Consider the following 50,496-nt stretch of genomic DNA (forward strand, 5'->3'; position numbering starts at 1 on the left):
CATGCCAATGAGTCAAGTGCTAGGAGCTTAGGTAGGATATGTTATGCAGTTTTCACTAGGAGCTAGGACTTAAGACATTGTTTAATTTCAGTTCTAGGGGACACAGGACAGAATCTACATACAAAAGATGCAGAAAAGGGTTATGGAGCAGAGAGCCAAGAGATTTCCCCACTGTACTTGTTGCACGGAGGCTCTATGACAGGTCCCATTTGAGGATTGATGAGAGAACCATCAAGAATACTTAGGACCAGAGCACTGTGCTTCCCTATGAGTGGACAACCCCTTCCTTTCACTGATAGACAAGATACATACCCTCTTGTGGGAAGAAGAATCTTTATAATGGTGCCTTATTTAAAGGGTTCATAGTAAGCTAAGCATGGTGGCTTACCCCTTTAATCCCAGCACTTGAGAGGACAGAAACCAGAGGATCTCTGTGAGTTTGAGGCCAGCCTAGTCTACATGAGTTCCAGGACAGCTAAGGTTACATAGTGAGACCCTATCTCCAAAAAATCAAAATAAGCCAGACAGTGGTAGTGCACACCCTTAATCCCAGCATTCAGGAGGCAGAGGCAGATGGATCTCTGAGTTGGAGGTCAGCTTGGTCTATAGAGTAAGTTCAGGACAGCCAAAGCTATACAAAGAAACCTGACTCAAAAAACAAACAAAAATAAAGAGCTGGTATTATTCTGTTCATGGTATTTAAGAGATGGCTAGGCCCGATGCTATTTCAGACTGTTTACCTGATCATCACTGCTAGGGATCACAAACTAGCTAGCAAAGAATATTAATGCCCCACATTTTGCCTACATGATCCTATATGCCATTCTAGGTGCACCATATACCCATCTCCGTGAAGCAAAGAGCAAGTACAGACTGTGCTACCTGGACATCCCATGTACTATGTATGCTTCTGCCTTCTTGGTGCCCTTGCCAGTTTGGCCTTCATCACTCTTTCCATGAAAGCTATAGGCACTCACAGGACAATGGAAGCAAAATTTTATTCCTCCTGGCTGGGAAAGACAACTAGCAGGTGGTTGTACATAGGACTCCCACCCTCCCAGAACCAAAGGAGACAGGCGCTGCCACCAATGGCTCCCTCTGCCCAAGTGAAAGCCCAGAGAGGCAGGTGAGCACAGCGCAGGGCAGGGGCGACTGCAGTGACAGAGTGGCCAGAGTGATCTAGGAGAGGGAGGTCTCAGGGCTCAGGAAAGGAAAATGGGGCTTCGAGGGTGGGACAGGTATAAGGATGCTCTTTGCCATGGGAGCTTCTGGCTGGCATAGGCACCAGGCTCAGGGTACCATAATGCGGTACGGGCTGCCTGGGATATGCTCATCACCCCACTTGACCACCAGTGTGTACTCCCCTTTGTCTTTGAGCAGGTAGGAGACACTGTAGATGCGGCTGCCCATGTGTTTCACCAGGATCTCTTCACAGGGTGTCCTTGGGCCGTGCACCCCCACCAGCAGCATGTTGTTACCTGAGGTAGGAATAGGCCTCAATGACCAGCCTTAACCCCTTCTTTCAGCTACTAATTGCTCTGAGCCCTCTTCCTATTCCACATCCTGTCCCTTGTTTAGAACAGGCCACAAGCTTCTCATACCTCACCTAGGCTACCAGATGATAAATTCCAGGTACACACACACACACACACACACACACACTCTCTATATATATACATGCATACACATACACATATATATTTTGGGGGGGTTTCAAGATGGGGTTTCATTGTGTAACAGCCTTGGCTGTCCTGGATCTCGCTTTGTAGATCAGGCTGGCCTCAAACTCAGAGAGATCTGCCTGCCTCTGCCTCCCGAGGGCTGCCTCCCACCACCACCACCCAGCAATTTATTTATTTTATTTTATGTGCATTGGTGTTTTGCCTGCATTTATGTCTGTGTGAGGATGTTGGATCCCCTGGAACTGGAATTACAGACAGTTGTGAACTGCCATATGGGTACTGGGACTTGAACCTGGGTCCTCTGGAAGAACACCCAGTGTTCTTAACTGCTGAGCCACCTCTCCAAGAAGCCCAAATAGAAGGTAGCCCCAAAAGCAACAACCATACCCCTAAAGGCAGTTCCTGTACTTCCTACATGCTGACTGTCCTGTTATTTCTCACTTTGTACTTCCAAACAAGCTAGAAACAGGGCTATTTACCTGCTTTGCTGCAGTCTACTGTGAAGCTGCTCTTCTGGCCTACATAAGCCTTGCTCAGCCCCAGGCCTTTGGCTACTACTTTGCTGGCATCAGCAGGACTTGGGCCTGAGGTTGCGAGCTGGGGAACAGTGGTGACTTTTGTCAAGGAGTCCACAAACACAGATGTCGTCTCATGGAGGCTGTGGTTGCTGACAAGACGGGGACCTGCAGGACAGAATGGATAAGGCTGAGAAGTGGCTGGAGTATCAAGGCATTGAGTGGGCAACAACAGCTTAGCCTGAGGCTCACCTGTGACCTTGGCTTTGAAGGGGCTTCCCCCAATGTGATAGGGCCCACCATACTTGATAGAGATGAGGTAGCTGCCAGGTGCCATGGGGGTATAGGTGACACGGTAGCCCTCGGGGCACTCCTGGCAATCCATCTTCACCTTGGAGGGGCCGTCAATGGTAACCGAAAGGGCACCAGCTCCCGCATTGCTTGTGTTCACGATAAACTCAGCTGGGCTCCCTGGGAGCATGGAAGGTCAGGTAGAGTCTACCTTACTGGCTTCCCTGTTTTCAGCCACCCAGAACAACCTTGATACTTCCACATGCCTCCTATTGCTAAGAGCTTGGATGCAAGGCTCCAACAATTGCATCCACGTTCAGAGCTGTACCCATGAACCTACCTGTGACACCACCCTCCAGGCCTGCTCCATAGGCGGACACCAAGCCTGGGTCCCCTCCATGCCCAGGCTCCCCAACGCGAATCTTGAAGGGACTTCCAGGGATGTGAGTACCATTGAACTTGACATCAATCAAGTAGATGCCATTCTCTCGTGGGATGAAACGCACAGCATACTTATCTGAGATGTAAAAGGACATGTTATAAGCCTGGGTTACTTTTCAGTATGTAACAAACAAATGGTATCTGAAAGGAATAGCCTTAGTACTAACCATCTCTTTTATTTCTCTTGCCACCAGCAGGAACCCAATTGCTCCATGGAGACCCCTCTGCTTCCAGAACTGTGCTAGGTACCCACCCCAACAACATATACATCCCGAGGACTAAGGCTATAGATACCTAAGACGTCTACTGGTGAGTCCTTTGGACTGGCAAGCAAAATGCCCACATTGCTGCCTCCTTAGACAGTGTACTGTTAAAACAATGCTGTCTACAGATTAGCATGCTTAGCAAGGAATCTGCTTCAGGTCATGGGGGAAGGGGAAAACTAGTGTGCTTCAATAGAACTGCTACTCCTCTGGTCACAGGGATAGACTGTCTCTCTTGCTCTCTGTGTCTGTCTTTGTCTCTCTCATGTATGGCATTGCTAAGGTTTTCTTCCTAGTGGCCATGCTGAAAAGCCATATCTTCCTGGGTGCTTATCAATCTGGAAAGCTGAGGAGCCCAATTACTTTCCTTGTGTACACTCATCCTGGTTCTCGTCCGTTAGAGCAGATGGCTGGATGGCTAGACAGGGATAGAGCCTTACCTTGGTCAATCTCTGTGACATAGCACTCCTCCAGAGCTCCCGAGGGGCTGTGCACCTTGGCATCAATTGCCCCCTTGGCTCCATTCAGGCTGACTGCAAAAGAGGCTGGCTGGTTGACCTTTAACCCTGACTCCTGGAAGCACAGCAGATGTGGTTAGACAGGATGGCTAGAGCCAGGGCAAATGGAAGAGCAGGAGACCCACAAGGTCACTTACCCATCTGGTGTCCAATATGGTTTAAAGAGGGAGAGCCATTGATTTATAAAGGCAGCAAGCCACAAGCACACCCCCAATCTCCTATCCCCTAGACGTGTGCTCTGCAATCACACACCCAGGCAGCAGAAAGGGAAGGTGGCCCCACCCTGTGGGTAGCACTCAGCTCCAGCAGGCTGTCCCTCTTTAAACCTTAGCCCTAGTGCTCAATGGGCACAGGCTTCTGTTCAAAGCCTTTAGACCTGAGACACGAGAAAAACGCCACGCAGTGGGCAGGGCACTTCCTGCCAACCCCAAGTGTGGGCTGTACCCGGCCAGAGCAAAAGCCTAGCACCCAGAATTGTTTCTGGGTAGGCCAATCAGCTCAGAGCTAAGGCCTGCTTGCCAAAGTGACTGTGGTCTGGCCGGGCCCAGGAGCCCCAGGTGGGCAGTTTCTCTCAGTGCCTCACCTGAAGACTAGAAACAGTAAGGCGGCGGGCGTCACCAGACGGAGAAGCCACAGGCACCACGAAGGGGCTATCAGGTATGTGCTCCTCGTTGAACTTGACTGAGACCTCATAGTCACCTGGACAGGAAGAGAACATAAGGCTATATTGGGGATGCCACATATATATCTCCAAGGTCTAGCCTAGGAAAGGCCTATTGCCTTCCACAGCCAGCTTGGGTGTCCCTGGAACCTCAAGATGGAGAATAAGAGCCAAGTGTAATACCTGGGGTCAATACACCCACACTCAGGTCCTACCTCCCCCTGTCCCCAATTCTGTTCCCAGTACCTGGCTCCTGAACTACATAGGCCACACCACAGGAGCCATCCTTGCGGTCCTCGAAGGAGATCTCAGCCTTGCTCGGGCCCTCAACAGCAATGGCCAGGCCTCCAGCGCCAGCTTCCCTGGTCCAAATGCTGAACTCCGCTGTGGGAAAGCAGTGTGTGCTCATGGAGCAGACAATTGGTTCCCACCCTCAGCCAACTCCAAGCAAAGCCAAGATCAACATGATTGCTAGCTACTTCCTCCAAACACCCATCTAGGCCCACCTAGGATAGCAAGAATTAGACAAGCACACCTACCTGGCACTCCAGCTTCAGCCCTCTCAAGGCCAGGGCCTCCAGCACGGACCTTGTGGGCGCCCCCTTCCCCCAGAGGTCCCACAGTGAACTGGAAGGGGCTCCCAGGCACATGCTGGCCCTTGTACTTGACGCTGACTGTATGCATTCCCATCTCAGCAGGCACAAATCGGATACAGTAAGTATGGTTCTCTCCTTCTACAATCTCTGCCTCGTGGGTCTTGCCTGATGGACTGGTCACCTGGGCTGTCATATCTTGGATGCTAATTTCTACAAGTAGAAGATAGATTGCTGAGCAGGGCCCTGTCTCTACTTGTGCTTAGGGTTACCCTAGGAACCCTCATGATCTTTCCCCTACCAGGAATCTTCAGGCTGAGGTCACAATGACTGCCAACATTGGCTACAGAAGGGGCACGTCGCCTGCGTGTAATACTTTCTTTCACCCGGCCCTCACCCGTCACCTTCACAGAGAAGGGACTGCCTGTAGGGAAAAAAGTACAGTCCATACCCTGCACAGATTACAGGGGGGAACTGGGGTGTATAGGAAGGCTGTCAAACTACAGAGGTGTGGCTGCCACACTCACCAGGCACATGCTGGTCAGCAAACTTGATGTTTATGATGTAATTTCCAGGCTCTGTGGGACAGTAAGTGACCCTGCATGTACCATCCTCCAGGTCCTCTGTGTTGATGTCTACCTTGCTAGGGCCCTCAATGGACAGACTGAGCCCACCATAGCCTGGGAGATAGATAACAGCTATAAGCCAAAATGCCAAGTGAAGCTGTATTGCCCCATCTGGCAAGCACCACTGCCTACCTGCATCTCTGGTGTCAATAATAAACTCTGCAGGCTCAAAGGTATGACCTTCATGGAGGCCTTGACCAGACACCCGTACACGGCTGGCATCACCAATCTCCGACTGGCTGATGACTACTGGGATGGGACTGCTTGCCACATGCTGGCCATTCTTCTTCACATGCACCAGGTGCTCCCCTGTCTCCTTGGGCACGAAGGAAATCCCTGGGCACAGGGTAGGGCCATCAACAGGGTGTAGGCCCACAGCCTACCTCCTTCCCTCTTTTTTCCCCCAACAGGCCAGGATGGCTTTAACTCACTATGTAGCCAACGATTGGTTCCCCTGATTCTCCTGCCTCCACCTCCCAAGTATTGGGATTATAGTTAATTACCACACCTGGTTCTCCCTCCTTCCCAAAAATGCTTGCCCCCTCTTAACCTCTTACCCACATGGCCATTGCGCAACCGCTTCAGCAGACAGGGCTCCTCTCGCCCTGAGGGTGGCACCACAGTGGCTGTGAGTAGACTGAGGTCTGTTTCTGAGATATTGATGGGGATATCAGCAGCAGAACCCACCTTTAGGTGGGACATACGTATGGAATCGTCACCTGGTAAGAATGCAAGCCATCAGTCACTATGGAACCAGCCCCAAGACACTGTGCCCACCCTGCCACCTGTTCCTGTCATTATTCCTGATGCTCCCCACCTGTGACTCTGGCGGTGAAAGGGCTGCCTGGGATGTGCTGGTCATTGTACTTGACTAGGATGCTGTAGTCACCAGGCAGCACAGGCAGGTAAGAAACACTGCATGTTCCATCCTGGTTGTCAGTGCAGCTGATTTCTGCTTTAGATGGACCCTCGATGGCCAGAGACAAGCCCCCTGAAAAGCATCACAGGTAAAGTGGGAATTGTGCCCAGGAATGCGTTTCCGGGCCTTTGTGGATGAGCTGACTTGATAGCTCAGCAGAGGCATGAGGACAAGGTAGAGAACTCCATTCAGGATCATCTCTTACACCCAGCCCTCAGCCAAGGGAGGACAATTTGAGCAGGTTAAGTCTAGAGCTTCTCCTTACCCTCGCCTGCATCCTTGGTGTTGACAGTGAAGGTGGCGGGTTTGTTGACCACTCCGTGGGTAAGGCCAGGGCCATAGGCAGTAACATGGCCACAGTTAACATAATCCACATAGAATTGCAGAGGGCTTCCTGAGGCAGGAATAGAAGCTACATGGAATACCAGCCTCATTCATGCACTAGTCTTTTTTTTTTTGTTGTTGTTGTTGTTTTTTGAAACAGGGTCTCATGTATCTGGCTTTAAACTCATGGCTTTAAACTCACTATTAAGCTGAGGATGACCTTGAACTCCTGATCCTCCTGCCTCTACCCCTAGTACTAGGATTCTCAGGCATGTGCCATGATATCTAGTTTAGTCAGAGCCTCATGCATGCTAAGCAAGCATTCTACCAACTGATCTATAACACCACTCCAGCCTGTTCTTTCTGAGATGGTAGTAATAGGGGCCTGGGATGGGGTGGACAAGAGGCAGTGAGCCCACCTGGGATGTGCATATTATCATAGCGGATATCCATTTCATGCAGGCCAGCTTCACTGGGTGAGTAGCGCACAGTAACAGTGCCATCCTTATTGTCAGTGATGGAAGGCTGGGCCACCTTGCCTGACGGCATTCGAACTTCCCCTATAGGGCAGTGGTTTTAAGGTCAGGACAGGCAATTGGCACACCCTGGCATCATTGTTTTCCAAGTTCCCAGCCCTTACTCACCAGTGATCTCTCCCTTCTTGATGGTAAAGGGGATGACAAGATCAAAGGGCCTCAGGCTGGTCACATCCAGCCCATTAACCCCCACCATGGGCCTGTCTGGAACCTGCAGTGGAGACAGAAGAATCAGATGAGGGGCTACAAGAAGATCTGAGGTTTCTATGCACATATGGTAGAACAGGGCCACATGAGACACCCAGATGGCCAGCTCCAAGTGTCCCTATGGGTCAGGCAAATTGAATAATAAACCAGGCCAGGCCTTACCCAGGTTTGTTGGCTACCCTGAGGATAGTTATACTGTGGAGCCAGCTGCTGAGGCCGTAGTGGGGTCTGCACTGTGGGTTGGTCCCCAGCCAAAGCCTGCAAGGCAAAGTGAGAGAGCTAAAGACTGTCGTCACAGAGGGACCTAGAAGGACAGACTAGGACTTTCCCAGATTTCCCTGCCCACCCGTCCTTGGCCCCTTCTCACTGTAACTTGGAAGGGGCTGTTGGGCACATGCTCGCCACCGAAGCGCACACAGATGACGTATTTGCCCGGCTGGGGGGCTGTGTAGAAGATGTCAAAGGTGCCATCCTCATTCTCCACCACGTCCACATCTACCTCTGAGCCATCAGGTGTGCACACTGTGCAAGTCACCTTGCCTTTGCCTGCTGCTTTCGTGTCCACAGTAATCACTGTCTCCTCCCCAATCTGGATGGTGGGGCCAATGCCAGCACCTGGGAGGGCAGAGTGGATCCCCAGAGGGGGAGCCAGCAGGTGAGCCAGGCATTTGGGATAGTCCTATCAGCCTGACATCCATCCAGGTCTCTTAATGCTATGACCAAGCACAGCCAGCCCCAACCCCTAATCCAACCCATACCCCAAGCTAGGATGGTGAGTGGTTTCTCAGAAGGCAGGAAGGATTCTCCTGACCACCTCAAGCCTCTTTATGAAAGAGGCCCAACAGGTGGTACTGAGATACCTGGGAGGAAAAATAAGGGACCATCCCATCCCAGCACAAGCATTTATTGCCACCTCCTCTGCCAACTCAGCCTCAGGTGGTACCATGGTCTATGCTGATAAATACCAGCACTCTGACTAGGCCCATGGCTACTTGTACCCCGTGGCCTGGCCCCGGGCTCCAGTGCTATGTGTGGATGCAGTGAGGCAGAGTCCTGCTGCAGTGTGGGGAGTGTGACACTTTCCTCCCTACCCACCCCCAGGCCTGAGGGTGAAACTGGAGTTTCCTGACAACTGAGAACGCTTGCTCAACCAGAGGCTTGCAGTGAGAAGCAGCCCAGCACAGACAAGAGCAAGTAGCAGGGAGGCAGCAGGATTAGCACCCGTGCAATGCATCACAGCAGGCTTGGCAAAGCAGTGGCGGCACCCAAGGAACAGGGGATAGAAGGCCCAAGCCACCACTGCAGGGTTGCAAGGATAAAGCATCTAAGCAGCCTCTAGGGCCCCATAGTGCCCAAGGAAAGGGAAAGGACAGTGACATTATGATCTGGGGCTCAGCTGTGGAGGCTTGAGAGCTGTGGGTTGTAAGGCCTGGCAGCAAGAGCACCCCTGCAGCCCAGCCTCCCAACAAGGAAAGCAGCTAGGTGCACCAGACCTACTTGGGGACCAAATTTAAGTCCCCCCCTTACCAGCCTACATCAAACCCCTCTATTGACCTTGGTCTCACATTCGCAACATGAGACTCAGATAGCATGTTTAGCTATATCCCTGGCTACCTGCTGCTCATGCTAATCTATAAGTTTCCTGCATGCCTGCCCTCTATTATTTAGCTAATGATTTGGGCCCTCTCCTGACAGCTACTTGATTACTCATTTCCGTACCCAGGCTCAAGGTGATCAGCAGGTCTTAACCATAGCATCCTCAAAGTACACCTGTTAATCAAGCTACTGGTTAATGTCCCAACAGCCACTGACCTGGCCCAAGCCAACCTTCTGGCTTGCCCAAAGGTGATTAAGTTCCCTTACTGGAACTTAATCCATTCCACACATAATGGTCAGAAAAATTGAGGCCACTCCAAGTCTCTAGCCTATGTGCACATATGTATGATCTCCAATCCCATGGACTATTCTACAAAGCAATCTAGCCTCTGCCACAAAAACCTAGCTATCTTATAATCCTGTCCTTGGCCACCTACCCAAGTGTCAGGCTTATAGCATTCAGAGGCATGTAAATAATTGTAGCCTTATATCAGTATCCCTGTGGTGTTTCTGTTTTGGGGCAGACAAACCTGTCTGGTAGGAACTGTCTAATTAACGTCACTGCTGAGGGAATAGGAGGAGAGAAGGAAAGAAGGAGATGTGATGCAGAATGCACTTTGGGGCTCTGAGGCTGGGCCAGACCCCGCCATGCTGGCCACCCAAGCAGTTGACACTGGCACTACTGCACCACCAGCCAGCCCCACCCACTCATGCACCTCCCTCAGCCCAGGACACAGATGCCCCTGGGAGGCAGGGATAGAAGTCTGTGGATCTGACGAGGGCTAGAGACTCCCACTGGGTGGAGGAAACCACCTTGTACCCTGAGCCCACACAGGAGCCCTTGTGAGAAGGAAGCACCTGCTGCCCATCCCCAGGGGTGCCAAGATCCCCAGACCCCAAAGTCCCCAGTAGGGTGCCTCCTAGGATATACTTCACCCCAAAGCTCTCAGCTGCAACCCAAGTTCTCAGATGGGGAAATGGAGGCCCAGAGAGGGGAGAACCAGAGCACTCATGCTTAGCTCTAGAAACCTCCCTGGGCCCTGACCCTCCAGCCCATGGCCTTATCTACACAGCCTCCCCCATTCTGTCCTTGCCTAGAGCTGCAGCTGGAACTGTCCTGGGAATGAATTAGCAATGGAGAGGAAAGGAAACTGCCTCTCTGGGCAGCAGGGGCATTGGGAGTGGCCCCAGCAAGCAGCTTACCTAGCCCGTGACCTCCGATTGACACTGAGGTGAGAGGGCAGAGAGCAAGGAGAAAGGTCAGGTGAGTCACTCAAGGGGGTGGCCCCCAATCCCACACGCCGCCCCAAGCAGCGAGCCCTTGCACACAGGCACACCCAAGCCCCGTGCCGAGTGCCATGGTGGCTAATGGTGGGCTGGCTCACCTGTGACTGTGCACTTGCTGGCATCCCCAGTGGGCACAGCCCGGACACGGTATGGGGAGAAGGGGATCTCATCACCACCATACTTGATAAGGATTGTGTACCGGCCTGTCACATCTGGCACATAAGCCACTGTGTATGTGCCATCATGGTTGTCTTGGATGTGTGTTTTCTTGGGCTTGCCTTCAGGGTCCTGCGTAGCAAAGCACAGGGGAGGAGTCCTAGCAAGGCCTGGACTATCCAGGCCTTTCATAGAAACACCAAATACAGCTATAACAGTGATAGTTTCTGGACTCCTCTACCCCCATGGCCCCAGTGGCTACTTGTCTGTGGCAAAGTCGAGAATAGAAGCCCCCAAACATCCAGCATTCCCTGACATGACAAGAGCACAGATTGGTGCTCAGCCTCAGTCTTGGGCCTGTCCTATGGGCACTAGGAGTTTACATGAAAGATCTCAATGTTGTAACATTATACCTGTCCTGTGAGAATATTACATGTAAGGAAGCTGAAGCATTGTAGGCTTTTAGCACCATGCTCAATAGCAATGAATGTGTATTTGAGGAAACTTGTCCCTTTCAACTTGGACAAAACTGCTACACATCCTAATGTAGTTATATTAGCAGACCAGAAGCAGAGACCCTTCCCTTACAGTACAGCTCCAGGCAGACTAGTTATCTAGACTGGGCTGCCTACCCACCTGCAGCCCTATACTGCACCTGCCCAGGTCTTGTTCCTTGCCTCTCCTCCCTATGCCTGGAGTTGAAGTACAGCCCAGCAAGCTAGAAAGCTCACCGTAATCTGGACAGCCAATAGACCCTCCCCAGCATCCTTGGCATCAATGGTGAACTCCACAGGCAGGCTGGCAGGCACACCAGTGGTGTTGAGTCCAGGTCCACTGGCCTTCACCTTACTGGCATCATGTGTGGGCAGCACCTTGACCTTGAAGGGGCTGTGGGATCAGGGTGTTATGAATCATCAGAAAAATTTCAGTACCAAACTGCCTCCAGCATGCACAGTGAACCCTGCTTCTTACCTCCGTGGCACCTCTTCTTCCCCATATAGCACAGAAATGCTATAGGACCCTTCTCGGCTGGGCACATAGTTGACAGTCTGAGTACCATCAGCATTGTCCACTACATCCACTGGCTCCACCAGACCTAGCCCCAGTCCCAAGGACAGATCTTTAGGTTGGCTCCTTGTACTCAGTCCCAACCCCATCTCACTGGAGGACTAGGACTGGGCCCAAAGTCTGTCCTTAACTTCCCAATTCCAGGAATGACTCTAAGACCTTGTAGTATAAAACATATATCTAAGTGCCTCCTTAGGCCCTCTCTCTTGCCACATCTATTCAGTGGCCAAGTCCTGTCCATTATAACTTCTCTAGAGTTCTGCCTGGTTCTATGGTTGCCTGAAGCCCTCCACCATCTGCCCTAGCCTCCACATGCTGGATCTAAAAAGATGATACCTTCATAACTCCCTACTCCCAGATATGTGAACTCTCACCTTTAGGCCCCTGCACTTTGACTTGCAGTGGGGCAACTCCAGCCTTGCTTGTGTCCACCTTAAAGGACTGAGGAAGGTTGGCACGGACCATGCCTGGGCTTAGGCCAGGCCCAGAACACTTGACTTTAGATGCATCTGTCACATCATGCACAGGGACCTTGAAGGGACTACCTGGAGTTTAATGTGAAAGGATGGTAGCTATGTAAGCGACTGTGGATATTAGCAGACAGTCCTAGTTCCATACTCATCATCATCTCCTCACCTGGCACTTGGTGGCCACCATACGTGACGTTAAGGCTATACGTGCCAGCTTCATATGGTATGTATTCTACCGAGCAGCTGCCATCTTTATTATCCATGCAAGACATCTTGGCCTCGGAGGGGCCCTCAACAGCCAAGCCCAAGCCACCTGTGCCAGCTCCCCTATTCCAAACAGACAGACTGTCATTACCTGGGGTTCCCAAGCCCATTGGCTGCCCTTGCCTCTTCAGTGGCTCACTCACCTAGTTTCCACTGTGAACTTGTTGGGTTTGTTAGTAGTACCACTTTGGATGCCTGGCCCATGAACACGTACCCGGGAGGGGTCACAGCCCTCTGTTACAGGCACCTTGAAGGGGCTGCTGGGCACAGGGCTGCCATCATAAGTCACATCCACAGAGTGTACTCCTGGAAGGCAGGGCAGATCAGTAAGTCCACTTACTCCCTGCCCTGCCTAAGGTACTGCCCAGCATATTCATACCTTCCTCATAGGGAGTGTATTCCACTTTGTATGTGCCATCACCACAGTCCTGCACATAGGTTTCTGTTAGGTTGCCTGAGGGGTTGGCCACACGGGCCTTGACATGTGGCCCTCCTGTCTGTGTAAGAGCCCGGGCATCCACACTAAACTCAGTGGTTGCTTCTCGGAAGATACCTGGAAAAGGCCACAGTGAGGAGGCTATGGCTATAGGACTCTTTGTACCCAGTGACTGCTACTCCCCTACAGTAGGCCTCCTTACCTTGACCCTCAATCCCAGGTCCATAGCACTGTACACCTGAGGTGTCCACAGCAGGCTCCACCTGCAGCTTGCTGGGGAAGTTGGGCACTGGCTGGCCACCATACTTGATTGTAACAGTGTAAGCCCCAGGACAGAGAGGAATGTAGGTGATTGTGTGTGTGCCATCACCATGGTCCTGAATGTATACTTCAGCTGGCAGTCCCGCCTCAGAGCAGATCTCAATAGTCAACTCAGCACTGCCAGCACTTGAGCAGTCCACTTGGAACTGCCCTACCTCACCAGCAGTAGCCCGCTCCAACCCAGGGCCTGAGCATTTCACCTTAGATGCATCAAAACAAGGAACCACATGGGCCTTGAATGGGGATCCAGGAATGTGGGTGTCAGCAAAAAGGATGTTGATGTTGTAGTCCCCAGGCTCAGTGGGCACATAAGACACAGAGCATGTGCCATCCCCGTTGTCCAGGCACTCAAGCTGTGCTTCACAGGGGCCTTCCACTGTCAGGCCCAGGCCACCAGTGCCAGCTCCCTTTGTATCAATGGTGAAGCGGGCAGGGGAGCCTGCATTGCCTCCCTGTAGCCCTGGTCCAAATGCCTTCACCTGAGGGAAGGAAGAGGTTAGAAGCAGCTACTAGCCTAACCTTTCATCTGCCTCCTTTTGCCATAGCTTTCCTCCCCACCCAGAGACATGAAAGGCATAGGCTGCCTAATAGGTCATCTACCCATCAATCATAAAGGCAAAAATGACAAAGGGTCAGGACAAATCTGAAGAAGATAGGGTGCCCTCAGAAAGGAAGATGGGAGCTAGGTGTGGTGGCGCACGCCTTTAATCCCAGCACTCAGGAGGCAGATGCAGGCAGATCTCTGAGTTTGAGGTCAGCCTGGGCTACAAAGCAAGATCCAGGACAGCCATGGCTATTACACAGAAAAACCCTCCCCAATGAAAAAAGAAAAGAAAAGGGAGGGAGGGAGGGTGGCAGGGAGGGAGGAAGGAAGGAAGGAAGGAAGATGGGCCCTCCCCTCATAGGCTCCCAAACCCAATTACCTTGCTAGGTTTGGTGGGAGCCACAGCTTCCAGTGGAAAGGGACTGCCAGGCACAGGCACACCATCATAGGTCACCTCCACCTCATAAGGCCCCTCTTCTCGGGGCACAAAACGTACCACACTGTTGTCAACTCCTAGGCCTGGCTCCACCTTGCAGGGCACTGCTGTACCTGAGGGACTCACAATCTTGGATGCTACTTTGCCTTGACCACCTGCACCCTTTGACTTCACTGTGAACTCCTGATCTTTGCCAACATCCATTTCTGTTGCAATGATGATAGCAGAGAGAGAGAGAAAAAAAAAGAAATCAACCATCATTTATTTATGCAGCCCCAGGCAAGACTCAGATGGATAAAATTGAGTGGTCCTCCATGGCAATGACAAGTATAGCGACTACTTACTGTCACCAAGGCCAGACACCTTGATCTTGCTGAGGTCCAAGCTTGGAGATACTCCCACTGAAAATGGACTCTTGGGTATATGATCTCCTCCATAAGTGACACTAATACCTACTGGGCCCTAAAATAGGTACAGAAGGGCAGGGGTCACTCATCAGTCAGTACTCCAGTATCTTTGGCCTATAGCTGCCCAGCTTGAGCAGGTGTAAAAGACACAAGCTTTGCTCCTCAGCCCCCTTCCCAGGTGAGAAATTAGAAACTTCTTACAGCAGCCTACCTAGCCCACCATATAAGAAATGGTATGGCTGCAGCAGGTGGAGATAGCTACCTGCTGCACGGGAGTGTACTTGACTGTGTAGGTATTATCATGGTGGTCAATGATGTCCACATCTCGCACTACATCTCCCTTAGCCAGTCCTGAGAACTGGACATCCAGCTTGCCTTTGCCAGCAGTTTTAGCATTGACCGTGAAATGGGTGGGTTTGCCAAGCTCAACACCTGAGGAGACATAACAAAATTGAGGTACCCTACTAAGTTCCCTACCCTTGGTTCCACTCAACCTTCTACAGAATACTCATCCTTACCAGTGCGCATAAGGCCAGGACCTTCAGCCTTCACCTTGCTGGCATCATGAGAAGGCTCCACTTTGACTCTGATGGGGCTGGTGGGTGTGGCCTGCAAGTGATGGAAGGAAAACAGCTGAGGACGGCAGCACCCCAACACTTAGCAATCTAGGGACTAGGAGCAGCAACACCTACCTGGTCAGCAAAAAGGACCATGATGGTATAGCTGCCAGCCCCACGGGGTGTGTATTTCACTGTGAAGGTATCGTTGTCATTGCGGATGATATCAAAGTCGATATCAGCCTCAGTGGGACCCACCACTCCAGGGGCACACTTGATACCAATGCTGACATCTCCTGTGGTCGACAAGTAGGATAAGAAGAGGCTGGAACATTGTGGAGACAGCCTGTCCTCCCATTCAAGACTAGGCCTTACTTACCCTGGCCAGCCTCTGTACAATCCACAGTAAAGTAGGTAGGTTCATGTGCCTTGAGCCCTGTCTTAGCCACTCCTGGACCATACACTTTGACTTTGTTTGGGTGGCTACCAGCTCCCACATTCACCTGTAGAGTACAGGGGCAAGTGAAAAAACATGACAAGTCTGTGGCAGGAGAGCTGAGAGGCTCCCTCAGCTATTGCTGGTAGACAGGTCAAATATTGCTGCTGCCTTGGGACAGCTGGAAGTTCCTCAAACAGATATAAGTGGTCACATGATACTATGATTCTACTCCTAGTGAGATAAACATCTAGGTCCACACACTTAACCAAATGTTCCTACCAGAGCTATTCACATAGCCCAAAACTAACACATATCTACCAAATTGTGTTTTCCATCTACACAATGTGATGTAAAAAGTATTCAGCCATAAAAAGATATGAAACACCAACATGCTACAATGTGGAAAAGCTTTCTCATGACACTCAGTGAAAGAAACCAAACAAAAAGTCACAGAGCAAACATGGTGGCACACGCCTTTAATCCCAGCACTCGGGAGGCAGAGCCAGGCGGATCTCTGTGAGTTCAAGGCCAGCCTGGGCTACAGAGCAAGTTCTAGGACTGCTTGGTCTTCACAGTGAGATGTCTCAAAAAGGAAACACACACACACACCAAAAAGGTCACACTGTGTTTGTGTATAATATATATAATTATAATGTATATATAATTGCATCTATATGAAAGGTCCAGAAAAGGCAAATCCATAGATCAGTGGTTGCCAAGGGCTAAAGAAAGGGATAGGAGTTTCTTTGGGGATGAAAGGATAAGAATGTCTTTGGAGATGATGAAAATGTCCTAAACTAGACTGTGGTGATGGCTGCTAAAAGTCAAGTCCACTGAAAATGGGAAAACTGTGTTGGTACACAAGCCTGATCTAGTTAAAAACTGCTATAGGAACAAAGGGGTTCTGGGGAGATGGGCTAATGGCCCATGGGCTGGCTTACCCGGAAGGGACTATTGGGGATGCTGACACCACCCCAAGAAACCATGGCTGTGTGCTTCACTGGCTTTCTGGGCACATAAGAACAGCTGTAAGTGCCATTGCCATTGTCCTTGACTGTTGCCTCCACAGGGCAGCCCTCATTGTCCTGTAAGGCAAGCAAAAGCAAACAGCCTGCTGGTCAGTACCCAGGCCTAGGGGCCTAACAATCCTGCCCCCAACATGGGTAGGCATCCCACCTGGACTTGAACTCGGAGAGGGGCCTTCCCAGCATGTTTGGCATCAACTATGAACTCTGCTGGCTTGTTGACAGCCACACCAGTCTTTTCCAATCCAGGCCCACGTGCCTTCACCTGGTAAGAAACTAATCTCAGACCAAGGCAAAGCCACCAAAGTCAGGCAGGGCAGTAAGTAACACACAGAGTGGCAGGACATGATTCTGGGAATACCAAGCCAGGCTCTGAGCTCTTAACCACAGACTCACTGACAAGATGTGATAATGCCCACCCCCAGAAGCCTTTGCAAGCAAAAGTAGAAAGCCAAGGCTGAGGTCAGTGTTGTGTGCCCTTTACCCTGTCTGGGTAAAAATCCTGAGGTGCCTCTCGGATGTCAGCCATGAAAGGACTGAGACGGATGTCCTCGCTGTTACACAGCACATGAACAGCATACTCGCCAGCCTCCTGGGGCCAATAGCGCACATCACAGGAGCCATCACCCTTGTCATCACATTCGATCTTGGCCTGTGATGGACCTTCCACGGAGAAACCTGACAACAGCCATCAGTCCTATTGGTACCCTGGAGCCTTGGGGTAGGCTGCCCTTGTCACCCTCTGCTTCGGATGCCCACTCTGAAGCCTCCAACTTACCCAAGGTGCCCACATCATCACCAATGGCCTCTACCACGAAGTCTGCTGACTTGCCAACAACGCCGCCCTCCAGCCCAGGACCCCAGGCCCGCACCTTCTGATTGCCACACTCAGTGCCCACCTTCACCTCGAAGGGACTGCAAGCAAGAGTACCATATAGGTAAGCACCAAGAGGCACTGCCCTGTGCCCAACAACTGTGAGCTAGGCAGAAAGATGCCACTGGTCCCTCACCAGGCAGGGACATGGAAGGGCTCAGAAATTGTGAGTAGTGGAGGGAGCTCACCTGCGGCCAATGTTCTGGCCACCCCACGTGATAGTGACAGTGTATGTGCCAGGTATTGTAGGGTAATATTCAAAGCCATACACGCCATCCCCTAGGTCCTTCTGCTTTACACGCTCCTCGCCCTCTGCAAAGACAAGGAATAACTCAGGCCTGTCTAACTATGACCTGAGGTCCATCACCCACCACCCCACCAGACAAACTTACTGGGGCCCTTTACAGTGACCTTTAGCTCCCCACTGCCAGCACCCTTTGTGTACACCTTGAAGTCGGCTGTCTCCTTCACTCGCACACCTTTAGGCTGGAGGCCTCGACCAACAGCCCGGCAGGCAGCAGGGTTACAGGCTGTGGGAAAATAGGCCAGCTGAGTTGCTGGAAAACTGGGGTTGATTGTCCCTTCCCTTGCTACACACAGGGCCAGGCCATTGGGATTGGAGAGTTCCTTAGAGTCTGGCCCAACAGGCTGGTAAAGCACATGCAAGAAAGAACTAAAATGGGCCATGACCCTGGAACCTGCACCCCAAGCAGGAACATGGCAGTCTTTCTCCCAACTATTTGACACCAGCCCCAATACTTCCACCCAGCCCTCCCCAACAAGAGGAAGATGGATCCAAGTACCATTGACCTGTGGGCAGAGCAGAGAGCAGCAGGTTTCTAGACAGCTGGAGCGTGCTCTTCCGAAGGTAAAAGCATGGAAAGGAAAGACGAGAGGGGCAAGGAGAGGAAGAGGAACAAGAAGGGCCCTAGTATGGGAAAGGAAAGACAGTGCTTGCCCACACAGTAGAAGCTTGGAGACTGGGGCTCCCAAACAGGGGATTCAGTGGGACAGCCCCAATGGTCTACTCCTCCCTTGGGAGGCCCAGACCACAGCAGCACAGTAGAGGAGCATCCATGGCCAGGCCTACCTTGGCCAACAGTGACAGTGTAGGGGCTGCGAGGGATGGGAACACCAGCGAAGGTGACGTGCACTGTGTGGACACCCTCCATGGTGGGCTGGTAGTTACAGCGATAGGTGCTGTCACCCCTGGCCTCCAGCTGAGGCTCCACTGTGTCTTTCTGTCCTGTAGGGTCCTGGATGACGACTTCCACCTCACCTGTGCCAGCTCCTGTCCGAAGACACAGACTCAGCTCTGGGACTCCAGCATACCTCTCCCCTATGGCTGGCTGGGCCTCAGCTGCCTCCCCTCACCTGCAGTGAAGATCTCAAAGTAGGTAGTCTTGTTGGCGATGTTGCCGCTGGGCTCCAGACCAGGGCCCTGGGCAGTCACTTTGCTGGCATCACCCTGTGACTTGTCCACATATACCTCAAAGGGGCTCTTGGCAATATGTTGGCCAGCAAAGAGTACAGTCACCTGTTCCCAGGAGGGGCAGGCTGTGAGGGTGAGATAAGGGGCCCTCTGCAGACTACCCATAGCCACCAGCCTCCTTCTCAGCCAAGGACTCACCTTATGAGTTCCTGTTACTTCAGGGACATACCAGACAGAGAAGGTACGGTTTTTGTCATTATTGGCAGTCACTTTGGCCTGTAGTGGGAAGGAGCCTATGAGTGTTAAGAGAAGCCATCCTAAAAGAAGACACAGCAGGATCCTGCCCTGCCAATGGATAACCCTACCTCTTCCTGGTGTCCAGCTGGGTCCTCCACATACACCAGCACCTCTCCCTGGCCAGCACTTCGGGTCTCCACAGTGAATTCTGCTCTCTTCTTTACCATATTGCCTGTAGGCTCAATGCCTGTCAGGAGAGGGTAAGGAAGCCATGGACTAGCTGGTAGGGCCACACCCTCACCTCTATACCCTGGTTCCTAGACACTAAAGCAGTAACAGGGACACAGCATTGAAGACTCTATCCTTCTGCAGGTTCAGTGCCCCTCCCCAAGCTAGGCACAATCCAATCAGGCAGGCTTGTTCAATATAAGCCCAGTATATTGAGCCTGGCCTCAGAAACCAGCTGTGTGTGCTCTTGCCACAAGGTTAGGCCCATTCTCTGGAACAGTCTGATTTGCTGCACTGGTTTCCCAAACCCTTGCACTTGCATGATCCTGACTGCTTCATCTCCAATTATAGAATAGTAAAACACTGGGTCCTCCTTCAACCAAGAAACTTCCCACAAGCCAGTATGACTTAAGGAACCTATTAGCATTCCCTTGTCAGGGCACCATTTCTGACCAACCCTGATCCATTCATCCCCCTCAAGAGTGATTTGCCCAGCTGCCATGACCCTAAACCTCTTAGGACCCAACTTGAGAGAGAATACTGTCCCCACAGCCAGATATAGGTGCTCAACCCCCTGGAATGTCACTGCCCAGGCCCCCTTACCTGGCCCGTAGGCTCGGGCTTTCTTTGGATTCAGTTTAGGCCGAAGAGGAGCCCCTGGCTTCAGCTTGGCCTTGGGAAACTGAGACAGGTAGGTCATGACAGAATGTTCATCTACGTTGGGGTCCACAATTTCCTCTGGGGTGATCACCTGTCACAGATAGAAGACAAGAGCCATTGGGCCTCTCCTCACCATAACCAAGCACCCTTTAGCTGCTGGAGCCATTCAGGGAGCATACCTGAGGAATGCCTAGCCAGTCGTCAGCCTGCTGCATGGCTTCTCGTGCATTGTTCACAGGCTTACTAGCATCCCAGGAGTCCCAGTCAGGACATAAGCCTACAACACAGAAAAGGTCATGTTGTGAGTCTAGGGGCTACAGGACCACCTTCTAGGTTGACCAGATAGCCTTAGCCCAAGATCTCCCATCTCTGTGCCCCTCACCTGGGGCACAGCTATCAACAAGAGCACCCAGGGCCCGGCCACTCTGCCAGTCCCGACTGAAGTTGGTAATGGGCAGCTGTGGCAGCTTGTTCTGAATCCAGCCTAGGAGCCTCTGTTTGGGTGTTTGCTTCTTGGCCTCCTCATCCTCCTCCTCATCCCACATGGGCATCGAGATGGAGTAATGTAGGATCAGGGTCCAGATGAGCCCTAAGATCAGCTTCAGATTCCCATCCACAATGGCCTTGCTGTCTGTGGGAAGAGGGGTGGAAACACTGGGCAGTTAGGGATTTCCCTCACCAAGGCCAGCAGGGAGGGCCCTGGGTGGACAGGCACAGCAAGTCAATTAGGTGACAGAGGCCCCTTCCAGCTAAGGGTAGAATGTGGATCAAGCACCCTCTCTGCCCAGGGCCTCTGAAGGGGTACAAGGAAATATTTAGTGATAAAAGACTTTTCAGGGGGAGGAAGAGACCCATAGACACATGATGACAATACAATGCAAAACCCCAAGGCCCAGAAGGAGGGTGAGAGAGCAAGTGAGATAAATGCTTTGCAACTGCTGAGATCAAAACCTGCCCCCTACCTCTTGGGATATATGGGAACAGACAGAAGTGGCCTAGCCCTAACTGGCCCAGAAACAGGGCCCCTGACCTCAAGCTGGGCTGGGACCAAAGAAGAGGAAGGCTAGGTTGGCAAAGAGTAGTTAGGAAATACAACTGCTGTTCCAGGGAGGGGGATGAGGCAGGGGAAGTGGAGGTGTTGGCAAGGATCCTTGTATGAAGGGGTGTGAGCCCCACCCTTTGCTACTTCCTTGTCCCGTCCCCCCCCAAGCTAGGAGTCAGGAGGTGGCACAAGAGGACTGGTTTGGGGGAGGGGCTATAAGTCAAAGGAACTACATTTGGTCCTGACTCATTGAAGCCTATGGGGAACTTCTGGGGTAACAGCCCCCATTGCCCAGTTGAAGGAGGAAGAAGATGAAGAGTAGGGAGGGGCTAGCTTTAGCCTGCCTCTGTTGCCAAGGCCCACTTGGGAGTCCCTGTTGCAGATGTCTTGGGTGGGGTCCTCAAGCCCTGCTGCTTCAGCATAACCTGCTTAACTATTACTCACCACCCAGCCTACTTGCCACCTAACGGGCTAGGTCTCAGGCAGCCACCAGGCTTACCACAAGGGAAGTGGTTAGGGCGGGCATACTGAACACCCATCACCATGGTAACCCCTCTGAGCCCCACCCAAAGCCACCTCTGAGTCTTAACCTCCTCAAGGGTGTATGGCTTATGGTGGGTAGAGTTTTCTACAGCTCATCTTTGGAAACCTTACAGGCCTTTCCTGTAATCAGAGAATATTTCTCTAGTGAGTCAATGGGGGTGGGTCATGAAAACTAGAAGTACACCATTGGGAGGGCCATCTACAGCAGGTGGCATCCCAGGCAGTGGGACAGCACCTGGAGGACTACCACTTGAGCCTCTCAAAGCAGCGTGATCTTCTTTCCTATTCCCTAACAGGTTGGGTCTGGCCTCTTGTGGATGTTTTTCATTCTTCCAAATTGGTGAGAGGATGGGGGAAGGAAGTTTAAAGATCAAGGGCACAATGACCCTACCCCAAGTCACAGGTCCAGCACAAGAGCCCCCAAGGAAACCATAAGTCCTTAGTGGCCTCTAAGGGGAGGAGCAAAGACAGACCCACCGTCCCAGAAAGGACCCTCCCCTGGTCTAATTAGGCTGGCTATGACAGCTAAGTCCCCCTCCTAAGAGGGAGAAGACCAGGGCCCAGGGTTGGGAGGCAGCCTAGTTAGATGGCCACGCCCCATCCCACCCCTAGCCCCTGGGCCAGCCAGCCCCCTCCCTCTCCTAATCACTGCTGCTTTCCAACATTTTTTTGCCTTATATGGCAAAGCTCTGGGAACTAGGCCTGCTCCAGCCAGCTCACAAGAAGGAGGGAAGAAGGGAGGAGGGAGGAGACCCCCCCCAAGAGCTGGGGTGTGGCCTGACTCCCCACATCCGGTTGCCCCCCCCCCCCAAGACTCAGAAATGACTCAGCTGGCTAGACTGAGGCTGGGACTAGGGATGGGCCTCCATACATCCACTGACATGCCTCTATGAGCATTCCAAAGAAAAAACTCAGCACTTGAAAACTGCTCTCTGAGAGGCCAGGAGAATCTTGGTCCCTCACTGATTTAGCATGTACCATCTCACTCAAAGTCCTAAGTATAACAGGAAGCCCTTTCTATTATGAAGAAAAGGTCCATTCTCCTACTCTTACTGTTCCACATTCCCAAGTTACCAATTCTGATGCCTGTCCATAAGCAGCCCCTACTTTGAAAAAGGCATGGGATCCTTCAAAAGGCAATACCAATGCCAATCTCTCCAGTTCAATGACATAGGCACTGAGCTGGCAGTAAACCCAATGCACACTGGAGCACCTTTCAATCAATCTCTGCATTCTAGATGCAGAAAACCAAGGTTTACATGGAAGTAAGAGTTTGATTCGTGATAGCAAAGCTGGCAACCAAGCACACTATGGCCAGATGCCCAGAGGCCTTCAGTCAACCACACCCAACACACCTGGGGTGCAGTTTTGCCAGCAATACATCTCTTTGCCCTCCTCCAAGTTCGCCAGAAAAGATATAAACTGGGGATTTGAACCACCTCCAATGGGGGAGTATGTTTCAGGGCAAGAAGTTGAGGGCATCCTACATAATAGGAGCCACAAGCTGCACCCTCCACTTTAGAACTACAGAGGCACCTAAAAGCTAGAAGGGTCCTTTCAAAATTGCTGTTGTAGAGGAAGAGCCTGGACATCCCACTGCCCAAGGATGGAGTGCGGCTCTCAGGGGCAGAAACCTAGTCTGTGCCTGTCCCACTACGGGTGCAGCTTTGGGAATGCTGGGGGTGCGGCCTACAGAGGATGTGAGCTCAGCCTGGGAGTAGGCCAGGAGGGCGCAGCGGGCGGGGGCGCGTAGCGGTTCACATGCTCAGTAGGCCAGCCTGCGCGCCTTTGTTCTCAAGGATCTCGCGGAACTAGGCGGCTAAGAGGCCTAGGGGTACTCTTGGTTGCAGGGCACCTAGGGAGGGGAACCGGGAGGGGGGCTGTAGGGGTGAAAGGAGGGAGAATTGCGGTGACCCCGCCCGCATGGTGCCCCAGTGTGGCCCACACCCTCACCTATGGACACGAGCTTGATGCTCTCACGGTCCAGGAACTCAAGCGCCACCGACACATTTTCGAGCTGCATCTGGCGGAAAGTGGGTCGTTGGTTGTGCTTGCGGTGCATCTTCTTCTGGCTGAGTACCTCGAGCAGTGCAATGAGCCGCAATCCATCGCTGAGGTCTGTCTGCAGATTGGCGATGCGCTTGCTCACGCACTTAAGGTGCTCATTGCACCAGCGGGTGAATGTGTTCTGCTGGATCTTCTTCCATGGTGCGTCCTCCGCTAGGTCTTTTTCGGTAGCCGGCATCTCGGCGTCGCGCGTATCGGTACCGCCTCCCGGAGCCGCGCCCGCTGCGCTCTGACCAGAGCGGGAGTGAGAGCTACTCATTTTGAGGCGCGAGGAGCAGAGGGGCGGTGCTGCAGCCTCAGCGAGGGGACGGCCCTTTAATTAAAGCCGAAGGCACTTCCGCGCTCAAGAGACAAGGCACAGAACAGAGGTTGCGCTGCGGAAAGAACGACCCCTTTAAATGCGGGCGAAGGGTGGAGCCAGAAGCAAGGTTTCCGTAGGGGCGGGGCCTCCGGGTGGGGTTTCTGGGCCGTGACCGCCCCACCTCGCCCCGCCCGTTGGAATGCTCCCACAAAGCACCCCTCCCCTGCTCCGCCCAAGGCGACCAAGTTCTGCTTCAAGGAGGGTCATTGAGCCCCAAAGAGCGCAAGGAGGTCCGGCAACATCTGCTTACAGTAATACAAGAAACGGACTCCAGAGCTAGGAAAGGCTGAGCAATTCGGATTTCTCAACTCCAGCCGGCACACCCTTACAAGGGACTCTTTCTGCAGGGGGTGGAGCCAATAGGATCCCTGAATCATTTGGACTCCGCCCCGATCCTGCATCCTCCTCCTCTATCTTCATTTCCCCCTTCTTCCTGAGCTAAGGGTCCTCAGCTGCAGTCTGTTCCACAGCAATGCAGAGTCCAATCCTGAGAGCGAACCCTTCCAGAACGCCTGGTGCTGCTGCGAGCTCTTTGTGCGCACTAACGCCGAGAAACGGCTGCCATTCAGGGCTCTCATCACCTAACATAGCCACCCGCAGACCCTTGCCCACCCCACCCATGTCCGCTGGTCTTCCCAGTCTCCATGGCTCTGCTCACCTGCACCAGCTCATTCCCACCGTCTTCTCTGCCCCCTAGTTCCATCCGGGAGGAAATGGGGCAAGCAACTGGGCCAGGAGGCTGCCAGCACTCCAGGACCAAGCAGCCTTCCAAAGGCCCAGGGCATGCCAATGGGCATAATCAGAGGGCGCCCACCTTGAGATGCGTGTAGACGGGTACACCTTGTGCCTGCCAACTCACAGTTCCATCCACCTGGGCCCCTGAGGAATTCTGGGGGTGAGTTCTCACCTGGCTTTATGTGACCAAAGTTTGGTGTGACCCTAGAGGTGTGGAAGGGCTCAGGGATAGAGTCCCAGATTGATGGGAGGAGAATCACCAGACGTCAAGCAATCACCAGATTGCTAAGGAGCCTGGGTTGTGTTCCCCAAGCAGTGTGAAGCTATTCACTAATGGTTAATTTTATGATACAAAATTCTGGGACTAATAATGAGGATGCTTGTATTGAGGCAGAGATGAGCAAAGGCACAGAGGCAAGAAACTGTAGGGACAGTCACTACCACCCTCTAGTGAAGGGAATTCAGCTTACCTTTCCCATGGTAGACTCTTTCCATCTACATTGTCTGTACTCCAAGCCTCTCCAAAATGTTCCTTTCTCTATGTTTTTCCAGAAAGGCGGGCCTTTATCCCTACTTCTCAAATTCTAGCAATGAATTATCTTCTAAAAGACCCATGGCTTAAAGTGGCTCTGGGTTGGCCAACATGGCATGCCCAAATATGGTTGGCTCTTCTATGGCCTGGGGTGTCTGTATTGCCTGTGGTGGGGCTATGGTAAGGCTATGGTCACAATGGGCACCACTTCTGTCTCAGCATGTTCATCTTGGGACTGTCTATAATCTCACCAGTCAAATAACATTTTCAGTACAGAACTCCCCTATCCCACCTCCAGTCACCTGCATATCCTCTCCTCTTCTGTTTTCATATACACAAAGAGTTGGAGGACAGGATGGCAGAACTGTAACCAAAATGGTAACTCAAACGGAAACTTCCAGAGGTGTCGTTCAAGACACGATTTGAGTTATCTTTCTGGCCCCCCCGCCTCCCCCCACTGGAGAGCAAATCCCCAGGTATGGAATTGCATCAATAATTGATTTTCCACTAAGTGCTATTTATCTGGATCACTTGAGTTCATTAATTTGCAGAGAACAGGGAAAATGGAATCGTAGTAACAGACCACACAGAATTTGGGTGTCCCAGCTTCCAGCCCTATGATTTGGCTTTGGGGGGGGGAGAGGAATTGGGGAGCGGGGTGGAGAGTTCTGGGCCTTAGAATGGACACAGTGCCACCACCAGATGTCGCTCCATCCCAAAGACCCAGATGGGGCAACCCAGGAAGCCAAAATCCAGCTCTTTCATATTTTCCCTTATTTGGAGTAGATTCTTGGATGTTAGACACACCCCGCCCACCTCCACCACCCCCACCATCAGACCCCAATCCAGGCCCTCCCACAGGGAAACTATAGGCCCAAGCCCACCAGCTATACTAGGATCCTGAAGAGCTGTTTCTAGACCTGTGTAGCCAGGGGGCGCCAGGAGGGAAGAAAGCAGAAAATCTCCAAAGTAAAACAGTGCCCATAAGGCAAATCCAGGTGTAACAGGAGAGAACGTTGATTTCCTGAACTCTCACCTTGGCCAGACTGCTTGGAGCTGCAAGATACTGCGGGTGGATTTCACCCACTTTTTCTGGCCCAGGTCTGGCATTGGGATCTGGGAACGTTGGTGCTTATGTTCTGGCTGGCAATGACCATCATACTCAGAACCAATATGAGAGAGGACCCAAGATCCAGGCTTGAAATCTAGCTGGCTAAACCCTGCCACAGCCCCGGAATCGGCTCCTTGTGCCCAAACCAGCAGGGGACTCATCATCTCTCATATCCACCCTTAGCATTGGCTGGAAAGTGTTCTTCCAAGTTGCCATTCACCCTTATCCCAATCAAGGTACTAGTCTCAAAAGACCTTTCTTTCTCAGATAAGCACGCAAATAACCAGTTTATGGGTACCCACGCCTGTACCCATCTCCTGCCAAACTCTCAGATACCATCCCCTCTTTCAGGAACCCCACTGGTCTCGAGCTCCCAGATTCCTGAGCACAGACATAAGTGTGTGGTAAACTATGCAAAGCTACCTCTGGACACTAAGGCGATGCCTGGGACCTGTATCCACACCCAAGCTGCACCTGGCCTCGACCTCTCTGCCTACTTTCCAGACATCTACCCAGCTCGCAAGCGGCACGCTCACTATCCAACCACTATCCGGCATGGAGCTGGCCACGGAGCCCTCACCTGCTGTCCCTGCAACCGCGGGGTGGCGCCCAGCTCTCCGCACACGAGCCGGAAGCCTCAGAGCTTTGCTGGCGTCCACTGCGCCGCTGCGCGCCTCCACGCGAATGTGCCGCTGCAGCCCGCCTTCTTGTTGGCCGCATCCCCGCCCCACGTCCGCCCCGCGCGGGGCCGGCCAAGCCTGGCCCGGCAAGAAAGCCTTAATTGGTAAAATCGCCCGGGAGCCGGGGGGTGGGGTGGGGGGGGCAGGAGCTCAAGTGCCCCTGCTGACTGGCGACGCCGCCCCCTAGAATGAGCTCACAGCTCCGTGAGGGCCACCAGGCTTCCAGGGAGGGGGGGTTCACCTCCAGAACAGGGTCTGCAAAACCAATGTTTAGGCAGAACCTTTAATAGGCTAGAGTATAGGGGAGTATATGAGTACAGAGGAGCCAAGTGCTTACTGGCTGGAATGGAGGCTCTGATCCAAGGCCACCTATTTTGGGGAGTTACCTACAGTCACAGCCTTCTGTCTCTGCCCAAGCCTGGGTTGGCCACACAGGTCAGGTCTTGTTCCATGGGAAGAGATGCAACAGGTAATTGTAGTGAGCACCAACCATTCCTAAGGCCCCAATGGGTCCCTGAGCCCAGTAATGAACAAGCTCCCCTAGCTAACATTTGGTCCCTGCTAGGTGCAGCTGTTGCCTGGGAGCACACAGCAGAAATACGCTGAATTCTCAAAGCAATCTGGTGCACTCTCAAAGCCTGGGAGTGTGCAGTGTGGTACAACGTGCTAAGTATCTATGAACTTAGTGGGCACAGCCATAATGACCTAATATTGTCATACTTTCTCTTCCTCTTCTATGTGCCCATTTCCTGGTAGCTTCAGATTCAACTCAAATGTCACTTCCTAGGGAAAGGACACATAAAGCAGTGCCATTTTAACATTTTGGTATTTTATCATTTTGCCTGCAAACCCAATATGAGCTACATTTGCATCATGCCAGTGCGCACATACACACAAAATTGAAATAGATATTGCAAATGAGATTTCCCTTACCACCTACAATATATTCTGGGGTGTGTGTAGTCTAGATCTCACTCTGTAGCTTGGCTGATCTGGAAATCACTATGTAGCACCCAGACTGGGCTTTGAAGTGGCAACCCCCTAATTCTGCCTCCCAAGTGCTGGAATAACAGACATATTTGATTTGCTTTCCTGCTCTATATTATCAAAAAGAGAAGGTAGCACATGCTTCATAGTAAAAGGGAGGAAGGAAAAAGTAGAAGGTAAGAAAGGAGAGGAAGGAAGGAATAGGAAAAATAGTGAGGGGGAGTTTGATCACATCTGCAGAGTCAATTCAGTAACCAATATTTTAACTTGAATAGCAAAGTGCTGAGGCCCCCCTCCAGGCACTATGCATCCATTGCTACCTTTGTTGGCTCTGCTGGCAATGACATTTCACACTCTGACTTCCCAATTAGGATCAAGGTCTCTCACTGTTCTGTCCAGCTGGAGACCTCTACTAGGGAAGCCAATGAATTCATCATTTACTAAATTGGTGGCTTGACTTCAGGTTCATGAGGTGGCTGCACTAGAATTCATGGAAATGATTGTCTTTTCAGAGGAGAAACCCATTTACCCACAGGCATGATAATCAGATCAATGAGTAGGCAGATGGAAGGACTATAGGGGAGGTAGTGAGTGTGTAGCTACATTTCCCCCACACACACACTACATTTGAACTCTACTACTCCTCCCAGTACACACACACTCAAGAAGCACAAGAAGTTAGGGCCTCCAACTTCTTTCAGGTCTATCAACTATTAAGATTAGTTAATTCAGGACTAATTATTCTTTGGTAAAAAGCATAATAAGTTAAAAAGACATTTTCTTGCCAGTCGGTGGTGGCACACGCCTTTAGTCCCAGCACTTGGGGGGCAGAGGCAGGAAGATCTCTGAGTTTGAGGCCAGCCTGGTCTACAGAGTGAGATCCAGGACAGCCAGGGCTACACAGAGAAATCCTGTCTCAAAAAACAAAAACAAACAAAGAATTTTCTTCTTGTGTTGAATAAATGTTTTCATATAGATTTTTCCTTACAACTGGGGGAGGGGTGTTTCTGGATTGAATCCAGAATTTAATACATGTCGGCCAAGTAATCTACCACCAAGATAATTATATCCCAAGCCTGCATTTTTCTTTTGCTTTTGAGATTTTGAGACAAGGTCTCACTATGTTACCCAGGTGGCCTTGAATTCACCTTGTAGCTCATGCAGGCCTTCAACTTTCAATTCTTCTGCCTCAAAATCCTAAGTGCTGAGTGGGATTACAGGACCAACAATTTTTTTTTATTCTTACAGTGGGTCACTTCCAAGATTTTTCCCCATTAGCCATACCTGCCAAGGGCTACTCCTTCTGAGGAAGAACTTACCAGAGATCCACAGAATGCCCTGCACAAATCCTTCTAGCCCCTCTGACAAATCCTGGATGAGGTATGAGGCCATACTTTTGCAGCACCTAGGTGACCAGCTACTTCCTGGGGAGACTATTTCCATTAATCACTCAACTTGGGGCTATTGCAAAAGCCTCTTTCGACTCTGGGATCTTGATTTGTCTGCTGAATGATAGAGAAGGAAGCTACACTGCAATGGGGCTAGACTTAAGCTCCAAGTATGTGCAAGAAAACCACAGTTCAGCTTCCTGGTAACATCTATGATAGAATTTTATAGTGGAGTAGTGGGAGGATTAAGAGGCAGAGTGCTGAGGCAGGTGCAGAGGGTGCTCCTTAGGGAGAAGGCAAACCTAAAATTCCTTGACCTCATAAGGAAGCAGCTTGATTCTGTATGGGGGGGCATAGGGGAGTACTGAGTAACCACTCTGTATGCAGAAGCCTCTGGGAGAGGGGCCAGCACAGGGGGAGGGGGATGCTGGGAAAACTGATTTTGCCAAAACTAAAAACATTTCATGAAGCAGCCTCTGAATGCGCAGAATGTCTCTCTCTGTCCTACCCTGTCTCTTACTTACATATACTTCGGGCCAAGGTTCTCCTGTCTTTCCGTAAGACAGTATCGTTTCCAGGGTTCATACAACTCCATTTCCAGGGACAAATGAGGGCACTGTCTTTGAAATCCATCCAACAGTAACTCTTCATTAACAACTTTGTATGTGGTCAAAATGGGGTTCCATCTCCTCACCATTGCCTTCTTTAAACTTCCGTAGAGAATTGGCCTGTGACCTTCACCAAAGTACCCATCAGGCCAGTCTAGAACTGACCAGAGTACTTGCTATCACTAACATTTAAAACAATGGTTCTTGATCTGTGGGTCTCGATCCCTTTGACAATCTTTTTCTCCAAAAATATTTACATTAAGGTTCATAACAATAGCAAAATTATAGTTGTGAAATAGCAATGAAAATAATTTTATAGTTGTGGGGGGTCATCACAACCTGAGGAACTGTATTAAAGGGTCACAGCATTAGGAAGGTTGAGAACCACTGATTTAAGAAATCAGGCATTCCAGGCACCTTTTCTGCATGTACCCCTCCTTCTAGGTCTGTCCAATAAGGGGCAGCCTACCTAGTCCCAAATGACTTTGTGTAGAATGAAATGGTTATGGTCACTCTTCCAGACAACCTTTGTCTGATACAGACAGCCGATTCCCACGGTTTGCTTCTAGGTTTTGCACCCTGATGTCCTCCAAGGTCACACCAAGTTTAGGGTCTATTCTATTCTGCTAAGTGAGAACTCACCCCCAGAATTCCTCAGGGGCCCAGGTGGATGGAACTGTGAGTTGGCAGGCACAAGGTGTACCCGTCTACACGCATCTCAAGGTGGGCGCCCTCTGATTATGCCCATTGGCATGCCCTGGGCCTTTGGAAGGCTGCTTGGTCCTGGAGTGCTGGCAGCCTCCTGGCCCAGTTGCTTGCCCCATTTCCTCCCGGATGGAACTAGGGGGCAGAGAAGACGGTGGGAATGAGCTGGTGCAGGTGAGCAGAGCCATGGAGACTGGGAAGACCAGCGGACATGGGTGGGGTGGGCAAGGGTCTGCGGGTGGCTATGTTAGGTGATGAGAGCCCTGAATGGCAGCCGTTTCTCGGCGTTAGTGCGCACAAAGAGCTCGCAGCAGCACCAGGCGTTCTGGAAGGGTTCGCTCTCAGGATTGGACTCTGCATTGCTGTGGAACAGACTGCGGCTGAGGACCCTAGGCGCTAGAGCACTAGGGAATAAAATCAGTGTGAAGCCAGTGACAAAGGTAAGTGAGATCTTACAGTCTCCCAACCACAGGCCGGTTTTAGCCAGCTGAGAACAAGCACTTCCCCGCCCCTCTAGTATGTTTAGCTCTAACACACCCTCTAACTCCGCCCCTCACCAGCCGGGCTCTCAGAAATGGTCTCCTTGCCTGCCCCTCCGGCTCTCCTGCTGGCCCCGCCCTCTTCCTGTTCTAGCCAATACCACACAAGTGTGACGTTTCCGTTCGCCAGCCCCGCCTGTTCCCACTGCCAGACCGGTCTGTACCGGCCGTTCAGGCAGGTTTGAGCCTGCCCTGAGGAGCGTGCGCAGCCCGCGTAGCCGCGGCTGTGACGCAAACGTGACAGAGGCGTGACGCGACCACAGCAGCTTCTGAGTCGCTGGCGCTTCCTCTGCCACGCTCGGAGCTGTCCGTTTCTTGTCCATAGGCCCGGGCCACCCCTTACGTTCAACACCGCTTCCCGGTGCAGGACGTGTCTGCCATGGACGACTACGCGATTTTGTCCGACACTGAGCTGGCCGCTGTGCTACGCCAGTACAACATACCTCATGGGCCTATCGTGGGTACGCGGCAGGCGGTGGCGCGCAGAATCTCTCCCGGGCCCTGCTTTCCCGCGCTCTTCCCTGAGCGTTCTCCCCACCTCTTTGCCCCCTCCCCGTGTTCCCCGGCGCTCTTGGGGTGCTTACCTCGCACCCCCTGACCGCCTCGCACCCTATGTCTGGCCAGGCTCCACTCGCAAGCTCTACGAAAAGAAAATCTTCGAGTATGAGACCCAGAGACGGAGGCTCTCGCCCCCCAACTCATCATCCTCTTCATTCTCTTATCGGTTCTCAGGTGAGGCCTCCGCTGCAGAGCCTGGCTGAGCTGCTTGGGGGCACAAGGCTTGGGGAGGGAGGGTGTGGCTGAAGCAACTGAGGGAGTAGGGGGAAGCCTGGAGAGCTAATGGTCTGTACCTTCCCCCCTTTAAATGCAGACTTGGATTCAGCCTCTGTGGACTCAGACATGTACGATCTGCCAAAAAAAGAGGACGCCTTACTTTACCAGAGCAAGGGTAAGACAGGTGTGGGGTGGGCACTTATATCTTTACCCCATGCTTCAGGGATTTGAGCACAGGGAAACCTCGAACTTCACCCACTCACACCAGTTCTCAGTGGCTCTAGAGTGGTGAAACTTGCACAGAATTTAGGGCCATGAGGCCAGGTAAGGGATACCACTGTCTCCTCTACCACTGTTTTCCTTCCCAAGACTATAATGACGACTACTATGAGGAAAGCTATTTGACTACCAGGACATATGGGGAGCCCGAGTCTGTGGGCATGTCCAAGAGCTTCCGCCAGCCGGGGACCTCACTTGCAGATACTCACACCTTTCATCACCAGGTGAGTTGGCTAGCAGGCATAGTGTAGTCTTGGGGCATCCTAGCTAGGTCTGGATAAGTCCAAGGAGATATTAGGAGCAGAGAGTGGTCCTTAGGCCTTCAAACAGGGTTAGGGTCGGCATACAGCTGTTGAATCAAAGTTCTACTTTGGGGCCTCCAAAACTATTAGATTTGCGGGTGGACATGTAGCTCAGTAGAGTACCACTTAACCTGTGGTTCCATCTCCAGCAGCACACAAAATGTTTTTAGGTTTTGGGCTTTTTTTTTTTTTTTTAAGATTTAATTACTTTGCTGGGCACACATCTTTAATCCTAGCACTTGAGAGACAGAGGTAGGCGGATCTCTATGAGCTTGAGGCCAGCTTGGTCAACAGAGTGAGTTCTAGGACAGCCAGAGTTACAAAGAGAAACCCTGTGTCGAAAAACAAAAAAAAATTAACTACTTTAATTATATTTATGCGTGTGTGGTAGTATGCATGAGTGCTGGCACATGCAGAGGCCAAAGGTGTCAGATTCCCCTTAGAACTGGAGCTACAGGCAGTTGTGAACTGCCTGATGAGTGCTGGACATTGAACTCAAGTACCCAGCCAACTCTCCAACCCACAAACTTTTGATCAGAGCACATGTAGCATTCCCTGCACTCTAGTCTGGGATCTAGGTTTAAGCCTTCTGAGAATACTGGGGGATAAAAGGATGCTGGGACAGAGTCAACAGGCATAGTCACTGAGTGGCAAGGCCCCACAGAAAAAAAGGCCATAGACCCAGAATGGTTCTGGAGGGAGGGGGCAATGGTCAGGCCTCTAGGATGTGATTAGAGTAGGCTGGCCAGAGATATTTATGGGGAAATACCCTTCCCCAAGTACCTAATCCCTACTGTCCTGCAGGTGCGTGATGATATTTTCTCTTCTTCAGAAGAGGAGGGCAAGGATAGGTGAGTAGTGAACACACATAGGGACAGGGACAGGTTTTGGACTCAGGCTCTCCTGCCCACCTGTTCACTTCTTTTGCCACAGGGAACGTTCCATCTATGGCCGAGACAGTGCCTACCAGAGCATCGCACACTACCGCCCCATTTCCAATGTCTCCAGGAGTTCCCTGGGCTTATCCTATTATCCTACATCCTCCACCTCTTCTGTGTCCTCCTCTTCTTCTTCTCCCTCTTCCTGGCTTACCCGACGTGCCATCAGGCCAGAAAAGCAGGCCCCTGTTGCTGCTCTGGGCCAGGATCGACAGGTCCCACTCTGGGGCCAGCTATTGCTCTTCCTTGTCTTTGCTGCCTTTCTGCTTTTTGTTTACTATTCCATACAAGCTGAAGAAGGCAACCCTTTCTGGATGGATCCCTGAGGGTATTGGTTTCAGAGCAGCTCTTAACAGGAGTTTTGGCTGATTGCCTTAGCAGTGTTTGCTGGGGGTAGGGTGGGTGGGGGCTTTTTGTGTGTTCTAGTTAAGGGGTTCAGGGACTAGCCTAGGGCAGTGCTTATCTCCCACCTCCTCCTGCCAAGAAGGCAGCAAATGCTGGCCTTCCACAGCCCAGTGGGCCCACATGTACCTTCCTCTGGAGCCTCCTAGCTCTATTGCCTGTGACCCTTAGAGCTCCAGGAGATAAGACCTCACTTCTTTAGAGGAAAACTTGGTGGTGGCAGTGGTAGTTGTCATGCATGCCTGTTTGTTGTTACCTTTTCAAGGTGTATTAACCAAAGGCCACCCTGGCTTTGTTTTCGTGGACACAATAAAAAAAATGTTTATTTTTACTTTGTTGGCTTTTTCTACCTGGGTGGGAGTTGGGCTACCATGGCACAGGTGCTTGGTCTTGGGTCTCAAAAATCACTATGGCTTTTTCCTTTGGTTGTGCATTTTACTTTGATCTTGGGGAAGGGATCAAATGCTACCCAACTATAAGTCTGTTTTGGTTGTGGGTTTTATTTCTGGGCTTGCTCTCTGAAGCGCTTATAACTACTTACAAAGAATAACTACCATGTAACCAAATGTGCCTGTGGGAAATGCAGGCAAAACTGCTTGTATGATGACACATACAGGCACTTTAGCCAGGATAGGCTCATGCCAACATCCGAGGTTACAAGATTAGAAAAATGAGGCATCTTGCCAGTGGATTGTTGTTCAGCTCCTGGAATTGATGATTATTTGATGGCATAGAGGTATATTCAAAAAATACAGTGTTCCCATGAGTATCCTAATTCTTTGCCTATTTATTCTTGCTGAGTTTCCAGGTTTTCTGTTCTGGATATATATTACATAATATTAAAAAGGTTTTATCCAGGCATAGTGGTGCACAGTGTTTGGGAGGCAGAAACAGGAGGATCTCTTTGAATTCAAAGCTGCCATGATCTACATATCACAGTTCCAGGACAGTGTCTCAAAATGAAAATTAAAAAAATTAAATCCTAGGCTGCAGAGATAATAGCTCAGTGGTTAAGAGCACTGGTTGCTCTTCCAGAGGACCCAGGTTCAATTCCCAGCACCCACATGGTGGTTTACAGACTGGCTGTGGCTCCAGCTCCAGGGGAGCTGATGCTCTCTTCTGACTTCTGTGGGCAGAAGACATACATGTTATTTATAGATAGATGAAGACAAAAGTCATACATATAATTTTTTTAATCTTTAAAAAATAAAAAACAACCAGAAACCCAAGATAAAGTTGCATGACATTTTTAAAAGTCCATTTGTCCCGTCATCCGTCTTAATACAATTCTTATTTTATTTTATTTTTTTACTGTTTTGCAAGATAGAGTTTGTGTAGCTCTATCTTGGAATGCTCACACTGTAGATCCAGTTGGCCTCAAACTCAGAGACCCATCTGCCTCTGCCTCCTGAGTGTTGGGATTAAAGCTGTGCACCACTTCTGCCTGGCTTAACATGATATTTTTATTTCGACATATATAAAAAATATAAAAAAAATTTTAATATAAGAAATTCTCTTAACATGAGAATTTTTGTACACTTGTAGAACATTTTTATTATTTTCTCCCCAGGTAACCCCTATTGAGTCCATTTAGAGTTGTTTATATTTCATGTGTTTAGGGCTGACCACTTGTACTGGCTGGTTTTGGGTGTAACTTGACACAAGCTAAAGCCATTAGAGAGGAAGGAGCCTCAGTTGAGGAATTGCCTCCATGAGATCCAGCTGGAAGGCATTTTCTCAATTAGTGACTGTAGACTGAAGTTTCTCTATCCTACCTGGGCAGCAGCTGTTTTTATAAAATAATCACTCAGAGGCTTAATTACAAACTGTTTGGTCTATGGCTCAGGCTTATTTCTAGCTAGCTATTACATCTTAAATTAGCCCATTTCTATTAATCTATATATTGCCTAGTGGCCATGGCATTACTGGTCTGCTGACAGCTTGCTCCTTGGGTGGCTGGATGACCTCTCTCTGACTCCACCCTTCTTCATCGCTGTCTTCAGTTTGAATGTACCACCTTACCTTATTCTGCCTCACCATTGGCCAAACAGCTTTATTTATTAACCAATGAGAGCAACACACAGCATACAGCAAGACATCCCACAGCAAGTGACCGATGGGGGAAGGCCCAGCCCATGATAGGTGGTTCCATTCCTGGACTGGTAGTCATGGGTTCTATAAGAAAGGCTGAACAAGCCAGGGGAAGCAAGCCAGTAAGCAGCACCCCTCCATCAATCAGCTCCTGCCTCCAAGATCCTGCTCCTGAGTTCCAGTCCTGACTTCCTTTGGTGATGAACAGCAATGCTGAAGTGTAAGACAAATAAACCCTTTCCTCCCCAACATGTTTTTTGTTCACGGTGTTTTGTTGCAGCAATAGAAACACTAAGACACCACTTGTGATTGAAAAACCTATCAGGATGCTTGTACCTAGAGAAAACTGATTTTTCCCTGTCTTGGCAGACATTGATTGCCTATAGTTGTTTACCTATGGATGGGACCTTGTGAATTTTCTCCCATCCACATTGACATGTCAAGTGGAGTTGTCATTATACAGATCTTATTTAAGCAACCATGTCTTTTATTTTTCTTCTTTCAGTTTTGTGCTTCGTGTGTGTTTTGTTCATATTCTCTCCCCTTCCCCCAACTCATATCCACCCCACCCACCCACCCACCCCACCCCCGCTTACCGACCCACCCAACTTTATGTCTTAAAAAAAAAAAGTTCCAGGCCAATTTATGCTGCTCAAATATTCTTGGATGTCTTCCATTGGAGCATGATCAACATAGGGAAAACTGTCTTCTTCTCCTAGAAGATAACAATTCCTATTCAATCCATTGCTAGGGGTGGGATTCTATGGCCAAATCCCCTCCATGCTGAGATTTGTTGTTTTTTGTTTTGTTTTGTTCTTGGTTTTTGGTTTTGGTTTTACTACGAGACAGGGTTTCTCTGTATAGCCTTAGCTGTCCTGGAACTCTCTCAGTAGACCAGGTGGGCCTGGAACTCAGAGACTTGCCTGCCTCTGCCTCCCAAATGCTGAAGTTAAAGGCATATGCCACCATCACCATGCTGAGATTTGGAAGGTGAAGACAGCATAAGGAGTTCAAGGCCAGCCTGGTCTACATGAAACCCTCTTCAAAAAAAAGGGGGGGTGGCTCATTAGTTAAGAGCACTAGCTGCTTTTCCAGAGGACCCAGGTTCAATTCCCAGCACCCACATGGTAGCTCACAACTGTCTGTAACTCCAGTTCCAGGGGATCCATACCTCACACAGACATAAATGCAAGCAAGACACCAATGCACATAAAAATAAATTATTTAAGAAAAAAGGTGGGTAAGATAGCTCAGAGGGTAAAAGTGCTTTCAATGAAAGCCTGACAACCTCAGTAAACACACAGTAAAATTTAAATTAAAAAAAAAAAAAGCCAGGGAGTGGTGGTGCACACCTTTAATCCCAGAACTTGGAAGGCAGAGTCAGGCAAATCTCTCTTGAGTTCAAAACCAGCCTGGTCTACAAAGCAAGTTCTAGACAACAGGGCTATAAGGAGAAACTGTATCTAGAAAAAAAACCCAGAGTGGAATGTCATATACTGTCCTGCATGCCTGGTTCCATGCTGCCAACAGGGAAGAAAGGTGAATTGGCAGGCACACATTCCCCGTAGGAAGTAGAAGCCCAGCCAAGGGTGGGGTCATGGCTTCAGTTCTTGCCCAGCTTGTTCCTTGCTACAGGTAGTAAGAATTAGCCCAGCTTCTCATCTCACATAGCAACCACACAGTATTTGTGCATTCATCCTAGGCTCCTGAGCACTTGGGCTCTTGGCTGTCTTGGGCCACAGGATGACCCTTACCACTTGTTCCTGCCAATTTCTTTGTTTGATCCTACATTTTTTGTGTGTGTGATCTTAAAAATAATACATGGAGGGCTGGAGAGATTGCTCAGCAGTTAAGAGCACTGGCTGCTCTTGCAAAAGACTCAAGTTCATATTTCCAGCATCTACATGATGGCCCACAGCTGACTATAAGTCCAGTTTCAGGGGCTCCAGCTCTGTCTTTTGGCTTCTTTTAGCACCAAGCATGCATGTGGTACACAGACAGACATGAAGTCAAACCACTCTTAGCCATAATTTTTTAATTAAAAAAATACTACATGAGGATGTCTCAGTATGTAAGGATAGTTGCCACCAATCCTAACAATGAGAATCAACTCCTGCAAATTGTCCTCTGACCTCCACATGAAAGCTATGACACACATGTGTGTCCATACACATGCATAAATAAATATTTTTTAGCCATGCAGTGATAGTGCATGACTTTAATCTCAGCACTCTGAAGGGAGAGGCAGGTAGATCTCTGAATTCAAGGCCATCCAGGGCCACATAGTAAAACACTGCCTCAAAAAAAAATAACATGGAGTCTGGAGAAATTATTCAGAGGTTAAGAGCACTTGATCTTCCAGAAGACAGATTTAGTTCTCACCATCCATGTCTTATAGCTCCCAAATACCTGTAACTCCAGTACCAGGGAATCTGTCACTCTTTTCTGGCCTCCATAGGTATCTGCATGCATGTGATGTGAATACACACAAACTTTATAGGCTGGGTCGTCATGGTGGCACATCTTTAAATCCCAGCTCTTGGGAGGCAGAGGCAGGCAGATTTCTGTGAGTTCAAGGCCAGCCTGGCCTACAAAACAAGTTCCAGGACAGACAGAACTGTTAAACAGAGAAACCCTGTCTCAAAAAAAAAAAAAAAAACACAAAAAAGGCAAGGTTAGTCTGAACTATATAATGAGCTCCAGGCCAGCCAGAACTACAAAGCAAGACTACCTAAAAAATTAAAAACTGGATATAGTAGTGCACAATTTTAATCCCAGCATTCCCAGGGGACTAGTCATCCTCTTCTGACCTCCTTGATCACTCAATGCACATACATCCATGCAAGCAAAACAAACACATAAAACAAAAATAAATCTTTTAAAAAATAATTATTTTATGTGGCTTGGTATTTTACCTGTATGTACATCCGTGTGAGGGTGTAGGATCCCTTAGAACTAGAGTTGCACATATTTATGAGCTGCTATATGGGTGCTGGGAACTGAAGTGCTGAGCCATCTCTCCAGCCCTAAATCTTTTCTATTTTAATATGTTTATTTTTTAAAAAATGGTACCGGGCAGTGGTCTTTAACCCCACGTGCACGCCTTTAATCCCAGCACTTGGAAGGCAGAGGAAAGCAGATCTCTGTGAGTTCGAGGCCAGCCCAGTCTACAGATCAAGTTCCAGGACAGGCTCCAAAGAGAAACCCTGTTTTGAAAAACCTGTTTCTCTTTGATTCCAAAGAGAATCTCTGTCCAAATCTACACAGAGAAACCCTGTTTCAAAAAACCAAATAAATAAATAAATAAATAAATAAATAAATAAATAATGGAATGATGGCACATGCCTTTAATCCCAGCACTTGGGAGGCAGAGGCAGGCAGATCTCTGAGTTCCATATCAGCCTGGTCTACAGAGTGAGTTCCAGGACAGCCAAAGCTACATAGGGAGACCCTTTTTCACAAAAAGGTTGTGTTTATGTATCTTTTATATGAGTGCTCTATATGCATGTATGTCAGCATACCATGAGAGGGTATCAGATCCCATTATAAATGGTGGTGAGTCACCATTCAGGTGCTGGGAATTGAACTCAGGACCTCTGGAAGAGAACCAGTGCTCTTAACTACTGAGCCATCTCTCTTTAAAACAGCAAGTAAGTATGGGGCTAGGGATTTAGCTCAGTGGTAGAGCACTTACCTAGCAAAGCACAAGGACCTGAGTTTGGTCCTCAGCTATGAATAAAAAAGTAGAATGGAAATGTAGTTGGTAGAGTGCTTGCCTAGTATGCATGAAGCCCTAGTTTGGATCCACAGCACTACATTAGCTGGTTGCACTGGTTCACAGGGTAATCATAGCACTCCAGAGATGAAGGCAGAAGAATGAGAAGTGCAAGGTCATTTTCGGGTATATTAGTGAGTACTAGGCCAGCCTGGGGGGTTCAGGAGACAGTCTCGAAAAAAACAAATGATGCAGAAAAAAACATGAGCCAGCTAGACATGGTGGTATGGTGCATGCAATCTCAGATGTGGAAATGGAGGTGGCAAAGTAGAGGCCAGCCTAGGCAACTCAATGAGACCCTTGTGAAATGCTTTCCAAAAAAGAATGAGTTATTATGGGGGGCGGGGAGAACAAGGGAATCCGTGGCTGATATGTAAAAAAATCTGCCTGTTTCTGCCCCACAGTGTTGGGGTTACAGGCACATGCAGCCACAACTGGCTTAAAAAAAAATTATAAAATAAAATTTAAAAAAAAAGAATGAGTTATGAGCTGTGTATCAGATTTTCTTTTAGGCCACCAACCAGTTCCCAAATAATGACATGGAGACTTATTTTTTTTTTTTTTTTTTGGTTTTTCAAGACAGGGTTTCCCTGTGTAGCTTTGTGCCTTTCCTGGGACTCATTTGGTAGCCCAGGCTGGCCTCGAACTCACAGAAATCCGCCTGCCTCTGCCTCCCGAGTGCTGGGATTAAAGGCGTGCGCCACCACCGCCCGGCTGGAGACTTCTTATTAGTTATGAATGCTCAGCCTTAGCTTATGCTTGTCCCACAGGTTATAACTTAACCTGTTTCTCTTCATCTATGTTTTGCTTCAGGCTTTTTACTTTCCTTCCTTCCTTCCTTCCTTCCTTCCTTTCCTCCCTCCCTCCCTCCCTTCCTTCCTTCTCTTCCTTTTTTTATGCCTTATTTTCACTGCTTCTTGTGCCTGGCTGCCTGGCAGCTGCCTGGTTTATGGCCCTGGCATGTCCCTCTCTTTCTTCCTCATTCTCGCCTCTCGTTCTCACCTTTCATTCTCTCTTATTTATTCTCTCTGCTCACCAGCCCTGCCTATCCCTCTTCTGCCTAGCTATTGGTCGTTCAGCTTTTTATTAAACCAATCATGTACCTAAGGCAGGCAAAGTAAAACAGCAACACATCTTTACATCATTAACAAAGGCAGCATAAACAAATGCAACACACCTTTACACAGTTAAAGTAATATTAATATTCCACAGCATAAACAAATGTAACACATCTTTTTTTTTCTTTTTTCGAGACAGGATTCCTCTGTATAACAGCTTTGGCTGTCCTGGAACTCCCTCTGTAGATCAGGCTGGCCTCAAACTCACACAGATCCACCTGCCTCTGCCTCCCAAGTGCTGGGGTTAAAAGTACACCACCACTGCCCAGCGCAAATTTAACACATCTTTACATAGTTAAAATAATATTCCACAACAGAGCTGGGTGGTGGTGGTGCACGCCTTTAATCCTAGCACTCAGGAGGCAGAGGCAGGTGGATCTCTGAGGTTGAGGCCAGCCTGCTCTACAGAGAGGGTTTCAGAACAGCCAGGGCTGCACAGAGAAACCCTGTCTCCAGGGGGTGGGTGGAAAAGAATGAGTTATTTTTTTTTCTTGACACTCACAGCCTAAGTCTCTAACCTTAGGTTTCTGGAAACCATTTCCATCTGGCTGCTTCCCCAGCACCTCACCACTGTATCTATGACCCAGGTTACTGCCTTCTACTCCTCACCATCTCAGTTTCAATGCAAAGGATTGAAGTCTGGCCCTAGCTGCCCAGTGATCCATTGTAGGTGGTGGACATGCTACTTCCTTATAGATCAGTACTAAGGATGTAAGAGTTCTGTCAAAGATTCTATACATGGGGTGTCAAAATAATCAGGCAAATTCCCAACAGCACCTTAGAAGGACATGATGACAGCATTCTGCTTCAGCAACTGCTCACACAGTACACTGAGGAGGGACTGGATGCTTGGGATGGTTATTGGACTGCATCTGATGAGGACCAGGTAGAAGTAGATGGAGCATAACACCTGTACTGGACCCTGTGGTATCAAGGTTGGCATCCCAAAGTTATGAGGCAGTCAGTGGTGAGGAGATAAGAGACAGCACAAGAAGGGGATCTAGGTTCTGAAAAGAACAAGGATAGGGATTGTTGTCAGCCTTTGGAACAAAAGGGCCCACCCTCTACCTCAGGTCTCGAATTGTTGCATGTGTGGAGAATATAACAGCTATGTATGTGTCTGTGGCAATTTCATACTTTCTGGCATTGAGTAAGAAAAGGAAGAGTGACCTTAATATGTCAAACTCTCCCAATTTTCATTCATTCATTCATTCATTCATTCATTCATTCATTCATTCAAGGGATCCCAGGCTCATCCATGGCCAAGGACCAAACAGAAAGTCCCTGGAGGCTGAATAGATGATTCAGGGGTTAGGAGCACTGACTGCTAATCCAAAGACCTGGGTTCTGTAGTTGGTTGTTTTATTTCTCATTACTCTTTTGTGGGGCCTGCCACCCAGCTCACAAATAAACACACCGAGGCTTATTATTACTTATAAATGCCTGGCCTTAGCTTGACTTGTTTTTAGCCGATTTTCTTAAATTATCCCATCTACCTTTTACCTCTGGGCCTTTACCTTTCTCTGTTTTTGTATATCTTTTCTTTCCTTCTTACTCTATGGCTTGCTGTGTAGATGGGTGGCTGGCCCCTGGATTCCTCCTCCTTCTCTTCTTGTTCCTTCCCTTCCTCTAATGGTCTTCTTCTATTTATTCTCTCTGCCTGCCAGCCCCACCTAGCCTTTCTCCCGCCTTGCTATTGATCATTCAGGTCTTTATTAGACAATCAGGTGATTTAGACAGGCAAAGAATCATAGCTCCACAGAGTTAAACAAATGCAGCATAAAAGAATGCAACACAGCAGGGCGATGGTGGTGCACGCCTTTAATCCCAGCACTCGGGGAGGCAGAGCCAGGCGGATCTCTGTGAGTTCGAGGCCAGCCTGGGCTACCACAAAGCTACACAGAGAAACCCTGTCTCGAAAAACCAAAAAAAAAAAAAAAAAAAAGACTGCAACACATCTTTGCATCATTAAATGTTCCAGGGCTGGAGAGATGGCTCAGCAGTTAAGAACACTGGCTGCTCTTCCAGAGGACAGGGGTTGAATTCCCAGCACCCACATGGCAGCTAACAACTGTCTGTCCAAAATATGACACCCTCACACAAACATACATACAGGCAAAACACCAATGCACATAAAATAAAAATAAATACATTATTTAAAAAAAATGTTCCACAGCATAAACAAATGTAACACATCTTAAAATAATATGCTACAACAGCTCATAACCATCTGTAACTACCATTCCAGGGAATCTGATGACCTCTTCTGACCTCCACAGGCACATAGTACATATATATGCAAGCAAACATTTATGCACATAAAAATTAAAATAATAAAAAGGGTTCCTGGGAGCTCTGAGCCTTCTTTAAGGCTGTCTAGCAACCTGCCTGGGCTCCTCTCAGATTCCTGAGGCCTCTCATTTTGGTTTAGTTCTCAACCTCCAAGGCTTCTAAGAGCTCTGAGGGTCCAACTCCATTCAACTTCATTGAATCTTAAGGGTTCTGGTGCCTTAGAAAGGCACATGAGTACCCAGACATGAACTAAGTGTTGTGCCACAGGCTCGTGAAGGCTCTATAGACCTCCAAGTAAAATAAAGGCTGCCAGCTCTGTAGAGCTCCAGAACCCACTCTCCAAGACCTGAGGGGCAGCTGTGATTCCACCCTCTAAAAGTTTCCAAGGGTTCAGAGTTACAAGTGGTCAAGACTTCTGAGGGATCTAGGACTCTACACCCCCACCTCAGGACTCCAGTAGTCGATGGAGAATACAGGGTGTATGTTGCTGGAGTTATCTCCAGTCCGCCTGGGACCACAGCCACTCAGACCCAAATAAACATACAGATGCTTATGTTATTTAAACTGTTTGGCCTAATGGCTCAGGCTTTTTGTTATCCAGTTCTTATATCTTTTTTTTTGTTGTTGTTGTTGTTGTTTGTTTTTTGTTTTTCGAGACAGGGTTTCTCTGTGTAGTTTTGTGCCTTTCCTGGGACTCACTTGGTAGTCCAGGCTGGCCTCGATCTCACAGAGATCTGCCTGGCTCTGCCTCCCATGTGCTGGGATTAAAGGCGTGCGCCACCACCACCCGGCTTAGTTCTTATATCTTAAATTAACCCATTTTTATCAATCTATAAGTTGCCACGTGGCTTGTGGCTTACCAGTACTGTCACATCATGCTTCCTCTGTCTCTGGCTGGTGACTCCTGACTCAGCCTTCCTGTTCCCAGAATTCTCTTCTCTGCTTATCCCGCCTATACTATACTTCCTGCCTGGCTACTGGTCAATCAATGTTTTATTTATCAATCAATCAGAACAACACCTTCACAGCATCCCCAGCAGGTGTAGTTGCTCAAAGTGTCAACAAGAGACTGTGCCAGACACTGATCAGCCTACTAATTCTCTCCCTCTATGACTATGTAAATACAGCCTGTGGAAGTACAATGTGCACAGTCACCATGATTGTGCTAGGCCCTGATGACCAGGGAGGAGCCTAACAGCTGGAGGCAGATAGGCGTAGCAGAATTGACAGTAGTGTGGGAAGAGGTCCAGGAAGGCCTTTGTCCTGTAGAGCAAGGCAAGCACAGTATACATCTTATGGAGCTAACATATAGGAGGAGGATAGCCAAAAGGTTCTTGTGCCTGACTTCCACATGACAAAGCCAGAATTTGCACTAGGAGGGTACCTGTAGGACAGTGACCATCTATAAGATAGAAGGTAGATTATTGAATCTATTCTGAAAAGAAAAAAAGAGAATATAGATATGATAAGATAAAAGGTAGAATCTACTCTCAAAAAAGATATAGAAATGATGGATAAAGGGTAAATTATTGAATCTACTCTGAAAAAAAGGGGAGGATATAGATATAAGATAAAAAGGTAAATTATTATATCTTTTAGAAGGCAACTACTAGTTTTAAATATTTTTACATTGGATTGGATTTTTGTATATTGTATATACAAATTATGTATATTGATACAAATTTCAGATTGATTTTGCTAGAAAATACTGCGCATATATTTCTAATCTTGTTCAAGGTATTCTACCTTATACAGCTCATTTAACAATGTAATGCAAATTGCTAGTCCTTGAAAGTTATTACCAACTAATTAGGATATAAAGAAATGAAAGTTAGTAGTTAGTTATTACAATTGGATTTGTAGTCAGATTAGGTATGTTTTCAAGGTCAAACAGATATATCTTAGATAGACAGGTCATCTTCAAACACTTCAGAGATCTACAGAATATGGCATTTAAGATGTTTTAATAATATAGATTCTTTTTTTTTTAAATGACAACGAGACATGTCTGCTCCTGGCAGCACCAATATACTTCAGAGAATATGGTGGGCATTGAAGAAACTCCACATGGAGTTTACTTTCTCTGTGGCAAAAGTTAGCCCCTGGGCAAGAAAATGCCCTTGCCTCAACTGCTGACAGTATGCTGTCCAAAATGGACAAGCAGGACACAAAAGAAAGGACTGCTGATCTTTTCCAAGACAAGGTACAACAGCGCTTCAAAAAATCCTGCTTCACAGATGAGTCTGTCAGATATGCTAGGCCTGTAGGCTGAAGATGGTGCCCCAACGTTGCAGAGGAACCTTGGGTGACTGTCCAGGCAGCCAGCTGTTTCTGTCATTTCTCACATTTTTTGGAAGTCACTTGTTTGCACTTCCTGCTTACTCAGTTAATATTATTTCCTTCTTGGGTCTCTGAGGGAGTTGAAGATTAGATAGTTATAGTTTTCCTTGTTAACAAATTCAGAAAAGAAACTCACTAAAGAGTTATAAAGTGTACAAATTTGAAAGACATCAAAAATAGTTTTTGGAGCTGGGCGGTGGTGGCGCACGCCTTTAATCCCAGCACTCGGGAGGCAGAGCCAGGCGGATCTCTGTGAGTTCGAGGCCAGCCTGGGCTACCAAGTGAGCTCCAGGAAAGGTGCAAAGCTATGCAGAGAAACCCTGTCTCGAAAAACACAAACAAAATAAAATAAAAAATAGTTTTTGGTTGGTAATACAAGTTAGGATAGAAAGTGAATTAGGTACAACATTTTGGACTTACCAAAATAGGATAAATAATGGAGTATTTTCTCTGAATCTGTCAAATGTTAATGGACCGGACATTGTTAATGTAATTCTATTTTTTTAAGACTTATTTATTTATTATGTATACAGCATGTATGACTGACTGCAGGCCAGAAGAGGGCACTAGATCTCATTACAGATGGTTGTGAGCCACCATGTGTTTGCTGGGAATTGAACTCAGGACCTCTGGAAGAGCAGTCAGTGTTCTTAACCTCTGAGCCATCTCTCCAGCCCCTGTTAATGTAATTCTTGACTGTATATATTATATATATATACTTATTGTACTTATTGTATATAGTTTTTCTTATATTAGTTATAACCTTTTTTATTATTTTAGACAAAAAAGGGGAAATGTGGTGATATACTGTGTACCTTAATAAACTTGCATGAGGGTCAGAGGACAGAGCCACACACTAGATTAGACATAGAGGCCAGGCAGCAGTGGCACACACCTTTAATCCTATCACTGAGGAGGCAGAAATCCGTCTGGATCTCTGTGAGTTCAAGGTCACACTGGGATACATGAGATTGATTCAATTTAGGAGAGAAACATAGCCAGGCAGTGGTGGCACACACACCTTTAATCCCAGGAAGTAATATGGCAGGGCAGAGGAAGGTATATATGGTGTGAGGAAACAGGAACTCTCTCTCTCTTTAGGCTGAGGATTTTGTAGAGGTAAGAACTAGTGGCTGGCTGTTCTGCTTCTCTGATTTTTCAGCTTTCATCCTGTTATCTGACTCTGGGTTTTTTAATAAAAGGCCATCTAAGATTCTAACAACAACCATCTGGCATCTGTTAATTTGTTTTAGATAGGGTCTCATGAACCTCAAGCTGGCCTCAAACTCATTGTATAGCCAAGAATGATCTAGAATTCCTGATCTTTTTGCTTCAACTTTCCAAGTACTGGGATTACAGATATGTGTCATAATGCCAAGAATGTTAAGGGCTTTGTGTCTGCTAGGCAAGTAAAAATTGAGCCACATCCCCACTTGCCCATATATCTTCTGAAAAGAACCCAATGGTTGACAGACAGCCAACAGGGCACCTAAGAAAGGACAAAAATGGGACTGGATCATCACGTTTTACTTACTTTTTGTGCTGGATCCAGACTTTCTGCACCTAGTACTAGCATGCTTCATGGTCTGAGGATAGCTGTTCACAAAAGACACTGCACAAGGGACAGGTAGACACAACTAAATAAAATCTCTCCCTTGGCCCATTGCTGCTATTGTTGAACAGCCAGGATAGAGAGGAGGGCCCAACACTCTGGGAGCCTCCAGAAGCTTCCCACCTGGACAGGGGGTCAAAAGAATCAAAGGCAAGTCCAAGGAGGTACAGCATTAACAGAGGTGGATGAGGCAGCTTCCCCTTCTACATAACTACGACTGCATCCTGGGACAATCCCTGCTCCCTAATCACCCAGAGCCTCTTACCCAGTCCTGGCACCAATTCTGCCCACACAGGCCCACCTTCACACCCTCTTCTCAAGCCAAGGCCTGGCAAAGTTACTCAAGGGAGCCACTGCCCGCCCAGGGCTGAGTTGGGTTAAGCAGGGGTCCCTGTCTCCTTGCCTCTACATCATACACAGGTGGCTGAGATACCTGGGGCTGTAGATAGGGCAGACGATGCCTGATTGGGGATGGGACAGGCTTCTGAGGAAACCTGGTGAGAGGCTTCAGGCAGTGAACTGGAAGATATCTGGTCAGGGAGGCAAAAGGAAAAGAGATGGGTGCCCTATACTGGCCAGGAGCCAGGCATATGATACCTGCAAGTATGCCTATCATCCTTAATGGATCCTTTTAAAAAGGATTAACTATTTTATGTGTATAAGTGTCTTCCTGCATGTATGTCTGTGTACCACATGCATGCCTGGTGCCTACAGAAGCCAGAAGAGAGCATTTTGTTGCCTGAGTCTGGAGTTGGAGATGGTTGTGAGCCACTATAATATGGATGCTGGGAATCGATCAATTCTGGGTCTTGTGGAAGAGGAGCAGGTACTTTTAACAGCTGAGCCATCTCTCCAGTCCCATGCCTACCATTCTTGACAGACCCAGCCACACAGGAAATACAGGAGGTCCCACAGGCTACCAGGAAGAGGCAGGCAGGGTACACAGTTGTGGCCACTTCAGCTGACTGACTCTGCAAGTCAGCCAGGCCACATGGCCTAGAATCTGCAGTGGGGTGGAGATGCCCAACCACAACACAGGCCATGCCCTGGCTCTGTTGGCCAACAGGTACCAGAAGTCAAGAGGTCAAGGCCACATGGCCATACACCTCCCACAGCTTGACCTCCCTCCCACCCAGTGATACCAAGAAGGGGACCAGGGACTGATTGGCTCCAGCTGAAAGCAGGGCCCAGAGACTGCAAATTCAGGCTGGGCTCAGGACAGGGCAAGGCAGGGGGCAGGCCCAGCCGACCATTCCTCTTCCCTTAGCCTGACAGCCCAGACACTCTGCTCAACCACCCCCACCCCCATAAGGAAAGAGGGGACAATGCCTTCAGTAGGGTTTCCCTCAGCAGCGCGGGGGGGGGGGGGAGCAGCACTCATACCCCACCAGGAACTGACCAGTAATCCCTTGGGCTTCTAAAGGGCTGGCCCAGGCCAAGATGGCAGGGTGGGAATAGACCAAAGGGGACAAGCAGCAGTGATCATGGGAATAACCCACAGAGGCCACAGAGAATTGGGGGTAGGGGTGAGGGCTGCAGACATCCGTGGAGGAGCAGATGCCCATGCATATGCCAGGCAGCCAGAGCCTGAAAGAGAGGCAGGGAGACTCAGGTGGGTGGCAGGAGGGGATCAACCAGGGTCCCAAGATTGATAGGTGAAGGCAGGCAGAGGGCACCAGTTTGAGTCATGGTACCTGTCAAGGACTACCAGAGACAAGGCAGTGTATGACAGTGACCCTCCGTGCCCTCTCCTCATCCCTCAGTGTGTGTCCTTTCTCTACACACCCAGATTAGAGAGGACGTCAAGGCCCAGCTGCCATGGTCAGTGAGAAGGGCTCAAGGGGCAGAACACTAGCCCACAACAGCAGTTCCAGGCCAAATTAAGTGCAGACAGTAGAACTTGATTTGTAGCCAAAGCAGAGCCCTTGATTTGAGACAGCTGGAGAGGCTCTGCATGTAGGTACCAAGAGTGGCCACACTGTCTCCAAAAGGCCCTAGGGTCCTACTTGTGGGCAGGGACATACTGGAATCAGCTTCTGGAGACCCTGGTGTATGAGAGACCCTGGCCATAATGCTCCAATACAGCTCTACTGGGAACCTAGAGAGAAACAGTGGAGTAGGAGGGAGCAGCTGCTAAGCCAGGATGGGTACGTGGGTCAAGTTCCAACTGGTGGCTGTCCTAACTGTACCTATCTACAGAGAGGCCCATAAAGGAACCCCATGGGCCAAGATGCCATGCAAATATTAGTGGGCAGACCTAGCCCCTCCCCTGGTTCTCTGAGACTATCCCAGGCAAGGGAAGTCTGACTCCTTGCTGTCACCCTGCTGCTTACCTTCCTATCAGATCATGCTAAAGGTGGCTCATATCCACTAGGAAGACAGAGAAAACAAACAGATAGCTCTGAGTCTGTGTGTATTTTGAGCTTGGCTGTGTCTCAAAGAGCCCAAGGACACTCAGCCCAGCACCCTGGCTGAAAGAATATCTCATGTACCACCAACATATTCATGCAAGGAAGGCCTGGGAGACTGTGCTCCTGGGGTTAAAGATTTGCAAAGCAGGAGCCAGGCACTGTTAAACAAAATATTCATATACAAAAATAAATCTAAGGGCTAAAGAGAAAGGTCAGTTGTAAGAGCACTGTTGTTCTTTAAAAAAAAAAAAAAAGATTTATTATGTATACAGTGTTCTGCCTACATGTTTGGCTGCAGGCCAGAAGAGGGCAGCAGATCTCCTTACAGATGGTTGTAAGCCACATGTGGTTGCTGGGAATTGAACTCAGGACCTTTGGAAGAACAGCCAGTGCTCTTAACCACTGAGCTGTCTCTCCAGCCCCTGCTGTTCTTGCAGAGGACCTGAGGTCAGTTCCCAGCACCCACATAGGGTTCACAACTGTCAGTAACTCCATTTCCAGATGATTCGACACCTTCTTCCGTCCTCTGCCAGCTTTAGACATGCATGTGGTGCACTTACATGCATACATGCAAAATACTCATACACATAAAAATAAATGGCTGGGTGTGGTGGCACAGGCCTTCAATCCCAACACTTTGGAAACAGGCATTTGGATCTCTGTGAGATGGAGGCTAGCCTGATTTACATAGTGTGTTTCAGGCAAGCCAGGGTGACAGATCTTGTTTCAAAAAATGTTTAATTGAAAAAGAGGCCAAAATATATTATAGACAATAAATACATAAATGTTTAAAATAAATAAATAAATCTAAAACATAAATAAAATATTAGAGAAAAGAAGTGCCATTCATG

At 49.2% G+C, this 50,496-nt stretch overlaps 3 protein-coding genes across 6 annotated transcripts; 2 read left to right on the forward strand and 1 right to left on the reverse strand.

Moving 5' to 3' along the window:
• Nucleotides 1–973: 973 nt before the first annotated feature.
• On the reverse strand, nt 974–27,073 carry Flna (filamin A). 3 transcript variants are annotated; one of them, XM_028888608.2, is made up of 48 exons: nt 26,985–27,073; nt 23,552–24,039; nt 20,396–20,644; nt 20,193–20,290; nt 19,957–20,104; nt 19,254–19,372; nt 19,087–19,164; nt 18,831–18,993; nt 18,547–18,747; nt 17,849–17,986; nt 17,645–17,768; nt 17,361–17,497; nt 17,067–17,260; nt 16,734–16,847; nt 16,499–16,642; nt 15,498–15,621; nt 15,254–15,414; nt 15,080–15,170; nt 14,824–14,993; nt 14,499–14,616; nt 14,098–14,360; nt 13,056–13,653; nt 12,797–12,970; nt 12,561–12,723; nt 12,320–12,480; nt 12,058–12,228; nt 11,588–11,711; nt 11,347–11,503; nt 10,558–10,747; nt 10,376–10,399; nt 7,944–8,191; nt 7,739–7,834; nt 7,478–7,580; nt 7,253–7,393; nt 6,775–6,903; nt 6,408–6,581; nt 6,148–6,309; nt 5,723–5,926; nt 5,492–5,644; nt 5,266–5,388; nt 4,911–5,177; nt 4,618–4,755; nt 4,294–4,409; nt 3,633–3,765; nt 2,829–3,005; nt 2,450–2,668; nt 2,162–2,365; nt 974–1,478 (listed from the first exon to the last, which is right to left on the reverse strand). In XM_028888608.2, exons 2-48 carry the CDS (start codon nt 23,922–23,924, stop codon nt 1,291–1,293), a joined length of 7,944 nt encoding a protein of 2,647 aa, XP_028744441.1. In that variant the 5' UTR covers nt 23,925–24,039; nt 26,985–27,073; the 3' UTR covers nt 974–1,290. The 3 variants fall into 3 exon arrangements, with proteins under 3 accessions (XP_028744441.1, XP_028744442.1, XP_028744443.1); XM_028888609.2 differs by lacking the exon at nt 10,376–10,399; XM_028888610.2 differs by lacking the exon at nt 2,450–2,668.
• Nucleotides 25,937–30,931, forward strand: LOC119086700. 2 transcript variants are annotated; one of them, XM_037199350.1, is made up of 3 exons: nt 25,937–27,188; nt 29,320–29,451; nt 30,637–30,931. In XM_037199350.1, the coding sequence occupies exons 1-3, from the start codon at nt 26,695–26,697 to the stop codon at nt 30,695–30,697; spliced, it is 687 nt and encodes a 228-aa protein (XP_037055245.1). In that variant the 5' UTR covers nt 25,937–26,694; the 3' UTR covers nt 30,698–30,931. The 2 variants fall into 2 exon arrangements, with proteins under 2 accessions (XP_037055245.1, XP_037055244.1); XM_037199349.1 differs by lacking the exon at nt 30,637–30,931 and having other exon boundaries at nt 25,938–27,188; nt 29,320–30,380.
• Nucleotides 30,932–31,437: 506 nt separating this feature from the next.
• Nucleotides 31,438–34,337, forward strand: Emd (emerin). The gene is made up of 6 exons (XM_028888611.2): nt 31,438–31,772; nt 31,936–32,043; nt 32,183–32,260; nt 32,455–32,588; nt 33,471–33,517; nt 33,600–34,337. Exons 1-6 carry the CDS (start codon nt 31,691–31,693, stop codon nt 33,928–33,930), a joined length of 780 nt encoding a protein of 259 aa, XP_028744444.1. The 5' UTR covers nt 31,438–31,690; the 3' UTR covers nt 33,931–34,337.
• The last annotated feature ends 16,159 nt before the right edge of the window (nt 34,338–50,496 follow it).

The sequence above is a fragment of the Peromyscus leucopus genome, chromosome X, assembly GCF_004664715.2.
Source record: "Peromyscus leucopus breed LL Stock chromosome X, UCI_PerLeu_2.1, whole genome shotgun sequence".
Classification (NCBI taxonomy): domain Eukaryota; kingdom Metazoa; phylum Chordata; class Mammalia; order Rodentia; family Cricetidae; genus Peromyscus; species Peromyscus leucopus.

Coding starts and splice junctions, on each gene's coding strand:
- Emd (XM_028888611.2), top strand. CDS start 31,691: ATGGACGACTACGCGATTTTGTCCGACACTGAGCTGGCCGCTGTGCTA. Junction 31,773..31,935: donor ACCTCATGGGCCTATCGTGG/GTACGCGGCAGG, acceptor ATGTCTGGCCAG/GCTCCACTCGCAAGCTCTAC. Junction 32,589..33,470: donor CTCACACCTTTCATCACCAG/GTGAGTTGGCTA, acceptor ACTGTCCTGCAG/GTGCGTGATGATATTTTCTC.
- Flna (XM_028888608.2), bottom strand. CDS start 23,924: ATGAGTAGCTCTCACTCCCGCTCTGGTCAGAGCGCAGCGGGCGCGGCT. Junction 20,291..20,395: donor TGTTGATAGCTGTGCCCCAG/GTGAGGGGCACA, acceptor TCTGTGTTGTAG/GCTTATGTCCTGACTGGGAC. Junction 10,400..10,557: donor CAGCAAGTGCACAGTCACAG/GTGAGCCAGCCC, acceptor CTCTCACCTCAG/TGTCAATCGGAGGTCACGGG.
- LOC119086700 (XM_037199349.1), top strand. CDS start 26,695: ATGGGTACCCACGCCTGTACCCATCTCCTGCCAAACTCTCAGATACCA. Junction 27,189..29,319: donor CGGCAAGAAAGCCTTAATTG/GTAAAATCGCCC, acceptor TTATTCTTACAG/TGGGTCACTTCCAAGATTTT.